This window comes from Saccostrea echinata, unplaced genomic scaffold (assembly GCF_033153115.1).
Source record: "Saccostrea echinata isolate AGI-Se365-2 ecotype Australia unplaced genomic scaffold, CSIRO_AGI_Sech_v1 ptg000016l, whole genome shotgun sequence".
Lineage (NCBI taxonomy): Eukaryota > Metazoa > Mollusca > Bivalvia > Ostreida > Ostreidae > Saccostrea > Saccostrea echinata.
This window is the reverse complement of record NW_026889765.1, coordinates 505,170-577,258: the sequence shown is the minus strand read 5'-3', so window position 1 is coordinate 577,258 and position 72,089 is coordinate 505,170. Positions and strand designations below refer to the sequence as shown.

Below are 72,089 nucleotides of genomic sequence, written 5' to 3'. Positions count from 1 at the left end.
ATACAAAAATATGTCTACTAATAACGGGGCGCAATTGGTACCCATAGGTTTTCCGACAGATTGTTGGAAAACCTGATCTTTAAAAACTTGATACTGTAAAATCACCTATTTTCGTGGGGTCAAAGGTTTGAAGAAAAATTATTGGTTCATGGGAATTTGTTTGAAGAAGTGCTGAGTTTATATATAATTGAAATTTGACATTTCGTGGAGGATATGAATTCTTTGATCTCTTCATACCACAAAAGCCGTCACGGTAGCTCAGTCAATAGCCCGTGATCGGAAGGTCATGTGTTCGAATCAAGGCCGCGACTGACCTGAGTCGACAAAAAGAAATAGGTAGCAACTGTTCCTTCGCCAAGCGCTCGGCACTTTGAAGTGAAAGTTGCTGGTCTTTTGGATGAGACCTTGAAAACCGAGGCCCCGTCTCATGGTAGGCGTTGGCACGGTAAAGAACCCTCACTGCTCAATGGCCCTGAGTGCCGAGTAAAGGTTTAAATTTAAAGCCCTTCACCGGTATATGGTGACGTCTCTATATGAGTGAAAAATTCTCGAACGGGACATAAAACAACATACAATCAATCAATCATTTAAGATATCGTTATAAAGGCGGTCCTTTGCTTTAGGAAATAATGACATTATTCAATCTTTAAAAAAATAAAGATAGTTCGTAATTTTATTAAAACGTGTTTTAGTATAGGGCATAAATAACACAACTTACCACTGTATCTGGCTTGATCAGTGGGTAGCACAGGGTGAAACTTTGCTATTCAGTAAACTGAAAGGTGACTGATAGATTACTAAAATGTGACTGAATGGCAGAGCTCTGCCATTCAGTCACCTTTCCAGACCTTTCAGTGACCATTCTGCTCACTGAGAGAAGGAGTTTCATCCTCTGTAGAGGGGCAGGCTTTTTCACTTCCATCGAAGATTTCATTAGAACAACATGCTTAGGTTCTTGTCAAAATCATGTACAACCTTTATCCTGTCGACAAGGAGAAAATGACTCAGTTCCACCTGCCCTAGAGACCTAATTCTCGCTACTTTTTAGAAGTTTTCAACTATCCCCCGAGGAAATTCATCTCCCACCGGTTCCGTGACGATTGCTTAAACATCATACCAGGTATGTGTAGGGTTAAACTGACGCACAATGTTCTGGACCAATACTTTAGACGAAACATGTAATAAACCAGTGACTTGCCAGACATCTATTGACCAAATAGCATAAGATTTCAGACGGTGGGGCCTAAGTAAAAACAATCCGGGAGGAGAAGGAAGATCATTGACGAAACCTGATCTGGAAGGTTAAGAACGTGATGAATAGCGACAGATGTCGCACAAGTAGAAAAATATGCAGTTTTGGGGTTTAAAAACAAACCAAATTATAATACTATACTAGTTTTATAGTTTCCTTGATAGACAAGAAACGATACATGGATTTATTACATTTTCAATAGTGAAATACTGTGATTTATTTATTGAATAAAAGTGATATTCTCTCACAGTGTGAAAGGATACCAAAGTGATATTCTCTCACAGTGTGAAAGGATATCAAAGTAGGTAAAAAGATAATTTCTGGCCTGTCATAAGATAGAGATAGTAACTAAACCGTCTTGATAGAGACTAAAACTGCCAAAGTTTCTCCAAATATGTTGTTAAAAATCCGTTTTACAATCTCGCAATCGCTTATAGCTATCATATGACGTCTCAACCGCTCAACTATGACGTCACAGCCTATGACACTCTGTTACGAAAAGACAGAGTCAAAGGGAAAATCAAAGAAAATGTAATAAACAGAAAATTCAATGTTTTGTAGATGAATATGGAATTTATTTCACTCATGAGACAGGATTTTTTGATATTTTCACTCGTGCTTCGCACTCGCGAAAATATCAAAAAATCCTGTCCCACTCGTGAAATAAATTCCATATTCATCTACAAAACATTGAATATCCTCTATATCTATAATGAATGGATAAGGTAACACAAACTGTGAGCGTGCATTATTTATGATATCTGTGACGCCGAATACTTTGCTTTAATTGCGCCGTGATTCCTTGATAGGTCGAAAATATAACTCAAAACCATGAATTTACAATAATTTTAAATGAAATTTTCTTGAGCACTAAAGAAAAGATGCTTTTATAATATGTGTACTTTTGTCATCAAATATTTTTTTTTGATGATTTTTTTTGAACATCCCTCGCAGTATATTGTTTCTGTTTTTTAATTGGTAAATTATATCCTTTAAATACATTTTCCGGTCTCTTTGAAGATGATAGTTGCAGTATATTTACTTTATGTTTGTTTTACATGTACATACTTGGTATGCAGATGTGGAATCAGAGGAAATACTAATTTATACCTGATTTTTTTTTTAGTCAGGAATCACGGCCTCATCTGGAAATTATACCAGCTACCCACTTTCAAAAACTGAGACCACCACTGAAGCAGAAGAAATTTATTCTAACATCTTTTGGACCATTCGTTTTTCATGAGCTATAAAAACAGAGTCAATTAATGTCATTTTGAAAATCTAAACAAGGGGTGATTTTACTGATTATTTATTTCATGATTCAGAATTTTAATAAGACATTTCAAGAAAATTGTCAAACAAATGGAATTGATTGATTGATTGTATTTTGTTTTACGTCCCATTCGAGAATTTTTCACTCATATAGAGACGTCACCATATACCGGTGAAGGGCTTCAAATTTTGACCTTTACTCGGCGCACTCATGGCCATTGAGCAGTGAGGGATCTTTATCGTGCCAACGCCTGCCGTGACATGAGCCCTCGGTTTTTAAGGTCTAATCCGAAGGACCCGCAACGTTCACTTCAAAGTGCCGAGCAGTTGCTACCCATTTTTTATTGACTTAGGACTGTCGCGGCCGAGATTCGAACTCACGACCTCCCGATCACGGAGCGAGCGCACTACCGACTGAGCTACCGTGAAAGGTCAAATGGAATTGAATGCATCATCAAAATTATCAGAAATTCAGATAAGCTATCTTTTCAGCAAAAATTATGATGACCTTAAACAATTTTCATTTCAGAATGTCATACAGGAAATGAGGCAGTGTCACTAGATCTCCTCAAATTGTTACTAGCAGTGGCATTCCCTAGTAACCGCATAGGTACTGTCTCCTCCCTCAAAAAAGTCTCATCTACAGTTTTCTCACGTTTTCGAGATTTCATGGGCTTTCTCGATTGCAGAGAGTAATAAGTATTGTTGTGAAGGAGCAGTTTCATGAAAAGATTTTTGACAGACTACAGATATTATATAGGATGTTTCAACATCCTCAGATGTTTTTCCTGATTACTTGATGATATTAGGGGACATTTTAACAATGAGGTCATAGCACTATTGCATGCCGGGGAATCATTTAGATGTTTATTTTACAGTCGGTGTCAAGAATGAAAAACAAGACTCAAGTTTGCAATTGGTTTGCATCTTGTGTCATCACCCAGGCATTAACTTTTCCAGATTTGCTTGATGTTTCACAGGGGAAAACAAGAAAGCTAGATGTTTCTCATTTCCTGCCAACTGCATATGATGAAAGATAACTGAGTGATGATTACAAGGTCTTCATTTCAAGAATAGTCAAGACCTTCTTTCCCAAATTAACATTCCTTTATGAGGGGCAGACAAAACATATATAGGGTCAGTATTCACAAAAGTCTTCAAATAGAAATAAATTGTAATATCAACTAAAGTTCTACCACTGAATGAACAAAAATATGAAGACTGTGTTAAAATTCTCATTGAATATGAGAATACTTAAGAGAACATCTTCCGACAAGCTGGCACTGACCTTGACCAAGCTAGAACAATTCTTATTGGTGGGGATCATTTAACAAGTGAAAGGTTCTCTGAGACCAGGAGTCTTAAATCAGGTTGTTTTCCTGCCAAAGAAAGATTTGACCACCTTTTCCCAATTATACCTTGAGATTTAGCATACTACCATGAACTTTCTAAAACTTATTGTCTCCCAACTATACAACAAATATAGCAGTGACAAAGGTACAGTTGAAGGTGAGTGTTGAGGCAAAGAGAAAATGTCAAAGATGTTAAAAACAATTATGCCCAGGACAAGGACTCTTTTTGTCCCTTCTAAAAGCATCTGTAGTTGAGGCTCTGTGCTCTTTCTTTGGCATAAACCTAAAGTTGGACAATCCCACAAAACAAGCCCCCCCCCCACCAGATTTATTCAAGGGAGAGAGAGAGAAAATTGGGTACAGAAAACTTTAGACGAATATTTCAAACAAGATGTATTTGAACGAAATTCAGATGCCTCCCTTTCAAATATGCGTGAAATTAAAGAACGTAGTAATATTCCTTTAATATTTCACTTCCGGGGAAAACATCCTTGTACGATACTCAAAACACAAGGTCAGATCTGCTGATGATGATGAGGTAGACATGATAGAAGATCTTCGAGAGATTAGGCCCTTTGAAGCCAAGTATGGTAGATCCTTTGAGCAGTTTGAATAGGTTCTGCTCGTTTTATGTTAAGCTGGATAGGAATCGTATAGATCACCACAAATATTTGCTAGATTTTGAATATGCATAAAATGTGTAATTGCTCTGTTAGGACTTACGCCATTCGAATTGTCAAGGTATTTTTTTGCAAAGGTTATGTGCTTACACGAACTTAATGGTCAAGTTTGAATTTCAGTTGGTTTTTATACTGCAGGTTGTCTGGAATCATTCCAGCTTCCAGCTGCCTGTTTCTACTACTTTGTATCGAGTACTCATTACAAGTAATGAAAATTCATTTTCAGATATGGGAAGATGGAAATAAGATGCTTTTCTTTAATTCATTCATATGTGTAATATTTTGAATACATTCCTTAATTTTGAATATATATTCTTATTTGGATTAGAAGATTAGGTGAAAGGTATACTTTGACTGATGTTGCTGTGACATAAAAGCAGTCAAGTAGGCTGGCAGTGGTAGGTTTATCTCGTATAGATATGGGGTAATAATCATCAGTGCAATTTAGTCAATCAGGTCATCTTTCATTACAAATATTTGGTATATGTAATGTATAATTTGAATTTAAATTATTAATAATGCATATTAATGAAGCTTTGGGAAATACCAAAACATTGACGATTTATCTGATTCATATGATTCAAGCAGTAATGTTATTTATCTCTAATTCAGGGACACATTTGTATCTAAATGGTAAATGTCTACATCAACATTTCAATTAATCTCATGCTTTAAGTTCAGAAGACCCCCTCTTTATGACGATCTATTTCCTTTTGTCCACAAACACATCATGGCAGCCAAAATTGAATTTTGGCGGTCTGGTCCCTGTTGTTTATATACGAGGGGTGATCAAAAAGTTCGCGAACTAATTGAATAACTTCCTTCAAAGATATAAAATGAGGTTTCAGTGTTCAGTTTTAAAGTAGTCCTCTCCAATTTTAATGTACATCTGCCATTGTTCTGCCCATGCGCGAATCACGTGATCCAGGAGGTCACGTGACATGCTTCACCGAAGCTAAGAGATTTTTCCGAGTCTTATATTTCTTACCTGCAAGTAATTTTGTATAACAAGAACAGACCATCTGTCAGAAATGGACAAATCTCGGCAATAGGATGGGTGGATAATGATATCCCTTCCCAGAATTAGCATGGTGATCATCACAACCCGAGTCCTCTGTCTCGGGAGCGTCGATTATCCAATGTGGAAAAAGTATGGGCGCCTTCTTTTTTTCATATCTCATATGTTTAAAGTCTAAAGTAAACGATATTTTAGGGATTTAATAATTATACGTGGGTGATCAAAAAGTTCGCGAACTAATTGAATCACTTCCATAAAAGAAATAAAATTAGGTTTTAGTGTTCATTATTTTTCAAAGAAGTCCTCTCCAATTTTAATGCACATTTGCCACCGTTCTGCCCATGCGCGAATCACGTGATCCATGCGGTCACGTGACATGCTCTTTAGCGTTCTGTTCACAGGATCTGAAAGATTTTTTCGAGTCATATTTCTTATCATGCAAGTTATTTTTTAAAACAAAAACAGTCCATTTGTCAGAAATGGCCAAATCTCGGAAATAGGATGGATGGATAAGGATATCCTTTTCCATAATGAGCATGGTGACCATCATAACCCGCGTTCTCTGTCTTAAGAACGTCGTTTATCTAATATGGATATAGTATGGGCGCCTACTTTTTATCATATCTGATATGTTTAAAGTCTAAAGTAAACGATTATTTAGGGGTTTAAGAATTATATTATTGTTAAGATATTCAACTATTTTTCTAACTGTAACTTGTCGATCTTTCATATCAAATTGATCTACTAAGGACACATCTCTACCTCAGCTTGCTTTCACATGGCAACAAAACAAACACCATTTTTAACCCCCTCCCTTCCTTCACTAAAACACTCAATCCAATTATTGATTGAACCTCTGGCAAGTCTTTTGTCTTCATAATCCTTGTACAAAACATTATATGCTACTGCAAAGAACTTTCCAAGATATACGTTAAACTTTTCAGCCGTTCGTTGCTCGAGTACGACTGAGTGAACCATTTTTTGTAACAAGTCACCTACATATTGACATTATTTTCACATTGTGACGTCAGAAACATCTAGCAAAACATTACATAACATCTGCTATTTATAGAGCATATGAATGACCGTATGTGCATCAAATTTCATTCTGATCTGAATTGTGGTTTTGTAATGATAGAGATAGTTCGCGAACTTTTTGATCACCCCTCGTATTATTGCTCAGATATTCAACTATTTTTCTTACTGTAACTTGGCGATCTTTCAAAACAAATTGCTCAACTAAGGACACATCTTTTTACCGGCTTGCTTTCGCTGGTCAACAGAACAAACATCATTTTTAACTATCTCCCTGCCTTCACTAAAACATTCAGTCCAATTAATGATTGAACTTCTGGTAAGTCTTTTGTCTTCATAAACCTTGTACAAATTATCATATTCTACTGCAAAGGAATTTCCGAGATATACGTTAAACTTTACAGCCGTTCGTTGCTCGAGTACGACTGAGTCAACCATTTTTTGTCACAGTAACCTACATACTGACGTCATTTTCACATTGTGACGTTACAGACACGGAGCAAAACATTATTTAATATCTGCTATTTATAGAACATGTGTATGACTAGATGTGTGTCAAATTTCATTCTGATCTGAATTGTAGTTTTTTAAATATAGAGATAGTTCGCGAACTTCTTGATCACCCCTCGTATATTCAATTTGGTTATTGAGCCCAACATTGAATTTTCTCTCGATCCCGATCAAATTGTACAACTATTTCTTCGAGGTAACAGCTAAGACGTATACTACTAAGGAAACTGCTTATGTACTGCTAACATAACTGCTTAGGCAAACTGTTTTTCCCCAGCATGGGCAGCTAAAACATCCTTCTAAGGAAACTGCTAACTGCTTAGGAAAACTGTTTACTCCCCAAGCATTGGCAGTTATAATAGATCAGTTAAAGCTGAAACTGTTTGAAAACTACTTGAAATTTGAAAAAAATGCTAAAGAACTGCTTAATAACTTCCTATATAGGCAGTTCACTTTTCCAGGGGAATAGGCATACTTTATCGGGGGCTTGTAAACATATGTCACAGCATTGATTGTTAGAATGGCTACCAATATGTTTGGCTCCGAAATACTCTGCAATACACAGCTTTCTGCAGACTATGGAGTCCAAAAACTCTTTCATTGATGTTTTCATATTTCTTGCTGCAGCATTTGTTGCATTGCTGAACAGCAACGCTTCAGCTGAGTCACCATCTCGTCCAGCTTTGCCTACCTCTTGTACATATGCTGAACAATACCTTTTAAGGTTTTTCCATCCTCCTGTGATATCATAGGTTTTTGCAAAAACTTTTACTGATTTAAATTCATGCCAAATTGAAAAAATATCCTTTGAACTAAAGCTTGTTAATTGATGTAATGAACAATATTGTTAAGTAAAAGAATTGAAAAAATGTATATTTTCAATATTTAATCAATTATTAAATCTTTAAAAAATGTTGCTAAGGGCAATAACTCTTTCTCGGGTATCTTCTTCAAGCATTTTCTTTATTGTACTTCTAAAATTAAATGGCTTCCTTGATATTCACAATTCAAACACATTTATAAAGTAGCAATTATTTTGGAACTTTCAGCATCAGAATTGTGTATTTCAACCAGTTTTTACATAATTTTTATAATACTGTGTGCTTAAAATGTATGATCTTTTATGACGACATATACCCTCTGTTTAATTATGTCTAGCATCTTAAAAAATATCGCAACCTATACATTTTTTGCGATTATTAGTTGATTTAAACTATATTCAGTGAAAATAAGTGCAGTTTTTCTACTTTGAACCATTAAATTTGTGATGGTGGAAATACCTTGATTCATCCTGATCAATTTTTGTCTGTTACCTTGTCATGCTTATCTGACAGAGCTGTCCTATTTAAATAAATGAAAATCTGGTCTCTTGTCCTTAAATCATGTAATACAGGGAAACCAATATAATGATAATCTTAGTATTTTGATCCTCTTATCACATGTATATGTGCACAATCGATCTACATCACAGATTTGCCAAAACAAATAGCCTTTCATACTTTCTAATATTGAGGGCGCTCCAATATGTACACTTCTTCTTGCGTGTCTGAGATCTGCAACCATCCTCAGTGCAACTGTTGAAAAGATGAGACAGACGCTAGCTATCCCATTTCTAAGAGTCAAGAATGTACCTTTCCACCTATGTTGTGGATATCCTTAGTGCTAATGTTATTATCTATGCATATATACTTTGAATAATAAATAATTGGTAAATTGCTTCAAAAGAATAAATAGCTAGATTGTGAAATTTTCCCCAGTATTATCATAATCGAAGGAAATTAAATTTTGATTGTTGTGATCTTGAGTATCGATCAGTTTACTTATTCCTGATTACACAAAGAATGAAGAGAGAGACATTCTCCTGAGTTAGTTTATGGATAAAATTATATTTGAACTGAGAACACCCATGTGTATTACAAAGATAAGTTTTTAAGAAAAAAAAAATAAATTATTATTACATATAGTCAATTTTTAAGGTCAAGGACCAACTACTTGCATCTACTTCTTTAACCCAGGAGTGTTTACTCCCAACTTATCTAAGTACATTAAGCCATTAAAGCTACAACTGTATCAAAGCCTTCGGGATTTAAATGAGGCACTGCACAAACTAGTCATATATTTGGCTGTGTATTCTTTTTAGTGCTTTTGGCAGAAAAAGAAGCATTTAGTAAATCAAGTACTTGCACATATTGTAACTAAAAGAGTTTTCATCAATATTTATATCTTAGACTAGCTCATTTAAAAGAACGCTAAATCGAATCTATGCTCATTGACGTACTAATAAATCAAATTCTGCCAAATATCGTACATGCTTAATATAAAACATTTACAGTATATTATATGACTAATATCGAAAAAGAAGAGATCCGTAAGCTCAGGACATCTTTTCTCAAGAAAAGGTGTCTGCCATTTAACTATTAGTGGTAAATCTTGATTCAGGTATGCATTAATTTATTATTTTGGAAATACTTGAAAATATTACTCATTATGTAACTAGGGCACTACCAATATCTTGATTTGTAAGGCGGGAATGAAATTTTAAAATGTATACACATTTGTACGAATATTACAGATAACTTAATGGCCAAAATGGTCATTAAAATGAAATGAATTTGATTATTATTAACTTCTTTATTGGATTTAATTTCTTAGTATCAGTATATAATTTATTTATAGGGTTTACTTATGAAATGACTTTCATTCATATACTTTTCATTTTAATGTGACCGGTCGGCAGGGGATTCTCACTCCTCCATGGCACCTGATACCACCTCTGATGATTTGCAGGTCCGTGTTTGCTCTGCTCCTATTTTGTATTGTTTAATGGACTTTTGAGCTTGAATACTGTTCGTTATCTCCATATATTTCATACTTTTATACCCTGGCAATAACGTACATGTAATTATTTTTTCTGTATAATTCAAAAGACGTACAGGGTTCTCAGCTCATTGGAGAGTCGCCGACGTGGCGCAGTGGTTAGGGCGTTTGCTCTAGAATCGCGGCCGGAGTAAGGAGCTGATTCTCAATCCCACATGGAGACCGGTCCTTCGGATGAGACCGTATAAACCGTGTTGCAGAAGGTCCTGGCACTATAAAAAGATCCCTCACTGCTCAAAGGACGTAAGTCCCGAGTATAGGTCCAAATTTGCAGCCCTCTACCGGCAAGTGGTGGCGTCTCAATATAAGTGAAAAATTCTCGAAGGGAAATTTAACAAAGAAACAAACAAAAAATCTTCTTGGAGAAGCTAATGTACATGTAATAACAAACTAAATAATTTGTGTATGGACATTTTTTCTCCACTTTATCCATGCAGAATTAGTCGTTTCTCTCGTGTCCTTATAAATGTGCTCTCAATTCTAACATTTTAAGATCTGGTTTGTTAAATTTCCTAGATATTATTTTATTTACCTTTAGTTAGTATTCTAAATACAAACAATTAAACATGATTGACAGAAAGGTTTCAAAGATTTTTCTTTCATTTTGAAAAAAAAATTATAAAAATGTCAGTGTTGACGTTTTGAAATGCATTGCAGATAGAAAATCTGCACAGACAAACATTGACGAAAACATGACTTTTAAGTTCCCTTGTGGAGATAATTAAGACTGTCTATGTTAGATTTAAAAGTAAATATCATTTATCGCGATGCTTATCTTTATTATTAGCAATGGCTGCATGAGATTTTTGTTTGTAAACAATGAGCAAGAAAGCAACTTAAGTTAGTCAAGTTTCCCTGTTTTGAATATACTTGAAACAATTTTAATTTGTTTTGCGAACAGTAATCTACTGTTATATGATGAAATTAAAGATTTGTTGTTTCATTTTGATGATCAAAAAGGGGTTGTTTAACTTCCCTTTCGAGAATTTTTCACTCATTGCGCCACCACTTGCCGGTGGAGGCTGCAAATTTGGACCTATACTTGGTACTTAGGGTCATTGAGCAGAGTGGGAACCTTTTCGTGCCAACACCTGCTGCGACACGGGACCTCGGTTTATACGGTCTCATCTGAAGGACCATTTGCCACGTCCCACAGTGGGATTCGAACCCTCGACCTTAGCATCAACTGCTTACCTCGCGAGTCTTGAGCAAACGCTCTAACCACTGAACTAGGCGGGAGACTCAAAACAGGGTTTAGAACAGTTTATTGTGTAAACCTATCTTTTAGTATGATGATATAAAAATCTTCATAATATAAATAGAAAATAATAAGAAGTTTAAAACATTTTGTCATCACAATTCAGTGAAAACTCTTCCTATTTACTCGAAAAGAAGTGGTGGCGAATAAAATAAAAGCCAAGCGGATGCATGTTTGTCCTTTCACAAGTCTTTGACTAGAAGTAGAAACTTACTCTTCCGAATTTTATTACAAAAAGACTGTCGTCTGAAGGACAAAATGCATGGACGACTTAATTATACCAGCAACAGCAACTACCATCTTTTTTCATTTTCGACAGGCTGGTGGTTTACCTTTCGTAAATTGTTTTCTCATCCTGTCTTAATTTCCACTCTTCCAAAATTAAGATTCTACACCACACAGCATGGAATTGCCACTTTGCAGCTGAAGAAGTCTAGCTCTCTTTTCAACCTATCACTACTTTTAACTAAAATATGTCTGAATGTACATAACAGATGTGTTATAATAACAATTTTGACATAATTACGTACAACTGTCACGAGAAAACCTACCTTTACGTATTGAAATATATGGAGATAACGAACAGTATTCAAGCTCAAATGACCATTCAACAATACATATCAGGGGCAGAGCAAACACGGACCTCTAAAATGTCAGAGGTGAGATCAGGTGCATGGAGGAGTGAGCATCCCCTGCCGACCAGTCACACCCACCTTGTGCTCCTTGTCATGATCGGGAAATAATTAAAAAATCCGTCAACAATTCAGTGTGTAAATAATGATCTAACAGTTAGTATGAAAAACGTCAGTCAGCATTTGACTTAATGATGATTGTATTTGCTGACAAGGTCATGGTATCGACCATAGATTTACCAAATGATGACTTTAAACGAGATTGCTGATATTCTTGTTTCATCAACTTGTTTGTCAATATTTTACCTCGTTTTAGAAAATGTTCATACGTTGAGCAAGCTATTGTTAATCCATTTTCACAAGTTCTCCATTACAGATTTTAAATTATGAGCAAATAACTCTTGAAGGATTAAAAAAAATCTAATTCGGATGAAACTGGAAATTATTTTTACAAAATAATAATAAGACAAGAGAAATCCTCTACTCCGTTTAGATTAACGAGGCAGAATTTCCTCAAGTTTCGTTCAAATTCTTGTGATCTTTGTTTTAAATAAAATATGGAGATAAGGAACAGTATTCAAGCTCAGAAGTCCATTAAAACAATAAAAATCGGGAGCAGAGCAAACACGAACCTCCAACGATCAGTTACCATGGAGGAGTGAGCATCCCCTGCCGACCGGTAACACCCGCCTTATGCTTCTTGTCATGATCGGTAAATAACGGAAAAATCCGCCGTTGATTCAGTGTGTAAATAATGGCTTAACAATTTGTATGAAAAACGTCAGTCCAGCATATGACTTAATAATAGATTGTATTTGATGACAAGGTCGTTTTATTGTCCATGGAACTTACGATTGATTGATTAATTGTTGTTTTACGTCCCGTTCGAGAATTTTTCACTCATATAGAGACGTCACTATATACCGGTGAAGGGCTTCAAATTTAGACTTTTTCTCGGCACTTAGGGCATTGAGCAGTGAGGGTTTTTTATCGTGCCAACGCCTACCGTGACACGGGGCCTCGGTTTTTAAGGTCTCATCTGAAGGACCCGCAGCTTTCACTTCAAAGTGTCGAGCACTTGACGAAATAACAGTTGCTACCTATTTTTAGGTCACCTGAGTCACTCAGGTGACCTATTGCTATCTGTTTTTGTCCGTCGTAGTGCGTTGTCCGTTAACATTTGAACATTTTCAACTTCTTCTCTGAAACCGCTGAACCAATTTCAACCAATTTTGGAATATAGCATCTATGGGTAAAGGGGAACAAAAATTGTTAATTTCATGGCCCCTGCCCCCCCCCCTCCCCCCGGAGCCTGAGGGGTGGGGCTAAAACTACCAAAATTAATGCAAATTCATGGCCCCAGGATCAGGGTTTCTGGTGCTAGGGTGGAGCTATATACATGTAGATAATATAGTGAAAGTGCGTTATTTCTTTGAAAATCTTCTTCTCTGCTCCTCAAAAAACTGACATGATTTTGAAGAATTTCCCTCCTTAGAAAGAGAGCTATGGGTATAAGTTGGATGGCCACTTGTAGAATTAAATCCAAGTTCTTCTAAAATGCAATTAAAATAATGAGCATTACAAACAAAGACAGTGTTGTTACCTGCTTTGTCAGCTGGGACCAGTTTATACTGATCGTATGATTTAAGGTAAGGTTTGCGACCCTTCCAAATTTTATGTTTTAAATTGTACATATGTCGTACATCAGTTTGGGAAGAACAGCTTCATCATTTAACACGATTTTAAAAGATATTGCCCGTCCCGTCCCGGTTTTTTTTTTTTTTTTTTTTTTTTTTTTTTTTTTTTTGAGTTAAAGACGCCAAATTTGAGGTATTTGACGTTTTACATGTTCAATCATTTTCAATGAAAAAAATTGATTTATTTTATATATTATTTTAAAATGGCATGAATTATTATATTTTATGCTTAATTTATCTTAGATTTTTATTTCTGTTATTGAAAATGTAAAAATTTGGGTAAAAAGAGTTATTTTTCCTTTCAATTTTCCAAAATAAAGTGAAACCGTTGCCATGACAACAAACAAGTAAAAATCGCCATTATCTTTATCTACCGATTCCACGAAAATCCAATAAATTGTTAACTGGATCATTTTCATTACAATGAACTAAAAAAATATGTATGTCCTCAATACCGTTTCCATGGAAACAGCTCTCGAGGCTATATAACGGGTTTTGTACATAAAAATCAGATTTTTTTCTGCATTTTAAAGTAAACATTGATACGATTTTGAGGAAGTGTACTCCTCATACTAAATTTTATAAGAAATTGTTTTTAGCAGAAAATTGACCACAATAACACTCCTTCTATGCTACTAAATAATCAGTTCATGGTATACATGTCCTATTTAAGGACGTACAACACACCCACCACCAAAAAATTCCTGTCGTTTAATTTTCGCTAATTTTGTATATTTTATACATGACTATATATACAATGCGTATGCACATTTTGGACAAAATCGTTCGAGTCGTATTTGGACAGGAAGTTCCATAAGTTACCCCCCTTTGGTTGTTCACGCGGGGAATAAATTTTCGATCGGCTAGCTATAAAATCCTTGATTTTCAAAAAAGTCCAGCTAGTCTGGCTGTCAAATTTCATCGACTCATTCATTTAACCATTAACCACACAAATAAAGTATTTTTGTAGAGGTACACATCGCCAAAATATTTTTTGAAGAACTTAAACAGAAAAACTATGGTTCATTTAAGCCTTGAAAAATGCGTCTTTTTCAATTATAATATTTTTTACGAAAAAACCTATCGTTTAATTTTGTAAAAAATACGTTTTTCATGTAACTGGTTACAAAAGTAATCTCGATAATTTTTTGTAATTTTTTTAAACGAGCCGTTTTGAATTTATAGCGAAAAATCACCCCCCCCCCTTTCTCCTTAAATCACGTTTCTCAAGGCTCTTTCAGACGTGGGACGAAAACATTGTTAGATCTACAAATACACATGAAAAATTCCAAGCTAGAAAATATCTTTTGCTTTAAAAAAATTATTTACATTATATATCAGAGTTTTTAAAACTTTTCAGTTCATTGAAATGCAGATGTATAGACAATTTTTGACGAAGCCCCTCCCCCCCCCCTTTTTTTTGTACGTAGTCATTAGAGCTTGATGAAACATAGGTTACCTTCGAGATATATATTTAATCTTTTAAATCGCTGAAGTACCAATTAATTAATTCATTCATGCAGATTTAAATTCTGACAACTAGAACAAGAGTTAAACTATCAACTACTAGAATAAAAGTAAAACTTATTATCTAAGGATTATATGTCCACCTGTCCAATATGTAGTCCATACACATGGCTGACATGCATTTAATTTTATACCTGCGTATGAATTCAACTTACATTGAATTTCAAATTTTTTTTTTCATTAAAAGTGAACGCACAATGTTGAAAATTCAACTCTTCTCTTATGTATACAGGCTGGTAAATGTAATATATTGTTTCTTATTTATTTCAAAGAAGAGAGGGGTCTAAAAGTAACCCCCCCCCCCCTTGTATGCATACTTTTGTTGCTTCTATAGATAAAATGGAAATTTCGTATTCGTCTACATTAACTTAAATTTATCAAACTGTAAATTCTCCATCTATGTTTAAATTATTCATGTGTCAAAATATTCATGTACAGTGATACATGTATGTATAAAACGTTTTGTTTTGATTCGAGGAAATGCGCACTGAAATTGTTGACAGTGGTATATCATAATCTAGATGGTCGGACAAGGCCAGTTTGTCGCAATTCTGTTACATTTTCGGTACTTAGTATATATTATAGTTTTCAGTTCTTGAGTTCATCAGAAGTCATTGTGTCTTCATAACTGTTCGACAAACAGGAGGAAATAACTCAACTAGGGGAGGGCGGAAATCTCCCACATATTTAGAGTTGTTCCTCTTTGATCAGTGAACTTTTGGAAACGGGTTGTGAAACATTTGTTTTCTTAAAAGGAGAACAAAACAGTATTTATATGGCTAATTCTTAATTTGAAGATAGGCCCGTGATCTGTTAATGCGAATGTTACATAGCTAACTGTAACAAAAGAAAGCAATGTATCATAAAAAGATAAAGAATATTGTTATGCTAATATTAATATTAATAATAATCACGGATACGAGTTTCATATAAAATTAAAGAAATTTTAGACATAATCTTTCTTTTCTTCCCTTTTTATGGAAGAAGGGCGGGTTAAATCAAAAGCGCAAATAATCAAGGATACGATTTGGTATTTCTAAAGAAACCACATCAAACCCGTTTTCTTATAATTACGTCGGGATCGATTCGGTCGTCATTTTGACGCTTTATTATAAACGTCAAATTTGACGTCAAGTTAAACGTTTAATTGAAATCGCAAGAGTTATCTCCCCCAGTGTGTTGTACGTCTTTAAAGCACCTTTACAATGTTAATGATGAAATAGTCAATGGAATTATGTTTCAACACCTTTTAGAAATACATGTATTTATAACATGCTTGAGGTGTATTTGTTCATCATGGTTTCTTAGTATGCTGCTGTTTGAAAACAAGTTTAAGTAATAAAAGCTTTTTGACCTCATGTTGATTGAATTATTCCAAAAGATTGCAACTACATGTATTAATTTCTAGGCATCCTTTGCTAATGTCTACTCCAGTGGAGGGCTGCAAATTTAGACTGTACTCGATTCTTATGGCCTTTGATCAATGATCAGTGAGGGATCTTTTCCCTGTTCAGCAAATACTGCTATACAGGACTTCGGTTTATATGGTCTCACCCGAAGGACCGGTCTCCAAGTCACGCAGTGGGATTCGAACCCGCAATGCAAGGATCAACTCATTCCTCCGTGATTCTAGAGCAAACGCTCTAACCACTGCACCATGAGTGCGACTTTGATCAGTCCCAGATTCTGGATAAATGCAGCTGTATGTAAAAAAAACAATAACATTGGATTTCAAGTTACAAATTCACATTTTAATGAGTTTACAGTGCAAGTACTTCCGATATCAGTCAAATTGTGAAATTTTGCAAAGTTATTACACTGTCATGAATATTGGACAAGAAGAGTAAAAAATAACAATGCCATAATGACACAGATATATATTCTGTCCATTATCTATGGATAGTTTGCTACAACAATTTACATGAAATTTTACAAACACTTTTTGAATGCTACATCGAAACTTGTTAAGCAGACATATGCCACCTTCAATTATTACATCTGATGCATACATTTATTGTACTGAATACAAGTTCAAAGATGGAGAAGCAATATACTGTAATCATCTCAGACTCTTATTTTTTTTTTTTCCAAATATAAGGAAAACAGCTTATAGATAGAATGTTTTTGTGGAATCATTGTTTCCATGGATAAATTTATTGAGCAACCAGTCTCCTCCAAATCCTGGGCCACTGGTATTACAATGTAGCATATCTGGTTCCATACCTTTGCTCGATCCAACCACCTTTCTTGAACATTCATGAGCTGGAATACAATGGTCTTTACTATGATAGATGGCACAGATCTTCTAAGCAAGAAATGAAGTTCATTTTCTGATTCTTTTCCAATTAATGATTCATAATCTGAAATTGTGTGTTCATTTTCATATAATGGAAGGAATGAAAAAAAAATGAAAAAAATGAATTTTCAACATACTCACTTATAACTAATAATGGTACAACTATTATAAAAATAGATGTATACAGTTCTACAGATTGAATTAGATGAATGCAATTATATAAGCTTGAGGAGTGAATTTTCTAAAACACACCCAAGATTATTCATAAATAGTCAAGCATAATCTGGATCTCTTTTCATTTAAAAAATGAAATAGTAATATAATTAGAACTTCATTCACAGAAAGTATTCCCAGGCCCCATTAAAACCATTCAATCTAAATTAAAACTGTCCACATGGCCGTAGGAACCTGTCGGGGCTGGGGGGAGGAGGCGTGCCCCCCCCCCCCCAATAATTTTGCCGATAAATACTATTATATGCTGCTTGTGCCCCCTCAATGATAACGTCCGTTGACCTTTTCTTTTGTTGAATTGTCAAGGAATTTTAATATTATTGGTAGTGCCCCCCTAAACTGAAAATGTTAGGGTTTCGTTGTGCCCCCCACCCTAAGCTGAAATTGCTTCTTACGGGCCTGATCCACATTATATTAATTTACACTTGGTAAGGAAAAAATATAATTATACAAACTGTGCATTAGAAAAGCTCATCTGTATTATGTCATAATTCCAATCTGTGTTTTGACTAAACGACTTACAGCGCATTTAAGATTGATATTTGTTTTTAAATGGATTTGGGCTCCAGACTTTATTTCTGACAGTGAGAACTAATTTTCAGTTAAAATAGCGCGTCAATCAATAATACAAACAATATAAAAAAAAAAATGAAAATGCTTTCCTGATTGTATTAAAAATTGAGAGAGAGAGAGAGATTTAAAAAAAAAAAATTGGATGACAACTTTTTCTGCATTGCGGAATTTTAGTCACATGCACCTAATCCGAGACAATATAAACAGATAAAAGCAGGGTTTAGAGTCAGAGGAATCTCGATTTAACATGCACTCTGATCTGTTCATTCGTTACTGTTAATGTCCGTTTAGGTCATTGACAACTTTCCATAATTCGTAATTGTAATACGCGATTATGAACTACGAATACTTAAAATTAACAGTTAAATAAATTACCTGTCTGATGCAACTATATCAAACTGTCAAATGCTCCGTGACTTCTCTTCCCTGTTCGGAGTGCATTATCCCATACTGCATACACCATGCAGAGTGTAACAGGATGCTCCCACAGCTATTCTTTCTTTCGTTCGTGATGTCATTTAACATGTTTAAGTGAAGCGGTGAAGTGCATGATTCACAATACATCTGATTTTTAAATCTTCTTTGCTCCTGCTGACTTGAATAACCGTGCAACTTGCGCAGTTCCGTATAGAAAACAAGTTTGGCTTTCCAGAAAGCCTGAAATGTCATCTCTTTGGCTTCATTAATGTCACAGAATAAACAGTGGAATGTTATATTATTTTCTCAGCTATTACAGGCAGTAGTATCGCTTTTGAAAAAATGGGGGGTGGAGGACAAAAAAAAAATAATCGACGATTTATCTGAACAATCTTTGACAAGGGGAAAAAGGGGCTATCCAAACTCAACATTTTCATTTCTTGGAAGGGAAGGAGGGATTACAACTTTTTCCGACAAACATATTTTAAATTATAATACATTCTCATGGGATGAATTTGACGTACCATACTGCAACAAAAGGTGGAAGAGGGGTCAACGGTGCGCCTCTTCAATGTTTGGTGCTATGTGCCTGTATTATTTTACCTGTTGTAAATATGCTTTATTCAGTTTAAATATATTTTGTATAATGTCTGAAAAAAATTCTAACCACTGAATCAAGCACGTTTCAAAGATATTAGAAATTTAAAACAAAAACCGATTTATTTACCGATTCAGATTTTAATTAACAGACACAGGTTTTTTTTTTAATCAGTCGAACTATGGAAACATGAGGTTATTCAAGTTCAAAATCGGTGAAAAATTTAATTTCAACGTAAATAACATATATCATGTTTAGCTACACCCAATCTCGTATTTTTATTTTTTAGCTCAGATACGCCATATATAGCTTTAACAATTATTCCGAAAGAGAAGATGGATAAAAACTTAGCGTTCCTTTTGATTTTAGATCTTAGCCGCCTACTACGGCAGCAAAGAAGTTTTAAAGCGCCAACTTAACATAATCTGAATCTGAATTAATTTTCAAGACTTTCCTTATTTTCCTCAATCGTATCCTCTGAAGTGACTTGGCCATCGAGCCACTGGGATTTGATTGATTATCGAGCCACTTTGAATATCAAGGGGAAAATTGAGACACTCATCATGCCCTTCTGCTGCCCATGCAGATTCATGTTCTAACGATATATTATGTATAATATAAGTACATGTACATGTATACGCTCCTGGGAAAAAATCATGCTTAGAAAGCATAGAAAGGTAATAAAATTAAAACGTTACCATTTAAAATTAAGTATTAACACACCGAAAAGAACCCCAATCTACCAACATTGATTTTATAGGCTGTTCCATGAGACACATATTTAAAATTTAAAATTTTGGCTTTATTTCAAGAATTCGAGGAATGATTTTTTTACCTTTTCTCATTGACAAAAAACGCAAATTAGAATTGCTTAAAGAAAATTATAACAGTTGCTTTGTTTATTAATTCTTAAAATCTGGGCCAGGTAAAGAAAACTATCTTTTCTTATACTTTTCTACAGGGGTAAATTTAAATAAAAAAGAATAAAGTGCACACATCCGAGAATTAAAATACTCATATAATGATTCTTTATGATCTTTATTCCAATGCCTGCAGCACTGAGTTACTTAAACCAGAGACATTTATGTTTCTGCCTAAATTGTGCATTTAGGTAAAATTTCTTTTCTTCGATATTTATTTATTTATTTATTAATTTATTTTGAATAAGTTCTGTTTTGTTTTTCATATATATATATATATATATACGGCATTAATTATCGATTGACTAAAGTGCACATAAAAGTAAAGTTTTTGCCATTGTATATATGCATTTAATGTGAGTTGTTATTGAAATGTTTTCACTGTTTTCTTTCGTCAGTAAATCTTGGATCCACGCCTTAGCTTATACATTCAATATGCCATGTTTTGTGTATTTTGATCCCTGCGCGCTGACCATCGTTTTACGCAATAGCCTAGATACAATGTTGTTAATGAAGACCCACCACCACCCAAGTGATCCTACGTCTATTACTCTTAATGAACACTGGTGTAGTTTTACTTCAAGATGGACCATTTTGTTTAATAATAATAAGACAGATTGTTTACATCTCTATATTTAGAAATCGTGTCATCGTCAGTTCCTTTGCCAGACCACGAGCTCATCAATGGCAGCTTACACTAGGGCTTCACTTCCGGTGATTCAAACTTAATGTGTCATCTCCCGAGGGAGATGACAATAAACTTACTAGTTCTCTTTATTGCGTCATCAATCGTGCATCACGCTAAACGTCTTACATTTGTCCGCTATATTCTGATGAGATTCCTGCACTTTAAATTGTTACACGATTTTCTACTGGAAATGTCCTTTGTTTGTTCCCTTCATGTATATGTCATGGTGTTTGACAGACGAAATTCAGTAGCAATTGAATGCTTAGAATCGCTGGTTTAAATTTCACCGGTTTCAAACGCTTAAGTGATTCATAAGCGTTATCTCCCTGTGATCGCAAACCTTACCTTAAGGAGGTTGGATCCTGCCATCAAAAGTAATGAGAATTTTTTATCAAGTATATTTTTAGAATTTATACACATAGCTTTATTAAAAATCAAAACAAAAAATGGGGGTCAATGCGCTTCTTTTGGCGCTACAGAGCTTTTAGTTTGACCTTTTTGCACTGTAAATACGTCTTACATATAAATCAATTTTTAAAGTTTTTCCTTCAATATTTTTTGTTCAAATAAATTATGGTGAACAAACACAGTCTTATTTCATCTTAAATAGACACATTAAAATTTGTAACAACGAAGAAATTTTTGAATTACTCCGCATGTTCAATTATTTGACCTTTTTGCACTCAAACATTTTCATTTTTCTGGTATTAAAATTTAACAAGCAAAAAAATCATTTGAAAGTAATGACATTTTACTGAATTTAAGAAGAATGGTTAAAAGTATCGTATATATTCAGAAAAGAAAATTAAAAGTGGGGGTCTGTGATGTTAATTTTTAGATATTACTAAAATAGAGCTAATTTTAAGCTTAAATTAGGGCTATTTTTTTTCTTCATTTCCACAATATATTTGCTATATTTATCAAATATGATGATAGAATTCATGACAGTTTTTTAATAGATAATTTAGGACCAGTATAAAACAGTCCACTGCACAAAATAACTATGTGTGCAGACTACATGTAAAAATAGGAATCCAAACTTAACATACTTTAAATACTTCGAAAGAGAATAAATGATCATTTTCTTCTAAAAAACCTTCCGCCACAAAATATAGTTCCTCACTTAATGCTTTTGGTATGGAATTTAATCATGGAGTTTTAACTGAATATAGTTAAATTGGCATTGTAGAATCCAAATTTATTGTAAGAATTAAAACATTATGCAGAATTTTTGAAATATAGGTTAAGATAAGAATCTGCTCAAAAGCTCAGGAGCGAACCTCGTTAATTCTTTTTTCACTTCTGAATTATTGAACACAGAAGAATAGATGGTTTTCTTATAGCCCCTCAATCGCTTAATGCGAGATTTATACATGCATGTAAATCATATACGGTAACAATTTTGATGCACCTGACGAGCATTTCGACAATTCATGTCTTCAGTGATGCTCATGTCGAAACGTTGCAAATCCAAAATATTTTAGAAAAGACTTTGAAGAGCTGAAAAAATGTGCCAAAGACTGGAGCCAGATATAATCTGATACATTTAACCCATTCTGACAAAGTGTCAAGGGTTTTTTTGTGGGTTTTTTTTTTCATGTCTGGCACATCGCCTGGTGTAATCTTCCATAGAATTCATAATATTTATGAAATTATGATTACAGTTGAAAGATCGGGGTTTCCTAAATTTTGGCCCTTTTTCCTCGTTTCTGAGGGAAAGGTAGAGGCAATATCGTTTAAGAATAAAAGAAAAGATTTTTAGTTTTGACAGAGAGGTAGTAATGAATATTTTTTAACTTCAAATTTACAATTTAATTGTAGTAAAATAGTAAAAATAAGTATAAGTAATAATGTTAATTTTGAATAATATGCTAAATCAAAAGTGAATTGTCAAAAAACTTTTTTGAACATCAAGATGCGTCTTCGCCAATTTTTCCAAATTATCTGTCATTGGTCATTGATAAAGCTCAAATATACTGGTAATGATTTTATTATTTCATCAACGTAAGAACTGTAAAACAAATACAAAATTTATCAGTCATTACATAACAAAATCAGAAAATTATACATTGAGCACACAAACATGCACTAATAAGACCTTTAGTATATATGTGTAGACTAGAATATTCAATATTGTCAGCCAATTGACTAGTAGTATGTAATATGAATAACTATACATTTATTTAATTCGCTACTTAATTACCAGTAACAATAAGAAAATACAACTTTGCTATTTCACTTAAAACATGTAAACAAACTTGGCGCTTTACCTTACATTACAGTACGAAGGGGAATAACTCTAAGTTAATAATGACACAAAAGTTTCATGTGCTCAACAAATACTTTCACAAGCGACAATTTAAATAATAATGAAGTCTATTTAATCATAAGAACGATATGAAATATCAAAATACAAATTGCTATGGGATCAATTATTATCAATCAACATTTCACTACTCGTTGGTCGAAATGGCGCCATGTATAAAAACCAAACTAGCAATGCTTGTACAAAATGCTCTAAATACAGAGTATAATCGCTATGTCTGAAGTAAAAGTAATGTCTCCAAGCAAGCTCAGGGATGTTAAACGTTACTGTGAGCATATAAAATGCATGCATATAATTGTTAAATACCTTGTTCTCCTGACCAAGATCGTTAGACATTAACGTTGACCATCGAAGATGTTGGGCGAAAGTTACGTTAAGCACAAGTAGTTGCCGGACCCAGAGATAAGAAAATTGCCCATCCGGAATTAATTACTTAAAAATGTTGCACACGTGATAACTAAAATAACAAATAAAAATTAACATCGTAAACAATAGTAAAAATTATGACATTTACATTATCCGAATTAAAATTTTCAATTTGTTCTAATAATATAAGCTGTGGTAGAAAAAACATTAGTTTAAATCCGAGATGGAGAACTTGTGAAAATGGATTGACAATATATTTGTAAAGATTGGTTTTCTTGTGACAGTTGTGTTTATTTAGTTGAAATTGTTAATATAACACGTCTGCTACGTACATGTACATTCAGACATATTTAAGACGACATGTCAGTTGAAGTGTAGGCCTTCACTGGTTCGAAATTTACACGTTTTCCAGAATCAAAACATGAAGGTTTGCGAAGAGAAGTGGATGTAGGCGAAATCCTGTCGACTTCTCTAAAGAGAATAGGGTGGCTACAGTAACGTTAGAATGATACATCTTAGGAGGACTGTTGAATTAAACACATGATAAAACTAAGGTACTGTGAGCTCTGAGCCCACAAAATGATACCCCCCTCCCATATGAGTAAAATGACAAAATTCATTTGTTGCTATGGGAAAGCTTAAATATCTGCCCGATCAAAAGATAAACTAGAAGACTGCAGATTGGTACTATTTGGTAAAGATTTTGTGAAAGTGTTAAATTTATTCAGTGGCATAGGAGGTATTGCTGATAAGAAATGGGTACCCCTGAAATTATTGAAAGAATGGCGGTGTCCATGTTTTGCTATGGGAAATACATATCCAATCAAAAATTAAAATTCCTCGTAGGAGGTGCACAATGGCACTGTGTGTTGAAGATAAAAGATGGACACCCCGATTTTATAAAAAGAATGTCGATCAGTGTCCATGTTTTGCTACAGAAAACCCTTAATATGTGTCCGATGAAAAAGTAAAATATGTGGTGCACAATGGAACTATGTAAAGTTATGAAGATTCTGTGAAAGTATCGTTTAATTTTATTCATTGGTACAGTAGGAGCTGCGGAAAAGAGATGCACGCGTACCCAGAATCGTAACGGACGGACACCACATCACTATATAACCCCCCCCCCCCCCACCCTTGCTTTTCAAGAGGGGGATTTAAAAAATGGTTTACTTCTAATAATTCCAATTTCATCATACATTAAAATGTGGTTTTGAGGGTTGGGGAATTATAATATTTCTGATTATTTCGCAGTCTTACTATGCGTGGATGTTTTTCTTAACCCCGCTTGAAAGCAGGGGGTGTATAGTGATTTTTATCAATACAGTTGCTGTGAGCTTTCATGAGCATCTATGTTTATGTAAGGACCGAAGCCTAGTTTTCATCATAACTTGGTTAATTTCATGTTTTATTTTTAAATATTCACTGTTGAAACTCGAGCTGACCATGTGTTTGTTAAAATAAACATATCTTGAAAATATATGGCAATTTAAAAAAAAATGAAAGTATGTTATAGATTTAAACAGTTAGCGACCGTGAAGTATATTCTGGAGATTTAATAATGAGTCGCAATAAGAATTACAGACAGTGTTTATTGCTAGATTAGGTCGTCAGTTAATTCTTTCTAGAAATGTACTAGAGATTTATTTACAATAAATGTGGTGCTCCTCTATCAGAAAGTGGTCACATAGATATGTGATGTGCTTTAAATAAATGACAATTTCTTTTTAACATTTTTTCTCTCTAGGGTGAGGAAATTTTCGAAAATATAACTTTCCTTCAAAAACGGGAAAACCTAAAGCATTTAAAATTACTCATACAGTTTAAGATAAGAACTATGTGTAAAAGGTACCTTATTCTTTCACTTTATTGAACATAAATCGTCAAGAATGTGGTCTTTTTTAATTGAGCATACTTTAAAATAACTGTTTATTATAAAATAATTTATTCCTTGATTTTATTTGCATTTCTTGTCTTTATTTTCACAAGCTTTTAATTATAAAGTTTTTTGTCTTTCGCATAATAATATTTTCTTTTTATAACTTTCTTGGCCGGATTTCTCAAACTTTAGAAACATTTTTTCTAGAAAGAATTCCTATAATACTTTATGGTCATTTTATACAAGACATGGTAGTAAAAACATCAGAGGATGTGTTTGTGGCATGAGACATCAATTATCCGGTATAACAAGATGAAAGTGGTACACGTATAAGAATGTCAGAATTTCAGACTGAAAGGAAATGCCGTAACATTTTATGGGAAAAAAAAGAAGGAATAAAACAATGTAAATAGAATGAACCTTGCCGATATAATGTCATCCAAATTATCAACTATCAACAGCTTTAAAATGTTAACCTTTTAATAAGAACGACATTTTTACAGGGCACGATAATACTGAAATGATATTAGATGTATTTACGTGATGTTTATAGCAATCTAAACGGTCGCTGGAGCTAGAACGTGAAGAATCGAATGTTACAATGCGAGGCTGACATTGTTTTAAATTTCCGGTTGCTAATTATCTTTTTTTTAATGTTGACCAGTGTAATACCAAAACATATAATAGCCACAACAAAGAGCCAATTTCTCATAAACAATTTATATATTTTGTACAAATCACGAAAGTAAGGATTTTATCGCGATCACAATTGTTTCCTTCAGTGAGAGCGTCTGCTGTAGAGTCGCGGAGTAAGGAGTTGATCCTTAAGTCGCGGGTTCGAATTCCACTGTGGGACGTGGAGACCGGTCCTTCGGATGAGACCGTATAAACCGAGGTCCCGTGTCGCAGTAGGTGCTGGCACGAAAAAGATCCCTCAGTGCTCAATGGCCGTAAGTGCCGAGTATAGGACAAAATTTGCAGCTCTCCACCGGCAAGTGGTGGCGTCTCCATATATGAGTGAAAAATTCTCGAGAGGGATGTTAAACAACATACAAACAAACAAAACAATTGTTTCCTTCAGTATTTTTTTCTGAGACTGGATGAAATGTTGTCAATGACAAAAAGTTTGCGATTGAAAAATTATAAGCGAAGATACATTGTGTATTCCTCTTGCTGAAATTTAACATAAGACATAGCGTTGAAGTCCATTGTCTTTCATAATTTTATTAATACGAAAAATAGAATGAAAATGTTGCCTCCCCTCCCCCCCCCCCCCCCAATAACTAGAGCAAAGCTCGCTGCAAAGCAACGAGTAGGTCTTCCGTCCGGTTTTCAGTATCATTGCTTGTAAGATGGGTAAAGGAAGATAAACCATTCATTAAAATGGAGGCCTCTAGACGAAAAATGATGTCTTTTATATCGAGTATATTTTTTATGATTGAATTATAGCTGATTTTCGCGAAATACAGCAATTTATGACTACTTTCGCTTTGACCGAAAATGATGCCTATCGACAGAAATTTAGGTCGTAAGTCTAAGTGAAGTAAATCATTTCATCTTATGTTAATATTTGCAGAAATAAGTCATTTCTGGCTACTTCCCTCTTTAATCGGAAGTGGTCGAGAGTGACAATACTTGATAAGGAATTCAATTCAATACTTCCCGTTTGACCGGAAGTGACGTCATTTGACGTCTTTTTACGATCGCGCTAGCTCCTACTTGTTATTTTGATCATCTTTGCTGCTTTGATTTATTACAAATTCTCAATACTTTTTGAGATACTGAGAAAAATCTTTCGGTCCCTCCAGACCCCCTTTTTAGTGACCAGTCCCATTTCCATGATATCATTTGAAAGGTCTTGTAATTCTGCACTACTTTTGTTCTATATGCTTTAGCAAAGTATTAACAGGTAAAGAGATTTCGCAGAAAAAGTGTTAGAAATTTTGAAATTCTCGATATGATTTTTTTTCGGGCGATAGAGAACGTCGACATGGGGCACTTCCGGTGGAAGTAAACGGCACACTACAAATTTATATATATTGTTCTATCTTCACTGTAAGTAACTTGTTCCTGTGATAAGTGGTTTGTTAGAAAACGAGGACAAACCAACCTTCCAAAAATCATTATATCGCCAAAATCTTCGGACCGCAAGTGACGTCATCGAAATGAAAAATGCATATCTAACTTCTTTAATGTTCTATCAGACCTGAAAGTTTCATGAAAATCGAGCTAGCCATTTTTGAGAACTTGCGTGCACAAAATCGGTAAGAAAAAAATAATAAAAACAGTGGAAAAGAGACCTAAGAATAACAGGGTCTTCCGCTGAACACAGAAGACCTTAAGAAGTAAACAAAACACCCCCCCCCCATACAAACAACCCAAGCCCCCACCTTACCCCCAAAAAACGAATAGTTCGGTACATAAATAAAAAAAATTAAAAAAAAGTTTCTTCATTTAAGAGAATGAGAGGTCCAGAGCAATTACAGATGTTAATTGAGACATGAATAATTTACACTTAATATCGCCAGATTTGCTGGTAACTAATATATTCATTTAAATCATCTTTCAGGGGATTAACACTTAGTTGTTGACCAAGATTGGACATCACGTATCATTTTTTTTAATTATCAAAACAAATCATTACAATCTCTCAATCAAAATAGCTGCCATATACATGCACAGCTGTACCATATAGAAAATTATACTAGTATTCCTATCATGGCAATTTCAAATAATAGATGCAAGATCTTTCAAAATGTATTTAGAAATCTAAATAGTGAGATAACGAACAGTTTACTATCAATCTCATAAATCCAGAATAGAAAATGAATAAAAACAAGCAAAAAACAAAACAAACAAACAAACAAACAAACCACGGACCCCTAAATCCCTAAGAGTTGGGATCAGATGCCAAGAACAAGTATTTCCTATGTAGCTTGTAACATGAGCTTTGATTGATTGCAAAGTCGGATGTAAAGAGCTAGGTTCACTTTATGCATAAAATGGCCCTGTAGATATACCAATTTATTGACTAACACATTGTGTACCACTTTCAACATAAATATAAAGTAGAGACTTAGTGCTTTCAGTTTATATAACAGAAGTTCCTTTGAAGAGTCCAGGCATTGGAAAACAGGTTGTGTGAAATCGCATTGTTATTGAATTTTGCAGAAAACAGGTGTTTTTGAGAACCTTCAGCAAAAAATTAAAATATGAGCACACCCCTCGATCCAAAAATTAAAATATGTTTTATAATCTTTATTAACAGTTCTTTTATAATATATTTACACATTTTGGATCGGAGGTTGTGCTGTATACGAAATTTTAAAAAATGGCATCATATTTTGGCCATTTTTGGAGAATTATTCAGGATGTGAATAATGACGCAATTCATGACGTCATAATGCATCAACTAGAAAGAAAATAACGTCATTTTCAGTAGATATTCATTCAGCAAGTGTTCAAGTATTATTTATTGCCTTGTCGACTAAAACTATACAGTTATAAATTTTCAGAAATTCACAGGGCCAAAAAAGGCCCTATGTGGCTCTTGCTCTTTCCGTGCACCCGACTTAAGCCGGGGGTAAAAAAACATGACGTCACAATGCATAGACGTAGTAAATCTTATCGAAAGCTTGAAACACAATTGATTGGATTTGTTTACAAAGAATTCAACTGGGTCCACAGGAAGTAAATTCGTTATCCAGGTGCAATCAAGGGTGTATTCCATACACCCTTCGGCCTCAGGGTGCAGGGATTAAAACCCTGGGTAAATCCCGTACACCTTTGATTGGACCTGGATAACTAATATTATCTTCTGTCTACCATGCTAACCCTTGGGGGAGTGCAATTATTGTAAATGCCTCTCTTTAAATGTAATTTCCCGAAACCGATGGATTAAGAAACGTGAATTCGAAACCTATATGGAATTAAATAACTTGAGAAGCTTAAAAAGGTTCGCTCCTGAGCTTTTGAGCAGATTTTTGTCTTGAACTATATTTAAAAAATTCTGTATAATGCTTAGTTCTTACAATAAATGTGGATTCTACCATCCCAATTAAACTATATTCAGATAAAACCCTATGATGAAATTAGATGCCAAAAGCATTAAGTGAGGGATTATATTTTGTGGCGGAAGGTTATTTAGAAGAAAATGATCATTACATGTATTTCTCTTTCGAAGTATTTTAAGTATTGTTAAATTTGGATTTTCATGCAGCCTGCACACAGAGTTATTTTGTGTGCTGTGAACTGTTTCATGCTGATCCTAAATTATATATTAAATAAATGCCATGAATTCTATCATCATATTTGAAAAATATAGCAAATATATTGTGAAAATCCAGAAAAAATAGCCCCAATTTAAGCTTAAAATTAACATTATTTTAATAATGTCTAAAAAAATAAATAAATAAAATAGAATAACGTCACATGCCCCCGCTTTTAATTTTCTTTTCTTAATATATGAGACGCTTTTGACCATTCTTCTTTAATTTAGTAAAATGCCATTACTTTCAAATGATTTTTTTTCCATGTTTGATTTTTAATTTCAGAAAAATGACATTTTTTGAGTGCAGAAAGGTCAAATAATTAACCATGCAAAGTAATTTGAAACTTTTTTGTGGACACAAATGTTATTGTGCCTGTTAATACAATATGAAATACGACTCTTTGTTCCCCTAATTTATTTGAATAAAAATTCCTCCAAAACTTTAAAATTAATTTGTCTTAGACGTAATTACAGTGCAAAAGTCATACCCATTTTTTGTTTTGATTTTTAATTAGGCTATGTGTGTAGATTCTAAAAATATACTTGATAAAAAAAAATCTATTATACCCCACGCAACAAGTTGCGGGGGTATAATTTTTTTAACCCGTTAGTCAGTCAGTCAGTCTTTTTTTTTGTCAGCGCAACTCCTCTTTAACTGCTGTATTTCGTCAAACTTTGCAGATATTTAGGACACATTGTAAAGAATGTGCATATTGCCAGGAAATTCAATTCTGATTCCATTATTTTTCTGGGAATTTTGGCACTTTTCAACTTAGATTCTTGGCCATATCTTGAATATAGAGATGAACAGTTTGACAGCACAACTCCTCTTAAACCGCTGCACAGAATTTCGTCAAACTTTGCATATATTAAGGGCACAGTGTGTAGTTGTGCATATTGCCAGGAAATTCCGATTCCATTATTTTTCTAGGAATTTCTGTACTTTTCAATTTAGATTTTGGCTATATCTTGAATATAGAGATGAACAGTTTGTTAGCGCAACTCCTATTAAACCGCTTAACAGAATTTCGTCAAACTTTGCAGATTTTTAGGACACAGTGTGTAGATGTGCATATTGCCAGGGAATTCCGATTATTTTTGCCCTTAGAATTTTTGCTTTTATTGAAAAAACTTTCCAGCTAGGTAATAAGGAAATCTACTGGAATCAGGTTTTGTAATGAAATTTTATGTGAAATATGACCTTAAAAGACCCCTATTGATTTTGAGAACAAAATATTAGTGATTCAACACACACACACAATTCTTGGATAGAAGTACACAAAATTTCTCCCCCCCCCCCCTTTCAAATAATGCTTTGCCTTAAATAATTTCATAAGTACAGTATATAAACAAATTAATATGACTACATCATAATTTTGTTTCCATCAATTATATAAATATGTAAATTGTCATATGTTGGACATGGTTTTACACTCATTAACAAATTGAAATCACTGAGGAATTTAAATAACAGTTTGTCAGCATAACTCCAGCACTGAATTTCCTGAAACTTTGTAAGTATTGATTTAGACATACATGTAATGTGTAGATTTGTATATTACCAAGAAATTTTGATTCCATTATTTATCTAAAAACTTCAACCCAATTAAATTTGTAACATCCAAAGATTTGAATGTTTTTATATTCAAGAAGTTTTGATGTGATGATTTTTTTTGCCAGCAATGCCCCTTTTTGTTTAAAGTGCACCGTGCTATTCATTATGTGTTGCATTGTCAAGTTTTGGAGGAGCGTGGGGTATGTGAGCTTGCTCACATTTTCTTTCATTAATTTTGATAACAGGATCCAACCTCCTTAAATTTATCTTCTAAATCAGTTCACTCAACATGAGTTAGCAAAAGTTATTCATTAACAATAACACTTTAAAAACTCTACACTGATATGATCATATAAAATATGTGGCACAAAGGCATCAGACATTAGAAGTCTAGAGTAAATTACTGAAACATAAAGATAAAAAAAAAATACGTCACCTTATACTTCCCCAGTACTTTAACTTTTGTTGAAAATGAACAGTAAAATACACTTAAAGTTCAAAGAAAATTAATGGTTTTCCTAGTTATGAGACAAGAGAGGAAAACCATTTTAACAATTCTGCTCCTTTGTTTCTGCACATTGGCAAATTTTATGATACTTTGATAAATAATGTATGGTAACGTTTATCATCAGATCAAATTGCTAAAAGGACATTCTTTTTAATCATTAATTAACTTGCAGGATGTGTTATAAAGCTGGTTTAATGTCTCTGTAAATTAAAGAATGGTATTCTACGAAAAAGCCTTGAAATGGTGGCTAAAATTAGGTTGACTCTCTATTTCCTTTAGTACAGCTTAAAAGGTGAAAGGAGATAGCGTTTTTATCCATTTGTTTGTCTTTTCATCTTTTTACTTATGTCTGTCCACAAGATTTACAGATTTATAAGGCCTCAAAGGTTTTTTTTTATCTTCTTAATAAATTTGGATTTACACAATCTGAGGATGCTTATAAAATATGATTTATATTGTGGACCCGCTGCTCTTGAAATAAAATTAATTTTTTTTTCCATATTAGAATTGGAAGCCTTATTATGCCAAACCTTGGCTCCGGGGACCGCTTTTTGAACACTGAAATCGACACTAATCAAGAAGATTTTAGGTAAGTTTATTTTTATGCCCCAGATCGAAAGATCACGGGGGTATATTGTTTTTGTCCTGTCTGTCTGTCTGTTGTCAACTTTAACCTAGCCCATAACTATTGCGCTGTCAAGGGTAAGGCTTTAATATTTGACATGAGTGTTCATTATGACAAGACCTTTCCAATGGTACACAATTTTTTTTATCATGTGACCTCAACTGTGACCTTTGACCTACATTTGAAAAACTTCAACATAGGCCATAACTATTGCACTGTAGTCTACGTCTCATTCCAGAATAATGTTACCATCGGGGGCATAGTGTTTCACAAACACATCTTGTTTGTCGATGTTTTTCCCTTAAGAATTCGAACCTAAGGGTACTTTATTCCATTTCCAATGATTTTGGGGAAACAAGATGAATTTATGTGAAAAATTTTCTACTTTACGCCGACAATGAACTGATTTTAATCTGACGCTGTTGAGGTAAAATTGACAAATAATAGAAAAAAGTGAAGAGAAAAAATGTATTTCATACATGTATTCAAGTAAGAAATACCTTTTTGCACGTTCATAACAATGTACCTCAATATATCCCGTGTTTAATTTACACTGCATTCAATTACATTACATTCATGAATGTTATACAAATCAGAATTCCTTAGCTTACATTATCACATACATGTAACTTGATTTCTATTATGAGAGTAGTAAAATCTATCACATATGCATTGTTCGATGTATGTTTTTTTTTTTCTGTATGGTGTCTTTACTATTGCCTCCTTTTTAATAATGGAAAGAGACTCAATGGAATGTTTGGACAAAGATCACCAACTGTTGCTCTTTTAATACGTCACTACTGGTGCATCTATCAGCCCTCTTTTCATGTGAAAGGTCATGACCTTAAAAAGTTGTACCCAAGCAGCTTCCATTTCCTGTGTCCACTTGTCTCCAAAATGAGGCTTGATGGCAATAACAAATTGATTTCCAACCAGCTGAAAGAAAGATGGCCAATTAAAAACCTTTATTCAAATGATTTAATGTTTCAAAAAAAGTTTCTTTTCCCTCATACTAATAAAATTTCTTAAATACACAAAATATCATCCATAGAGTGCAATTCTGTAGAATTAAGCTCCATACTCTTTACTTGCATGTGTACGACAAGGAAATAATTATCTAATGGTTGAGTGTTAATAAAAAGCTCACATATTTTAAAAAAAAAAACAAAACAAACAAAATTATGACTAATTGAATTACAGGGTCCTTAGCACATACTTCTGTGAACCAGACTTCTTGGCCACGAAGTAAACACTTTGTGCTCACCGACCTGTATTCTACATCAATTACCTCAGACTATATGCGAGAGTAACAAAATTAAATGTCATTACCACAACTGTATCTTTAACAAAACCGTCCCCAAAACTAATTTGTAATATCCACTGAGGACAATTCTTACATGCCTTCCATCAGCAGCCATTCAAAACATTTTAAGATTTTTTCAACATAATTGGTAGAATTCTTTTCCAACCATCTGCATTTTGAATATGACCGAGTAGAACGAAATTTAAACCAAAACCGTCTAGAACAAATTTTAAAAAAATCCTTAAGTTTCTATAATTTGCTATTTTTCCTGATCGTAACTTACACTTACATATATTCATTAAAAACATTGAAATTACTCCCTTATGTTTTTAGACGTTCTGCAGATAGAACAAAACGGGCATACATTGTATGAAAAAATAACCTTCAGTCTTCTTTGCGGAGGTAATAAAGACAACAAAACATTCCACTCTATAAATGTCATTTACATAGATGATTATTAATGTCGTATTAGCGCTGTCGGGAGGTATTGGATGAAAAAATCTAAAATTAAAAACGTGGGTCGCAATAATTATTATTTTTCTTCCAATTATTAAGTTAAAAGTTTTTATAGTAAGTTTCGTTGAACTATATGAACAAACTTACGTGATTAAATTCAGGAATTGTGCTTCAATTAAAAAACAAAATCTTTACGTAGAAAATGCGATAAAATCTAAACCACCTTTTACCTTTAAATACGATAGCAAACTTTTTTATGAGAAAAGAAAAAAAATTATCTCAAGTATTTTGCTAGTCATCTTTTCTTATTAATTCGAATATGTGATAAAAGATAAAGGACAGACAAACTTCTTCTCATAGTAATAATAACTAGAGGTACATATACTTTGAGCACTTAGCTCAGAAAATGATACCCCAGCTTCAATATGAGTTTAATGGCAAAGTCCATGTTTTGCAATAGGAAAGCCCAGATATTTGTCCAATCAAAACCTTATGTTGGAGGTGCAAAATGGCATTAAATTATTTTCACTGGAATAGGAGGAGTTGCAGATAAGAGATGGGTACCCCATAACATATTATAGAAAGAATGTCAGTGTCTAGGTTTTGCTATGGAAAATTCCAAATATGGATTCAATCAAAAAGTAAAATGTGTGATTCATAATGGCACTACAAGTATGTAAAAAGATTCTGTGAAACAGTTCATTAAAATTTGGTTTAGGCCCCGTTATTAGCAGACCTATGAAGCAGAATTTGTCCAAAATCTTGTACGTGAAAAGAAGAAAACACTTGCTGTGGCGTTCAACTCGACATTTAGATATATCGACGACGTATTGTCAATCAACAATAGCTATTTTCATTCTTATGTCGATACGATATATCCTGGTGAACTTGAGATAAAAGATACCACAGAGTCTGACACATCTGTTTCATATTTGGATATTTTACTTGAAAAAGACGTTAATGGTAATCTAACAACCAAGCTTTATGATAAACGTGATGACTTTAACTTTTCAATCGTCAACTTCCCTTACTTATGCAGCAATATACCTTCATCAACTGCATACGGGGTATATATCTCTCAGTTGATTCGATACGCAAGAGCATGCTCTACGTATGTACAATTTCTAAAACGAGGTAAATTATTGACAAATAAGTTGATGAAACAAGAGTATCAGCTGTCTCGTTTAAAGTCATCATTTCGTAAGTTCTTTGGTCGATACAATGACCTTGTCAGCAAATACAATTTATCATTGAGTCAAATGCTGACTGACGTTTTTCATACTAATTGTTAGGCCATTATTCACACACTGAATTGTCGACGGATTTTTCCGTTATTTCCCGATCATGACAAGGAGCACACGGCGGGTGTGACCGGTCGGCAGGGGATGCTCACTCCTCCATGGCACCTGATCCCACCTCCGATGTTTGGAGGTCCGTGTTTGCTCTGCTCCTATTTTGTATTGTATACTGGACTTTTGAGCTTGAATACTGTTCGTTATCTCTATATATTTCATTTAGGAGGAGTTGTGGATAAGAGATGGGTATCCACCATTATTATTTATAGAATGTCAGTGTCCAGGTTTTGCTAATGGAAAGCTCAAATATGTATCCGATCAAAAAGTAAAGTAGGAGGTGCACAATGTAATAAAGATTCTGTGAATGTCTCATTGTTTTATTCAGTGGTATACAAATGTAGGAGAAAGTTGCGGATAAAAAATGGGCACCCCAAAATGTAACGGACGGACGTACAGGCAGACAGACGGACACCCCCATCCTATACCTGCCTCCCTCGCTTTTAGCAGGGTATAATAATAATATGGTATTGAAAGATCATAAGAATTAAGTTGAAAATTTGTAAAGATTAAAAAAATGAATAAAAACACTAACTTTAAGAACCTTACTGTGCATATTTGTGTAGATCCCTAGCATAGGTCGAATTTTAAATTTAAAAAAAATAGCTTATAACGAGTTTTATTTCTAATGAAATGATTCTCTTCTGTCTGGGCGTTTAACTCCAAAATTAGTTTTTTTAAACAATCAACATATTGATATATTTATGTATTATGATTTTTCTCATTAAGAAAGCAATTCTAGTCCTGCATTGAACATGTTTACGATGAATTTTAAAGTTGCAGCTCTGAACAGTTCCGTCCTTAGTTAAAACCTTGCCTTAGGTTATTGATGATTTTGATCATTAGTACAGGCTAAGTTTGAAAATTCGCCTTTATACTATTCCTTTGTATTACATATGACCTACTTCAGAATCTTCGTTTCTGACCACGGAATTCTAAATACATACTATACATACATGTACATGTATAATACCTTATTTACATCTTGAGAGATTAGTTACACCCTTCAAATAATTAACAATTACTTCAGCAAGTTAAGAACCGGATAAATAAATTAAGACCTGTTCAAAATTACTGGCTAATAATTTTTTTTTTTGGAAGTAAAAACTTCAAATTCACTACTGTCGATAAAAAGTATGGTTTATCTATTCTTCTCAATGCAAATACTTTGAAAAAATTGCAAGAATATAAATCTATTTATAGGCTGTTTCTATAACAGAAATGGACAGCCCACATGCAGAGGAAAGATAGCTCCCAAGTAGTTTAAACTACTGTATACATGGATTGTTGTACATGTATACGTTTATTCGTAGCTTTTCGGACGAAATCCTTCAAAACTTTTGACTGAATTAAGATTAATTACTAGGTCATGCACACCATATAATATAATCCTTACGTCAACAAAATCGTATCTTGCATTGTAGTGCGTATGCCTCTCTCCCAGTTCGTGCATAAGGTTATGTAATTTTTCGGGAGTTTTTATTCTGCCTATGCACTTTTCTACAGTTCCCATAACCCTCAAAGCATGTGACCGTAGAATGGCGCTGTGTTCCATGTCTTCTTTTGAAAGTTGCTGGAACGGCAGAAAGGCATCTTGCACTTCTGGGTGAGTTTGAAATAAACTGAAAAGATACATAAATATTTCTTTTTATTAATGTGGCATAAGTTTTTAAATTATGGACTTTTTTCAGAACTAAAAAGGGCAAACAGTTTTCGAATTCCGATTTGCAAGTACCCGACAGAAGAGAATAAACCGGACCAACTTAGACATGTATGCACCAAGCATTGTAGTAATTGTTTGATTATACGCGAATTTAAGAATGTAAAATTAAACAAGAAGTGTCTGTGAAACACTGATGCCCCAGTATGGCAGCTCAAATGCATGTCAAATTCCAAGGTTAAGAGATCAAATTTGTTGTTACCCAAAGAAAGGACTTGTCACAAGTCATACACCTCTGAAATACGAAAGGTCTAGCACCAACTGTTAAAAAATTCTGGCCAAGTTTAAAGTTGTCCAAAAGTAGATCAAACTCCAAGATCAAGGTCAAAGGGTCAAAATTGTTGGTACTCAAACGAAGGTCTTGTCACAAGGAATACACATGTCTAATATGAAAGCCCATCATTGTATATATAGCTCCAAACATTCAAAACCTATGGCCACGTTTAAAGATTTTTGTAAGTAGTCAAACTCCAAGGTCAAAAACATTACACCCAAGGAAAGGTCTTATCATAAGGAATACACCTGTGAAGTATGAGAGCCCTAGCCCTAACCGTTCAAAAGTTATGGCCAATGTTATAGTGTGGTAAAATTTTACAAAAGTGGGTCATACTCCAAGGTCAAGAGGTCAAATATGTTGATACCCAAAGAAAGGTCTTCACACAAAGAATACACATTTTAAATATAAAAACCATAGCTCCAACCAATCAAAAGTTATGGGCAAGGTTAAAGTTTTTGCGGACAAACAAACAGACAGACGGACAGAGCAAAAACTATATGCCCCCGAATCTTCGATTACGCAATAGACAAATGTTTTCTTACTTAAATACTAGACCAAAATGTCATGAAATCACAGCTGAGCCTTGAAGAAAAAAGATTGGTTTGCATATCGCTATTGATGTTTTATAATAATGCTTCAGATATGAAGGTAAGTAATCGTATTGGTCTAATAAATTTGTAAGAACTCAATAACGTTTACACAAAAATATATTCCATTTAATTTAAGTTGTAAGTCCTTTCTAACATTTCTAAGCGAAATAATATTCAACTTGTAAATATGGTTGGTAAAGAATTTATATGTTGCATGTTTTAAATGAAAATATGAACCATAAATTAAGTAAACATTCAATACAAGCTTATTCCTGACACAAGTATTATGTATCATTATTGTAAACAACAGAGCACAATTTACTTTATATTCACAATGAACTTTTTCCTGCCTGTAATATTTCTCTATGATTATCAACGTAGCTAAATAGTTTTTTAAAAATGCAGATGTCAGACAATAAATGGCAAATAAAAAAAAATCGAGATACCGTGTATGCTTTTAGACACTTATTCCATTTAAATTCTTTGGGATGATTGATAACTCCTTGAAAAGAAACAAATTAATGTTGTTTTTGAAGCACCTTTACATATTCCGTTATAAATAAAACGCTTTACTTCTTTCTTTTTTTTTAAAGAATGCATTTGTATTCCTTTTGATTTTCATAATCACTTGACACAAGAAATATTTGCTAGATTAGAATGATGGGGAGACCTTAGAGACAGTTACAAATCACATAACACACAAGACAGATGCAATAAATATCATCGAAAACAGCAGTAAATTTTGGAACAGATCTTCGGCACACAGAGCATCGTCTCATACGATTGATGAAGGTAATATGAATGTCTGAATTTCAAACAGCAAGGAATAGGTTTAACATTTTACATAAGATAAGAGAGAATAATGTGTAGAATTTATAGTGTTGATAAGATGCTATATAAGTTGACAACAATATTATACAACCGATTTCAGTTCTTATATGCTATAAATCTACTATGAATTTTAGGGGACATTGCATTTTTAAAGAAATGAGAGATATCCTAAATGGATATCATGTATGCATATGTCAAGATAGGGTTTAATATTTTACTTCAAAACTCATTAATTTTGTCTTTTGATAACACACCAAACAAAATACTGTGGGATCATTTTAATTCGTGGAGGTCATTGTTCCTTGGCTTTCAAAATTGTACTGTTTCGTGCGACGTAATTTCGTGGGTTGCATTACACAGAAAACCCACCAAACAAAATACTGTGGGATCATTTTAATTCGTGGAGGTCATTGTTCCTTGGCTTTCAAAATTGTACTGTTTCGTGCGACGTAATTTCGTGGGTTGCATTACACAGAAAACCCATGGACGAATACACTGAAAAAAAACATCGCTTGGGGAACGTTGGTATACATATAAGAATGACCTGCGAAATTGCAAAAAAAAAAAAAATTGATTCTCCACGAACAATGGTGATTGAAAAGTTTTATTTACACCAAACGGTGATAACACAAAAACAAGACATGTTTGTGAAACACTTATGCCTCCTCTCCCCCCCCCCCCCCTCTGGACATACATCATAGGGTGCACAAGCCTTTATTGTGGGCAGTATACATTATGGGCAGTGTTCATGGAAACAAAATTGACCTTTTGAACTTAAAATCAATAGGGGTCATCTACCGCTACTATCCGAGATGCATCAACCAGAAATAGTCTTCTACATCACATCTTTGGCTAAAACACTTTTCTCATGATATTTCATGCTGAGATAATGAACGGATTTCAAATAACTGGATTTTTTCTAAGTCCAAGGGACATAGCTCTGTCAAAAATTGCTCGATCGTACCCAAAACAGAATTTGACATAGTTATTCTTATGAAAAATCTGTGTACCAAATTTCATTTCAGTATGTGCAACCTCTGCGAAGAAAATGAACGGAAACTGTTGGTGGACCGACCGACAGACAGCAGCAAAGCAATATGCCCTCCCTATTTCAAAGGGAGGCATAATAATTAAATGTATTAACCAAATCCATATTGTACTAAAATTCAAAACCCAAGAAGCGTGTTCTGAAAAATAAACAAAATTATATGCATCATTGCTTCACAATCTTTGTGTAATGCATTGAAGTTCGGAATTTGATGCCTTTGCTCTTTCAATAAATAAATAACGTGTTCTATCCGTTAATAATCTTCGGCTCATTTTCCAATCAGAAAATGATCTGGAAAGGTCTACGATAAAATATTTAAAAAGACCATGTGCCACAACGCTAATATAATTGATCTGTTCTTTCTGACACAAATTTCCAATAAATTTTATACCATGCCCATCCGAGAGAAGTGATTATAACAAATTGAACATATTTAGAAAGAATGATTGCATAAAGTCTGTCCCACGGTACCTACGTCATCCCTCTTTATATCTCAAAATACATAAATTCTTCGGCCTTCAACTGAGTTTGATCAACAGATCTTTTCTTTTTTTTAAATCTGCTTTGAAACATATCTAGTTCAACTAGTACATTGACAATATCAAAGTCAACAGGAATGTGACATTACAAAATGGCCCTCACTTTGGAAAGAGATCCATGATTTTCCGTTTGCTTGTCGTCAGTAACGTACATAGTACACAGCTAACTCGGTAAATCTCTTGATCTTGAAATAACAACTACTTCGCGAACTTGATAGCAATCGCCGAAATGAAATCTACATTGTAAATTCCTGCATATTTTGAATCTGTCAATATAGTAGTTGAACTCAAGAGTTACTTACATAGCAGAATGCTTGGACAAAATTTGTCATATCGGAATGTTTTAAGTTATATATATATATATATATATATATATATATATATATATATATATATATATATATATATATATATATAGTCTGACATAAAAATGTTTGGAAATGATGAGATTTTAATGTTTGATGATAATTTCTGTAAAAATAAGCCAAAGTTTATTTCATATCGTTTTATGTATGGTGAAAGGGCTTATGTGGAAAAGACTATTTGAAATATGGAAATAACGAACAGTAATGAAGCTCAGAAGTCAATTGGAACATTACAAATATGAAGCAGAGCAAACGCGGACCTCTAAAAGCATCAGAGGTATGATCAGGTGCCATGGAGAAGCAAGCATCCCCTGTCGACCGGTCACTCCCGCCTTGTGCTCTATCATGATCTTGCAAACAGAAAATCCGAGGCTAATTCAGTGTGCAAATAATGGCCTAATACTTAGTATGAAAAACGTCAGTCAGCATTCGGCTTGATGATCGATTGTATTTGCTGACTAGGTCATTATACCGACCATAGAACTTGTTGACTTCAAATGAGAGTATTAATATTCTTGTTTGTTTCATCAACTTGTTTGTCAATAGTTTGTCTCGTTTTAGAAATTACTCGTGCTTTTGCGTATCGAATCAACTTGGAGATGTAAACTCCATATGCAGGTGATAAGGGTAAATTGCTACATAAGTAAGGGAAGTTGACGATAGAAAAGTTGAAGTCAACACGTTTATCATGAAGTTTTGTTGGTTACCATGCTCATTCTGGGAAATGATATCCTTATCCACCCATCCTATTGCCGAATTTCGCTATTTCTGACAAATGGACTGTTCTTGTTATAAAAAAAATAACTTGCATGGTAAGAAATATGACTCGAACAAATCTTTTAGCTTTTGTGAACAGGACGATACGAAACATGTCACGTGACTGCCTGGATCACGTGATTCACGCATGGGCAGAACGGTGGCAGATGTGCATTAAAATCGGAAAGGGCTACTTTAAAAAATAATGAACACTGAAACCTAATTTTATTTCTTATATTTAAGTAATTCAATTAGCTCACGAACTTTTTGATCACCCCTTCACATTCATTAAAATTGTTTTCAATATACCTTTAAATACTTGAAACAAAGAATTCAAGCGATGATCACCCCGAAGTTTGTGCAAATATGGATCAAATCATAGATATTTTGACATTTCACGATTATAAGAAACGCCTTATTACGTTTCCTAAAACTAAAAAAAAATACATGTAGATTTTATGCTATCACAAAGAAAACTTTCTATGAAACCTTCTTTTTTGCTTGAAGGTTTCTGAACTGAAATAATCTAAAATATAGAGCTCGCTTTTTCATCAGTAACAGATATTAAATTACCTCATTTCTTTTTCCTTCGCCAAGCGCTCGGCACTTTGAAGTGAAAGTTGCGGGTCCTTCAGATGAGACCTTAACAAGAGGCCCATGGGCCACATCGCTCACCTGAGCACATTGGCAAGGCAAAAGCACAAATCAGTTCAGTATTGAAAAGATTACCTGGGGGTGGGGGGGAGGGGGGGGTGAATTTTAAACTACCTGATGATGCTTCCAGGTCAATATAACAAATGGCTTTATTGTACTTGAGAAGATTTTTTAAAAAAATTTCCCATATATTCCTTTGTAAAAATTTGATCCTCAATTGTGGCTCCTCCCTATCCCAGGGGTCATCATTTGAACTTGAGTCTACACTACCTGAGGATGCTTCCATATCAATATGACTAAACATAGCTTTCTTGTTCTTGAGAAGAAATATTTTTTTTATATGTTCTTATGTAAAACTTTCGATCCCCCAATGGGCCCCATCCAACCCCTGGGGGTCATCATTTGAACAAAATTGAATCTACACTACCTGAGGATGCTTCCATATCAAAATGACTAATCATGGTTTGCAGTTCTTCAGAAGAAGATATTTTCCTATATATTTCTATTTAAGACTTTGATCCTCCATTGTGGCCCCATCCTACCCACGGGGGTCATGATTTGAACAAAATAGAATCTACACTACCTGAGGATGCTTCCACATAAATATGATCAATCAGGGCTTTGCTGTTCCTGAGAAGATTTTAAAAATTTTTCCTATACATTTCTATGTAAAACTTTGATCCTCCATTGTGGCCCCGCCCTACCCCCGGGGGTCATGATTTGAATAAATTTGAGTCTACACTACCTGTGGATGTTTCCATATAAATATGAACAATCTGGGCTTTGCTGTTCCTGAGAAGAAGATTTTTCCTATATATTTCTATGTACAACTTTGATAGTCCATTGCGGCCCTGCCCCACCCACGGTGGTCATGATTTGAACAAATTTGAATCTACACTACCTGAGGATGCTTCCATATAAATGACTCATCATGGCTTTGCCGTTCTTGAGAAGAAGATTTTTAAAGATTTTTCCTATATATTTCTATGTAAAACTTTGATCCTCCATTGTGGCCCCGCCCTACCCCCTGGGGTCATGATTTTAACAAACTTGAATCTACACTACCTGAAGATGCTTCCATATAAATATGACTCATCATGACTTTGCTGTTCTTGAGAAGAAGATTTTTAAAGACTTTTCCTATATATTTCTATGTTAAAATTTGATCCTCCATTGTGGCCCCGCCCTACCCCCTGGGGTCATGATTTGAACAAACTTGAATCTACACTACCTGAGGATGCTTCCATATAAATATGACTCATCATGACTTTGCTGTTCTTGAGAAGAAGATTTTTAAAGACTTTTCCTATATATTTCTATGTTAAAATTTGATCCTCCATTGTGGCCCCGCCCTACCCCCGGTGGTCATGATTTGAACAAATTTGAATCTACACTACCTGAGGATGCTTCCATATAAATATGACTCATCATGACTTTGCTGTTCTTGAGAAGATTTTTAAAGATTTTTCCTATATATTTCTATGTAAAACTTTGATCTTCCATTGTGGCCCCGCCCTACCCCCGGGGGTCATGATTTGAACAAATTTGAATCTACACTACCTGAGGATGCTTCCATATAAATATGACTCATCATGACTTTGCTGTTCTTGAGAAGAAGATTTTTAAAGATTTTTCCTATATATTTCTATGTAAAACTTTGATCTTCCATTGTGGCCCCGCCCTACCCCCGGGGGTCATGGTTTGAACAAACTTGAATCTACACTACCTGAGGATGCTTCCATATAAATATAACTCATCATGACTTTGCTGTTCTTGAGAAGAAGATTTTTAAAGATTTTTCCTATATATTTCTATGTAAAACTTTGATCCTCCATTGTGGCCCTGCCCTACCCCCGGGGGTCATGATTTGAACAAATTTGAATCTACACTACCTGAGGATGCTTCCACATGAGTTTCATCTTTCCTGGCCCTATGGTTCTTGAGAAGAAGATTTTTAAATGTTGCCATTATTTTTTCACTGATTCCTAATTATCTCCCCTTGAAAGAGGGCATGGCCCTTCATTTGAACAAACTTGAATCCCCTTTACCCAAGGATACTTTGTGGCAAGTTTGGTTGAAATTGGCCCAGTGGTTCTTGAGAAGAAGTCGAAAATGTGAAAAGTTTACAGACAGACAGACGGACAGACAGACAGACGGACGCCGGACAAAATGTGATCAGAAAAGCTCACTTGAGCTTTCAGCTCAGGTGAGCTAAAAACCGAGGCCCCGTGTCACGGTAGGCGTTGGCAAGATAAAGAACCCTCACTGTTTAATGGCCCTGAGTACCGATTAAAGGTCTAAATTTGAAGCCCTTCACCGGTTTATGGTGACATCTCTATATGATTGAAAAATTCTCGAACGGGACGAAAAACAACATACGAACAATCATATCCCTAAACTTTTTGGTGTATTTTAATAGTGAAATTTCTGTCTTAAACAGCCTTTCAACTGTATCAGCAACAACAATGCTATATTAAACACCACGAAAATCTAAAAGTTAGCGTTTGAAGCTTAATATACTCGGCATAAATGAACGCGTGTTTAGTGTTCGATTCGCCCTGCTTTCATTAATAATAACAATGACGTTGCAAACCTGTCATGTGTATAAATCACATAAATATCTGCGAATAAGTATAAATCTGAAATTGAATAAAAGTTCTGAAACCTTAAGATAAAAACTAAAATTAGTTTTGCTTCCCCCTCTTGTAGTTTATCGACATAAAATACTTTTAATTTTGGTGAAAACAAACATGAAAATTCATTAAGAGGATTAAGGACTCTAATGGAATAGATGAAAGATAAGCACTAGACAATAAAAATCTCCTGCTTTGTTTTTGCACATCGGATTGCATTTCATGATGTCTTGATATCTAATGCACGGAAGCACACTTTTTCGTCACAAGATCAAAATGATGGAAGGGACTTCTCCATACATAGATTAACCTTGGATACGTGTTTTAATAAGGTTTTCCATGCATGATTGTGTAATGATACATCTAAATTAACCCCTGTTTGAGGAAATCAATAAAATCGTGACATTCTTTACAGTGTTTCAAGTGTCATTAAGTGCACATAGGCTTGAACTAGTAGCCGTGTTAATGTTGATCACTGTTCCTTAATTAAATCATCTGAAGAAGTTGGAAGGAGTGTTTTCTGCCTTTCCTTAATTATCGATCTGTACGTCCTGTTTGTGTACAACATATATCAGAAAACATTAAAGACTTCTTACATTTTATTTAAAGTAGTCGATATACATAAAAATTCAAAATCACAAAATTTTGTAACATCAGAACCTATGTCTTTCCAACGCTTCATAAACCATTCCAAACGAAAAATTTAAGACCAGGCTTTTTGGCTTTCATAAACAACAGCTTCCTCAATAAAAATGTAAATTCTCATAGTTGTGATTTGACGTCTACAAAATCACACTGTTAAAATCACCCCGATTCTACACAACAAGTCTTCCGAGGTTGATATTAAAAAGATGCTTCGGTTTCTCATTGACAATATCTAGGTACTCATTGGAGATCTGGTCTTCCAACAATCTGTTGGAAATCCGATGTGTTTTATGTGCACCTTAATGTTTCAATATTCTTATGAAGCAGAATTTTTTTTTTTCAAAATTAACATTCAAAAACTTCTACATGAGAAAAAAAAAAACTCTTGCTGTGGCTTTCAAGTTAATATTTCGATATATCTACGACGTTTTATCAATTAACGGGATACTTTCATTCCTATGTCAACTTTATATATCTCTGTAGGCTCGAATTAAGGTAATAAATGGTCTGCTACATCTGTTTCATACATTACTAAGATGTTTAATTGAATATAGACGTGAACGTCCAACTAATAGCTAAACTTGAAAACAAATGGGATAACTTCAGTTTTTTGAGGTCTCTCAATGGATTCCATATGCAAGAGCATGTTCTGATAACGATCTTTTTTTAAAACCGAGCTAGGCAACTGAGAAATAAGTTGAAACTACAGGGTTTTCAACTACATGTATCTGGTTTAAGGCAAGTATTCCGCAAATTCTATGATGACCGTCGTTGTAATTATCTTGTTTGCAAATACAACCTATCGTTGCTTCGTATTCTGACATATATCTTAATAATTGTTGGATCATTTTTAAATACCACATAGTATTGATTATTACTTAATTTGCCTGATCAATACAGAAGGTGTGACCGTTCGACAGGGGATGCTTACTCCTCATGGACACTTCCTCCCACCTCTTTTTTGCTCGATTCGTGTTCGTATTCTTTACTGGGATTGTGAGATTTATTGCTGATAGTTATCCCCACTTTTTAATTCCTTTACATATGAAGTTACTTTATGGGTTTTATACATTATGCCTGGTCTTTTTTGGTATACATTGAGAAATGCGTTTATAGCATGTGATCAAATTAAACATTGAATAACTGCCCCTTTGTTCAGTCGTTCCTAAGTTCTTGAGTTTGGTTAATTTTTAAATCAACCTTTCAGTGTGGTTATAGTCTTCAAAACCATATTACAGTAGCAAAAGTAGACTTCAAACTTTAGATTAACATTTTTGTGCCGCTTGAAGAGCATAGCGACCCCAGGAATCACTTTACCCGGCGTCTGTCAGTCCGTCCGTCTGTCACACCCTATATCTTGAAAACTGTACGAGGTATGGATTTTATATTTTGCACATATATTGCTTGGCACTGGGGGTCTGGTAAATTACCATGGTTACCGACCTCTGACCCTTGAACTTGACCTATGACTTTTCAAAATAGTTCAGTGTCGAGATACAGCATATTTTTTTGACATTTTAGATGTAAGTTTATGCTATTTAGAATGTGCAGTTTATCATAAAATATGAAAAGTACCGATGACTTGACCTTTGACCTTCTTTGCAAAAATACTTTGGATGGTTAATTTAACTTGCATGTTTCGAATTTTTTGAGACAGGGTTCTGAGAATTAGCTTTTATATCGCATGTTTTTGAGCTTATAATACTGTACTTTGAAGCTGTATGATATACAGTTACCAAACAAACTGAAATTTTTAAATGATAATAAGGTTGGAGACCAACAATTGCAGTAAAGACAGTCTGGAATCGCTTTTGATGGATTAAACCTAGTATAATCAAATAATGAATTTATTATTAGGTATTTCTAATCATTTAAATTTCATGACTCATCTATCCATGGATTTTTTTAGGCAAATGCATGAAGTATAATGCTATATATTTATATGCATCTTTAATGATGTTACAAAGCAGCTGCAGGCGACTCAAGCGTTCCTTGAAACATTCTAGTTATGTTGTAGTGATTCGAAAGTTTAGTAGATGGACTGAAAAAAGTAACAATGAACACAACGGAGAATATGTTTCACCTAAAACATTGTGCGAGTTTAAGCTTGCATATAACCAAAAGCTTATTGAGGATTTTCAATTGAAACTTGTTCAGCGTGTCTTATTATACCCCACGCAACAAGTTGCGGGGGGGGGGGGATATTGTTTTTGACCCGTCATTCAGTCAGTCAGTCCGTCAATCCTGTTTTTTTGTCAGTGCAACTCCTCATAAACCGCTGCACAGAATTTCGTCAAACTTTACAGATATTTAGGACACAGTGTGTAGATGAGCATATTACCAGGAAATTCCGATTCCTTTATTTTTTCTGGGAATTTCGGCACTTTTCAACTTCGATTTTTGCCCATATCTTAAATATAGAGATAAACAGTTTGTCAGCGCAACTCCTCTTAAACCGCTGCCCAGAATTTCGTCAGACTTTGCAGATATTTAGTACAAAGTGTGTAGATGTGCATATTACCAGGAAATTCCGATTCCATTATTTTTCTGGGAATTTCGGCACTTTTCAATTTAGCTTTTTGGCCATATCTTGAATATAGAGATGAACAGTTTGTCAGTGCAACTCCTCTTAAACCGTTGCACAAAATTTGGTCAAACTTTGCAGATATTTATAGTACACAGTGTGTAAATGTGCATATTACCAGGAAATTCCGATTCCATTATTTTTCTGGGAATTTCGGCACTTTTCAACTAAGAGTTTTGGCCATATCTTAAATATAGAGATGAACAGTTTGTCAGTGCAACTCCTCTTAAACCGTTGCACAGAATTTGGTCAAACTTTGCAGATATTTAGTACACAGTGTGTAGATGTGCATATGACCAGGAAATTCCGATTCCATTATTTTTGCCCTAAGGGTTTTGCCTATTATTGAAGAAACTTTCCAGCTAGGTAATAAGGAAATCCACTGAAATCAGCTTTTGTAATGAAATTTTATGTGAAATAGACCCCTATTGATTTTGAGATCAAAATATTAATGATTTAACACACACACAAAATCTTGGATAGTTCTCACCCACCTACCCTCAAATTGGTGCTTTGTCTTAAATAATTTCACAAGTACAGTATATAAACAAATTCATATGACTATATCATAATGTTGTTTCCATCAATTATTTAAATGTGTAAATTGTCATGTGTTGGACATGGACTTACACTCATTTACAAATCGAAATCACTGAGGAATTTATATAACAGTTTGTCAGCATAACTCCTGCACTGAATTTCCTGAAACTTTGTTCCTGCTAACATTTTCTTTTTAAACTTTCTACTCTAAAACCCACTCCATCAATTTCAATTCATCTGAGCACAACCCAAAAGAAAGCTCTTTCAGGTTTGTTCTAATGATGGGCCGTATTTAGTCCCAAATGGGAGATGATCAAAGAGTGCTGAAGAAGGCTATGAAAAATATTCTCTATAAACCTACTGAACAGAAATGACGAAGCAAGAGAGTAATAATTTATAAAGGATTTAGATACTATTGTTTAAATCCTGTTTCCCGAACAAGGGATGGGACCACTTTGCATGAAGTATAGACCTGCTGAGGAGCTTTGCTGTGGTTTGGAAGTCACTGGATCAAGGGTAGTGGCTTCCTTTTCTTAAAAGAGATTTTTTTTAAATTTCCATGCAATTACTTGAGAAGGATCTAGGACGGATGAAAAGCGCTGTTGAAATTTCATCTTGAGTCTCTTGTTTCTTGCTATTATAGATAGAATTTGGTTTCTTTGCATTTGCGAGACATGATTTCAACTTTGGGATGAGAAGTAAGAGTGATGAAAAGGACAATTGGCACTGATGTAGGGGTCGGGGGATAACTGCTCCTGGATTGTATTTTTTTGGTTGCCACCCAAATTAAAAGTCTGGACTAAACTTTTAATATTATTATTTTATAAATTAGCCAATAAATGCCAATATTTTCTTTGTAACACATCTGAATGCAAGAAAACTGGCAATAATTCGCATATGGGCGTTGACACTAGGTTCAGTAGTTCATCTTATAATTCCATAATCAAATATCATCCATATTGCTAATTTATTGTGTATTCTAAACTTGAAGATTTTTACCTTGCGAATCATGCTGCACAGACATAAGACACTCTGTATTTAGAACGTCTAATACCATAATAGAATGGTAAATATTAAATTCATTGTATTATCACTTTCCTAACTTATGAAATGAATTCACTCAAATTTCTAGTGATGAAGACGTACACAGATTTTTCTTTATTAATTAATAATCGCCTTACTCGACTGCAAATCGAGTCCAATTTAACACAATATTTTCTAATGGCCTGTGTTCTTTAAATTCTATACAATTCTATATCCAAAAATCTTTTCCCTTTTAAAAACAGAGACTTTTGGTTCTTATTTGTTCGTTATAAAGTAGCCTAGCCACTGTATTCTCGCATTTTTCGCAAGTACAATTTTGTACAACTTAAGTTTACCCCTCCCCCTTTCTTTTAACTAAACGTTTTAAAGTGTTGAGTAAGGTATACATTTCAAAAAAGAATGCAAATCAAGAAGGCAGACCTTTGCAAACGAATTTCTACATAAATTCGAAAGCAATGTGCAGTCTACTCAGACCCTTAGAACCAATTTCAGCATGTGCACACGTATACACTAAGGAGTGCAATAACAATGATCGCATACTCATCATGGTATTTAATTTATTGTAGATTGACAAAGACCACTCCATATTAGCTAAAGCAGTATATACAGAGGACAAATATTCAGAGGAGGGAAATGTGAACAAGATTAAAGTAAGAAAATGAAAAGAATAGGATTGGAAAACATTATTCTGTTTTATAAATCACTAGTGTCGCCCGCTTGGCAAAGTGGTTAGAGTGTTTGCTCTTGACTCGCGGTGTAAGGAGTTGATCCATACGTCGCGGCTTCGAATCGAGACCGATCCTTCGAACGACACCGTTCATCTCTATATTCAACATATGGCAAAAAATCTAAGTTGAAAAGTGCCAAAATTCCCAGAAAAATAATGGTGTCCTAAATATCTGCAAAGTTTGACGAAATTCAGAGCAGCGGTTTAAGAGGAGTTGCGCTGACAAAAAAAAAAAAAAAAAAAAAAAAAAAAAAACGGGACTGACGGACGGACTGACTGACGGACGGGTCAAAAACATTATACCCCACGCAACTTGTTGCGTGGAGTATAAAACGATCCCTCGCAGCTTAAAGACCGTAAGTGCCGAGTACAGGTCTTCATGTGAGTGAAAAATTCTCGAAGGGACGTTCAAAATAAACATAATAAATTACACAAAAGACATGTCGCTCTACATAAAGATAATTTAATCGATACTTCTTATTTCGTGTATAAACAGTACAAGCGACCACTTTCACAAGTCTCTAAGCAAAAATTTCAGAAATTGTGTTTTACAAAGGTCACGTCTGAAAGAATGTGTTTTTAATTATATGCACTTCGATGCCTCGAATAACATACAAGAAAAATTCAGTACAGCTAAATTTTTGTATTAAAAAATATGAATTATGAGAAACATATGTACAAAGATGTTGCTTTCATATAAATGATAAAATAAATTCATTCGTATTATTTCTTTGATTTGGAAATTATTTTAAACCCTATGGTATATCATTTATGCATTAATGGAATCTTACAGACAAGACAATAGACTATTCAAAACCATCCTCGAGATTAAAGAAACAACTTTCTTATATAGAACTATCGGAAGATAAAAAATACTCAATTTTGAAATTACATTAAACATATGTGCAGTTTCAGTGTGGCTGAGAGCATGAAAATGTCAAGAACCAAGTAATTCAATTCATAATCCAAATATTATTTTGAAAGTAAACAGTTCTCACATTAAACCTCCCTAAATACGTATGGTTTCCTTCAGAGTATCGTTGTGACGTAAACTCGCTAACAGCACATGCATGTAAACTGCAGAGTGAAAAAGTTTAAATAGGATGCATTCTAGTAGTTGTGAGGAAAATCGCACTGCTTCACCCTTTTAAATGAAGACATTTATATATCACGAGGTATTATATAATGGCGATTCTGTCTGTAATTCTATCGTACTAAATGCTAAAGGATTTAAAGGAAACAGGAAATATCGAAATAAATTAAAATCTAAAGTCATACCTCCAAACCTATTAAAATATTAATGCAATACAAAGCATTTCATAAAACTGTCTTCTCTTTTTCAAAACAGGCAAAAACTTTATTTATTCGTTAAAATTATCAATAACTTACAACATTCTCCATTGCCTGCGACAGGTTATCATTAGGGTTTATACAAGTACATGTAGCATGTGCTTTTCAAAGACGTTTATGAATAATTTAAAGGGGGGAAATTACGCAGCTTCCTTTGATTCACGAAAGAGAATGCTTAGTGGATCTTCCAGGTACCGGACAAATTGAAAGAATATTTTGGTATTGTCCTTTTTTCTGTACAAAGGATATGCAAAAGAAAAGGATAACTTCAGAATTGAGAGGAAACAGACATATAGGGCAAATAGCTAAAAGAAAACTAATAAGTCAACAGATGTATTTTTATCTAAATCTCTATAGATATTAAGTGCCTGGGTCCCGATTTTCCAATTGATTTACGTCTAAGACCAACAATTTACGCTGGCATAATTATCTTGACTACCTAGTTGTCTAAAAATATCTATTTTCTAATTCTTATAATGAAAAAGGTGAAGATAACGAACAGTGATCAATCAAATAAAACCCGTAAACAATAAGAATTCTGAACAGGGCAAAAACATGGACCCATGGAAACACCAGAGATGGGATCAGGTGCTTTTGAGGAGTAAGCATTCCCTGTCTGTCAAATGTAACCATCTGTATTGATCAGGTAATGGAAGTAATCCATGATCAAAATTAGTCAAAATACGACACAATGATAAGTTGTATTTACAGACAAGGTCATTATAATAATAACGACGATAGAATTTGCGAAATTCTTATTTCAAGTCACAAGATCCATTGATTAATTCGTCAGTATCCTGCCTCGGTTTAAAAAATTTATTGTTCTCAAAGAATGTTATCTACCGAATCAGTCTAGAAACATAAACACCATACGCAGGTGACACTGCATGGTAGTAGAATATTACTATATTAACAGGGAAAGTTGATGGATAATATGATGTCAACCTGTTTGTCATATAGTTTAATTGCTAGTATATGGTTATAGTTAGTAAAACATCTGAATATGGAAAGGATAAGGCAGACTCTGTGGTGTCTTTTATTTCGTGTTCCCTGGGATATATCGTGTCGACGAATGAATGAAAATCAATATTGTTAACTGATAAAACTTTTTTTTAAATTTAAATGGGAAAATGGTGGCAAGAGTTTTCTTCTTCTTATGTAAAAGTTCTATAATAAAATCTGCTTCATAAGAATAAAAAATAGGCCGGCTAACAAAGGAGCACATAATTAAGTAAACAAATCGTTTTCAACAGATGAATAATGAAACTATTTTGTTTTAAAAATATTTTTGAAATTTTTTTATGGTAGAGGGGTGCAATTGCACCTAATGCACCCCTTTTTCTAACAAGAGAAACAAGAACAAAGTAAATGTACTTGAAATCTGAAATTTATTTCATTATGCCAGTTCATTTCGACTACTTAAATAATTAATACACATTAACAATCCATCTGTCTATCATAAGAAATCGTGTCCTTTGTAGCTATAATCATGAAAATAAAAAAAAAAAAAAAAAAGGAAGTTCATAACGTTCTCCAGATATTGATAATGAGAGCCGGCGACACGGTGTCTGATTTTCAAACTGTCAATCCAGAATCATGGCGCAATGTTTTGTTAAGTTTCTTAGTACAGTAGTGATGATGAAAATGTTGATATTCCTATGTCCCAGTTTTAATTATTAAAGACAGTTTTAGCTCAATTGATCCGAAGGCTCAAGTGAGTTTTTCTGATCAAAGTTTGTCTTTCGGTGACGTCGGTGTTAACTTTTCCCTGTTTCATTTTCTTCTCCAGAACCACTGGGCCAATTTCAACCAAACTTGTTACAAAGCTTCCTTGGGTAAAGAGGATTCATGTTAAGATGAAAGGCCAAGTCCTCTTTCAAGGAGAGGTAATTCAGAATTAGTGAAAATTCTCCTCAAGAACCATTGGGCGTGAGAGGATGAAACTTAAATTAGGTGAAAGCATCATTACAGAGTGTAGCTTTAAGTTTGTTTAAATCGTGACTCCGGGGTAGTATTGGGCCACAATAAGCGATCAAAATTTAACGTAGGAATTTATCAATTTATAGGGGAAATTTTCAAGAACAACAAACCAATTGTTAGTCGTATTCATATAGAAGTATTCTTAAATAGTGTAGATTCAAATTTGTTCAAGTCATGCCCCCAGGGGGTGGGGTGTAGCCACAAAGTTTGATATATTAGAAAAGTCTTCTCAAAAACAGAAAAGCGCCATGATTAGTCATATTTATACACTGTATGTAAGCATCTTCAAGTATAGTTTAAACTCAAGTTTGTTCAAATAAAACCGCAGGATGGGTCGCAATGGGTCATAAAAGTTCACATGAAATATTGAGTAGGGGTATATAGTAAAGTATCTTTTATAATCTTCTCAAAAACAGCAAAGCTATGATTAGTTATATTTATAAAGAAACATCCTCAGGTAGTGTTGAATTAAGTTTATTTAATTCATGGCATCGGGGATAGGGTGAGGCCACAATATGTAATCAAAGTTTTACAAAGGAATATATGGAGAACCAGAAGTCTCTGATGAGACTGTAACTCAACTGGTTTGTATGTATAACAAAGGAGGAGTACAGTAGCTCTTGGACTTGAAACTGTGGCAACAACAATGAATAGAATAATATCTTGGTTTATTCTCTTTAAGACAAATTTTATTGCAATTGGATTCAAACTGTAGGAGGAGTAGCCTACTAAAAGAAATTCACAGAAATTTCTATTTTTAGTATCCACGGCAACACCTTTGTCAAAATCAAAAACCGATAAATAATTATATATCTTATACTGTAGTCTACTTGTCTACAACAAAGTTTTATTTAAAATCAGACTAAAACTGTAGGAGGAAGACCATTTTGAAAGGATTGCGTAGAAATTTCTAATTTTGGCCCCATGGTAACGCCATTAATCAAAATCAAAAACCGATATACAGAATTATGGATCTTATTCTGTAGTTTACTTGTGTACCAAGACTTATTTAAAATCAGACCAAAACTGTAGCAGGAGTACCATTTTGAATGAATTTCACAGAAATTTCTATTTTTTGTGACCATGGCAACACCATTCATTGAAAACAACCGTTCAGCGAAATAAAAAAAAACCGATATATAATATTACTTATCTTTAGTGTAGTCTACTTGTGTAGAAATTTTTATTGAAAAAAACATCAAAGATGTATGAGAAGTAGCATTTTGAATGGATTTCACAGAAATTTCTATTTTAAGTAACCATGGCATGCAACGCCATTCATCGAAATCAAAAAAAAAATTATATAAAGAATATTATGTATCTTAGTGTAGTCTACTTGTGTAGAAAGTTTTATTGAGATCAATTCAAAACTGTAGGAGGAGAAGCATTTTGAATGAATTTCACAGAAATTTCTCTTATAGTAACCCTGGCAAAATACCGTTCATCGAAATAAAAAAAAATGATAAAAAGCATTAAATGTATCTTAATGTAGTCTACTTGTGTACCAAGTTATATTTAAATCGGACCAGTTGCAAAACTGTAGGAAGGGTAGCATTTTGAAAAAAATGTTTACAGACAGACGGACACCTTACTATCGCATAAGCTCTTCTGTTCTCTGACCAATAGAACTTAATATCTGCTAATGAAGCAGGGCTTTGGTGACTCAGTGAGCATTAAGGCTCTGGGCCTCTTACTCTTTAATGTTGTTTGTCTGCCACAACTTAAATATGGCCATGATTATTGAACCATTAAACAGATAATGTTATTATTATGGTCAAGGTTCAGTTTATCTCAATCCTTGAAAAAAAATTAAAAGGTCAATTTCAGGTAGAAAACGTGACCGCCACTGACAAGTGCAAATTATTGTTTCGGCATTCTAGGTCACCTTTGATATTTTGAGTGACCTATTGCTATCCATGTTTGTTGTTTTTACTTTAAAACATTAGAACCCCTAGGTCAATTTAAACCGAATTAGCCGACAATACTTTGATACGGAGGAATCAACCTTGTTCAAATACATGTACATAATAATTACTGAAAAACAGAATGCTCCAAAAATCTTTATCTTCAACCTTCATTTGTAAAACACAGGTTTTGTTAAGCACTCACTACATGAGTGATCATATTCGTCTTTGCAATCATAGGCCTTCTTGGACTAATTATTGCTTCAGAATGAACCCTTTGGTATAGAACTTGAAGCATCGCAATATCTGAAGCTTCATTTCTGAAATGCATTCACATAGGTGCAATTATGGCTATGTGAGTGTGGTCAATGTAGATTTAATGCTATCTTAAAATTTAAATGTCCTAGATACTGCAGTATCTGCAGCCTTTTTGTATCCATCCTTAGTTATATCACAAATGCAAGATGCAAGACTTGCATTCATTTATTGCTTATCTTAAAATTCAAATGTCCTAGATTCTGCAGTATTTGAAGTCTTTGTATCCATCCTTAGTTATATCACAAATGCAAGATGAAGACTTGCATTCATCATACAATCAATCTGCTCTGTACATTTCAACTTGATCAACATTTATCCAGGAAATATGGGTCAAATGCAGCATGCCTAGCTTGTAAATAGTTGTAACATGCATTCTTATCGGCACTATCCAACTTTTGTTTGAACAATAGTTGGTGAATGGAAAAAGAGTAACTCATAATCTTTATTCACTCAACCAGGAAATGTACATGTTGCTTACATACAACGTCCGTAGCATCCCATGTAATGCACATAACAGATGAATATCGATGAAAATCAAGAAGTATGAGTCGCCCGCGTGGCGCAGTGGTTAGAGCGTCTGCTCTAGAGTCGCGAAGTAAGGAGTTGATCCTTACGTCGCGGGTTCGAATCCCACTGTGGGACGTGGAGACCGGTCCTTCGGATGAGACCGTATAAACCGAGGTCCCGTGTCGCAGTAGGTGCTGGCACGAAAAAGACCCCTCACTGCTCAATGGCCGTAAGTGCCGAGTATAGGACAAAATTTGCAGCTCTCCACCGGCAAGTGGTGGCGTCTCCATATGAGTGAAAAATTCTCGAGAGGGACGTTAAACAACATACAAACAAACAAACAAGAAGTATGATTCTGGTCTCGTGGATAGGTATCTGCTCCCAAAAACACACCAAAATTTATGGGTCACATGCTTCTTGCAGCATGCAAAGACTGTGTGACTGCTTGTACGCATCTCAAGATGAAATGCAACATCTATGCAGGATGGTCAACGTAGGACAAATGTAAATTGGGAATGGATTGGGAATTGGGAATGCCCAAAAAGAACTACATAGAACTATCTAGAATAAGAAGATCATACACAGAATCAACACTTTAGAATGTTTGCATAAAAAGTGTGGCCCTAGGCATGCTACTTTTGAAAAGATTTTAAGGTTCACCAACTCTAGCCTGTTAAGAGAGGTAACTCTCACTGGGAAGAATAAATATTATTCTTTATGAATTTTTTAAGTTGAACTGCCATTTTTGTCAGATTTTGCCCCGCAAGGTATGGTGTAATTGTGTGCGTTTTAGTTATATATTGGATTTCTTTTTGGAAAGCCATAAGCTTTTAGGCAAACTTTTATATGAGTGATCAGAGAGACGATGAACCGTAATATTTTATATATTCTGTGTAGAACTCTGATCTCTCATTGTGGCCCCACTCTACCCCTTAAAGACAATGATTTAAAAAAAAAAGAACTCAAATATGCACCAGTCGGAGATGCTTAGATATCATGACCATGTTATTACGTTCTTTAAAAGATTTTTAGATTGTTCCTGTGTATTCAAACATCATCTTTGATCCTCCATTGTGCCACCAAAGATAGCATCATACAGTGTTACTGCAAATCGATTCAATTTACGTAGCCTTTATCAATAAGCATTTTATTTCCAGAAATGTACTACCATTTGTATATATGTTGTTATTAATACTTCTATTTAGGTACTAAAGTTTTTTTAAAATGAAATGAATGAAATTTAAATTACTTTTTACAATATCTTAATAACACATGCGCTCTTCTAAAATATGACAAAGACTGTTCCAATATATGTTACATTTTGCAGAAAAGTGGATCAAATTTGATGTGTGTGTCAATGATTTCTTTCGGTAATATCATAGTAATTTTATTATCTTTGACAATCAATAAAGTTTAATTTGAATAAAATTGATTATAAGTCTATAAATGGAAGTGCAATTTCATACATTTCTACGTGATGTCAATGCCATTTTATTACTTATAACACACGTACCTGTAGAGGATCTTGTTCTAAAGGAAAGGGAACCTTAAACGTTCCACAGATCGCAAGAAAAAGTAATTTACATTGAATGGAATCTCATTTATCTCTTTCAACACAATCATATAGAAACCAAAAGGGTTCAAAATTCCAACTCCTTTTAATTCCTTCAACATGTTCAATTTATAGTATATGTAAAACATATTTTTGAACTATGAGTATTTTGTAAATTATTTCACAATTTATTTTATCATTATAACAGTAAAATATAGATGCATGTAAATATACAACGTGTAATTCATACATAAGTAGCTCACAACTGACAGAAATCAAATGTAACTTAATGTTTCTAGTACGACAAGCAGTTCTCAGTTTTAGGTTTCGACGATACGCACAATACATAAGGTGGCTTTAACTCACATACATGTAACGGTATGTGAGAGCCCTTAGTACCTGTTTTGCCAGTTTATGCGAAAGATGTTTGGGTCACACAGAACATTTCGTCCTGTGTACTCGAGAACCATACAGATCTGAACCAAATTTTGTCAGACCGCAAAACCTGCGGTTTTATTATACTCATTTACATACTACTGTGTCTTTAAAAAAACGTTTTCATGACTCCGTGTCCAAATAGTAAAACTCAAACCGGACACTGAGACATCAGACATTCCAGACTTGTGTAAAAAATGATACATCGAACCTGAGACATTGTACATCAGTCATGTTGGATGGTTCGACGTCTTTCACATAGACAGTTTTGCCTTGAGATACTGAAGACACTAGTGAAGTTTCTGTGTCTCTTTATTTTATTATTTCAGAGGAAAACCGCTGACAAGATTTTTGAGTAAAGGGCATTGACTACAATAGGAATAAGATTTTTTAGTCGAAAATTGTATTAAACGATTTATTAAAGAGGCAGTGATATATACATGCAGTATGTGCTGAAAGACAAAACAGATATTAAAAGCACAATTTTTATCATATTTTGAATGACTTGTCCTTTGGCCGAAAGGCGGGAACCCAATTGCAGTTGGTCCCATGTCTCTACAATTAATCGTGTTTAAAAAAAATCAGTTAGACCGAAAAAGAAAAAATCGTTTGAGTTGCATCATCTTTTAAAGGTCATAGGAAACGATTCTTAACACTAGGATTTCACTTTTTAAACCTAAAGCTATATATGAAAGAATGTTAAATTAAGAGTAGTAATATTTTTTGGCCTTTGTTCTACTGAAAAATAAAGGTGAAAACTTTTCCACTTGTTACTTTTCTTACCCGCTTATCGTTCTTGATTTTGTGGTTTTATGACGTCAAAAGAGCCCACAGAGGTAAACAGAGCATTAGACTAATGTATTTCTACCATATTTTACCTAGTTAATTTAAGCTATTTTTGTAAATATAAATGTGCCTATGTTTTCGGGTGTGTTATCTGATTTCGTAGTTCAGTCAATTCAGTTTGAGCGAGTCGATAATGAGGCACGGCAACTCAAAACTGGAGCTTTTTATCGGAGGATGATCCTGATGAATATCCTATATAAAATTACGCTTAAATTAAGCTACAACTTCGATTACTTACTCTACATCAAACCTTTAGAAACAAAAAATATTTCCCTGTTTAATACACATATACGACATACCAAGAGGATTTCATCGTCATTCAAAAAAGTTAAGTCTTTTTTATTCCAAGAAAAATCGCATAATGCAACATTGGATAGAACAATTTATTAAAAGTGACTTTTTCTGCTTAGAATAAAAATTTTGATTAAGCCTATGATATTCTGTTAAAGAAAGATATATGACACGTATGTGGGGAATATCCCTAACGTGAATCCCCAAAATAAACACTGGGGCCATGCAGTGGTATTGAAGTCCATGATAAGCGCGAGCCACTGAAATTGTCAGCGTTCTGACGTATCGTTTTCCCCGATCTGAAACACACATATTGCTGTTAAAACGATACAGCAATAGAATCCCTGAGTTTGTGACATGACCGTATTCTTCTAAAAAATATATATATATAAAGAAGAAATGTTGAGCCCAGAGCAAATGAGATTGTTACGATGCCGATACTTTGTGCAGTCATGGTTTGACTCGACAATATCGATTTTTGAAATACTTGGTATGTAGTAGTAAACAGTACAGTCCGTGATCAGTTTGCAAATCCATCCATCAATTTTAATATTAATGTTCTTTTTAACAGGTAATAAAACTTTTGAAATTATATCCTTTACAGAAAAAAAAATCCCCCGTAAATATAATATACACTGGAAATATAAATAGGTTTATATACGATGATAAGTACTGATCTTTGATAAATATTTTAACAAATTGATGGGAAAGATACCTACCTTTTTGTGGTATTTTATGTATTAAATTTTACTAAATCAAAAAAAAAATTCGATTTCTAATTCATTCAATATTTACATTTGGTGGAATCCTTATTCTTCATAGAAATATTTCCACATGTTAGCGCTGCTTTTTTTTCTTTAATACATAGGTCTACATGTTTAAACGGCGTTTGTACTAACTCGCATATATACAAGTTTACGTTTAGTTTTTGCCAGAGTTGTTTTTAACCCATCTGCAGTGTGTTTAAAAATGACACGATTAAGAACTTTCAATTACAAAAACAAAGAAATAACAAGGGGGAGGGGGGTGCCAGAGAACGGGTATTGGTGGTGATGCTGTACAGTAAGTGAATTAAAGACTGTGTCAAATGATAAGAATTGATTAAATTGTGTAAAACAGTAACACAAGAAATTTTTTCTTGTTTTTTTTAAGCCATGTGATGCTACACAGCATGTACGTATCGTTTGTCAAGAAAAGTGTCATCATATACTGATTCTGACACTAAAGTGTTGGACTCTGTGTGAAAATAAAACTATGTTGTAAATAAATGATTTCATTAAAACAACTGCCCTGGTTATGAAAAATTAATTCATTCTCATTCTCCCTCTCCCTTCTTTCTCTCTTCCGATCGCTTTTTTTTTCTCTCAATAGATCGAAGCGTTAAACGATGAAAATGATCACATTTTGACTGATAAAACATGCAAACATCTTGCAAATATGCAATGAAATTTTTAAAAAGGAATACTGGCCTGTTGAAAATCGTATATTTATACAAAGTTTTAGCCATGATTATGATATTCTTTAAAATTAAGCTGCAAAATGACATGGTAGTTTGTAAACATTGCGTAGCTTTGAACAGCGACTGGGCCTTACTGACGTCATATGCTAAGGGAGATAAGCAACGTTAGTCAAAGTGAATTTTCATGACTGAGTAATTTTGATCGACTGTGCTGTAGCTATCTTGCGTAAAAAATCCAAAAAACAATTTCAGTCTTATTTTACCAGCTCAGATGAACTTATTCCAGTATGTAACTCAATGTGTTCAGGTAATTGTCTCCTATGACCTTTAAAAGGATCGATGTATTCTTTCGCACTGAATAAACTTCTTCTAAATTAATCATAGACATTGGTGAAGATTTGGTATCTCTACAGTTTATCGTTTCGTCAGAGGTTTATCGAGCAAGGGACAATAACTGAAAAGAGAAGGTAGCTTGAAAATAGTTTTGAAAGGGCACTTTTAAGATGATTTAAAAGATATTAAATGCAAAAAAAAAAAAATTGAAAAATGTAAAGTCTTATTAATTACTTCAGCTGTTCTATCGTCGACTTCCATTATTTGTGTGGCGATGTGCCATTACCGCCTGCGTTTGGAGTTTGTGTCTCCCAGTTGACTCAATACGAAGAACATGCTCTGCATATGGACACTTTCTAAAACGAGGCAAGCTATTGACTAATAAGTTGATGAAAGAAGAATTACAAAAGCTCGTTTAAAGTCAACATTTATGGTCGATACGGTGACCATGTCGGCGAATGCCGACTGTCGTTGGGTCGAATGTTGACTGACGTTTTTCGTTTAAATTGTTAGGCCATTATTTTCACTGAATTATTTACGGATTTTTCCGTTTGCCCTGTTATGACAAGAAGCACACGGCGAGTGTGGCTGGTCGTCTGAGGATACTTGCTCCTCTTTGGCGCCTGATTCCACATCTGATGTTTTTAGAGGTCCGTGTTTGCTCTGCACCAAATTTGTATTGTTAAAATGGACTTTTGAGCTTTATACTGCTCGCTATTTTCATTATTACAAAACACTGGTGAATGTTTATCATCTCTGCGGTTTACTGTTTCAGAGGAGTAGCGATAACATAATTTTCCTGCAAAGGGAAATAACTGTAGATGACTCATAGGTCAAACTCTTTAGGCTGTTTTTCAAAATAAATTAAGATGTCCAATATCAAGCACAGTAAAGGTTTTCGATAAGTCTTTCGTTTTATAAGGCCATAAAAGAAAATATTGATAAACAGAAGCATAATCAAGATATCACCCCCTCCCTTCCCCCCTAAAAAAGAGGTTTCTCACATTATGGTCACAAAGTTTAACCCACAAAGGGGTTCAGGGTAAGTTGTACAAAATATAACAATTACATACACTTTGATGAAATATGTAATCTTCCTCCCCTCCTATGTTTGTATACAGTAAATAAAGGTAATTTAATCGATATATCAAAATTAAAATCATTGAAATTCAAACAGACTGGATGATGTGTGCATGAGGTGGACCAATGATATGGCGGGCCTTACTTGTACCTACTAAAAGATACCGCTGAAGCATTCACAATTCATTGTAATATGTTTGTTGGTTTGTATGTTGTTTAACGTCCCTCTCGAGAATTTTTCACTCATATGGAGACGCCACCACTTGCCGGTGGAGAGCTGCAAATTTTGTCCTATACTCGGCACTTACGGCCATTGAGCAGTGAGGGATCTTTTTCGTGCCAGCACCTACTGCGACACGGGACCTCGGTTTATACGGTCTCATCCGAAGGACCGGTTTCCACGTCCCACAGTGGGATTCGAACCTGCGACGTAAGGATCAACTCCTTACTTCGCGACTCTAGAGCAGACGCTCTAACCACTGCGCCACGCGGGCGACCATTGTAAATTGTAATATGTAAGCAATGACCAAATGCTTCATTAAGAATGTTGGGTTCTAATAAGTTAAAGATACGTTTGATTGTTATTAGGACGTCGTTGTTCTACAGTTCTCAAACAATAGACCATTATCATGCCAAAAGCATAAACAAAAAGGCGTAATTTAATTATACCCCCACTCCGAAGGAGAGGGGGGTATACTGTTTTACCCTTGTGTGTCTGTCTGTCCGTAACAAAGTTTTCGTCACAGTTTTCTCAGCGACTATTCATCACACATGCTTGAAATTTTTGCACACACTTCCCTAACAAAAAAAATACTATAGTAAACTATAGTTAACTATAGTTTACTATAGTTAACTACAGTAAATCAAAGTTCCAAAGTTTTTACTATAGTAAATCAAAGTTTTTACTTTGGTACTATAGTTAACTATAGTAAACTATAGTTAACTATAGCTTACCATAGTATTTCTTTGTTAGGGTTTGTTAAGGCCTGCCATATGGTGGGATAAATTTTTGTACGAATCCGATGTCAACTTCCTGTTTATCCGTGCGTCTGTCCGTACCATACATAACAAATTTTGGGTGGTGTTTCCTATATTTACTTTTACATTACTTTTTGGTAATCTTTTCAAATGGCCAATATCGCAATTTTGGTGTACTTATTTTTGGGACATTTTGAAAACAATCTAGAAATCATAAGAGGACAACAATTAATGATTACCTTTTGTTATATTACGAAGAGATACAAAACAGATATTTGAGGAACGTGTCTTCAGATCTTAAAGAACTCATGAAGAGGTCTAGAGTGTCCGATCTACTCTAATTATACTCTCTCTCTCTCCCTCTATGTATCTATCTATAAAAATACATATACAGTATAAAGTATTGTTCAAAATCAATGATTATTGAGTAGAAACGCAACAGACTGTCTGTGTTTTAACGGAAAAGGTATTGCAAATAATCGCAAAAGTTAATCAAAATACTTATTTGTGTAAGCGCAAACATTTGCATTTTAACGCAATCTTTTGGGTTTAAACTTAATGAATTGCGATTTAACGCAATCTTGTAGGTATTGCGTTTAAACGCAATAAAAAAAAAATATTCTTCTCAACGCTCTGGACCTTTCAAAAGTTTTTTTTTTTAAATGTTAATTTAAAAAAGTAAACATCGAAGTTTTAAAAAAAAAAAATTCGAACAAAAAGAAACCCACAAAAGTGTAAAATATTCGGTTACACAATCCATGTTTTCCTACATGTATATGTATACATGTGAATATGCGGTTTGAAAAATACATGGCTTATATTAAAAAACATGCACGCATGACATCTGTGAAGGGGCCCTGCTTATAATTATATCAATAGTGTGTTCTATTACATGCAAGGGGATATCAGATACATATCAAAACTTCATATGTTCATTTTTCCTGATATTTCGAGAAACATACATTTTGATAATTTTTCTTACATAAACACTTCGCCAATGAAGCATACCAGTGGGTTTTAGATGTCCTTGGCAAACTCAGTTATAAATCGAGATTTACTGATACCAGTATTCCCTATTAATTACAATTTACTGACCGGAAAGCAAGAACATTTCTATAAATGCCCTTCGGGTGTTTACCTGTTATTCAGAGCAAATAAATATTACAAAAAGGAATTATGAACGTTTTGGGTAAAATAATATTACGTTACAGGGAATAAAAAGACCATTGAAACTTAAATAGAAATTAAGTTCAGGTTCAAGATTCACATTACTTACAACATGTTAAATTTAACATTGCAATGTCTTGTTGCTGACAATACAATAATAACACAATGACATGCATTATACCTGACTCTGTTCTCCCCCATTCAAGTGTCGATATGACAACTTAATAAAAAATTCTCTCAAAAAAGGTAATACCTTTGTACCGCATTCAGTTTTGAATAAAATTGTAAAAATCTAAGAATTTGAGAATTAAAAAGTTCATTAGACTAGCTATAAATACTCACTTCATAAAGGTTATAACTCCTACTTTGGCAATATCATGCTTTAGCGAGTCCCACGATTTCTCCAAAATTTCAATATGTGTGTCTGTCAGTACTGGCACTTCCGGCTGGACATATTTTTCCTTGTTATTGTTGGAAGCAAACCGCGACTTTAAGCATCCCATGTTTATTATCCAAAATTCTACATTATTATATCTCCCTGAAATATCTGTCCCGTATTCTTGCTATCAATAATAATTCAAGAACTATTTCACACACAACCTCGTGAACTTTGAAACGAAACACTGCAAGTAATTTACTATTTCCGTATCCTCTTGACTTGAATGCCAGATTTTTAAATTGAAAATCGGTAAATCAGCCTTCAGGCGATACATTCGATATGCTTTCTGTTTGGTTAATTGAACGTGTCAATAAACAAAATGTTAACCGATACATTCAAAAAGCATAACTACACGTAGTACTTTGTTCAGGTATTGCCACAACCTGGATCGACCATGTCATGAATTAAACCTCCCCATAACGAGGAACATATGTCTTTGTTCGCAGCACTGAATGAATAAGAAGGAAATATTATTAAATAGTTGTGCAATCACGCTATATTACGCACTGACCCTTTTCAACAGTAAGGAATATATGAAGCACGAAAAATTCTAGTCCTCATTTAACATTTTAATAATTCATAAACCTTCAAACTATGTAAACTTCTTCTGTTGATATACTATAAGGAGTGCATTGTTATCAGACTTATAGCGAGTATACTTCCACCAGCTGATAGTTTGTGCCTGTTGAATTAATCAATGGGCGCAGATACTGGGAAGGACAACAGCGGTTATAGAATGCAAACAGTGCTGCGTACTACTTTGTTTACCGGATAGGAGTATGAGCACACATACTTAGTAAAACTAATTGCATACTTAGCAAACAACTGTCTGATCTTTTTGAAATCTCTTAAACACGGCAGATAAGACTCAAATTCAAAAATGAGATATTCTGCCTGATTATCAGGATAATTGAACATTTCGATTTGAAATAGTTAAAAGACCCTTTTATATAATGCATGTACGTATGTGTATAAAGCATGGTTCGTTATTGATTTTGTGTGAATGAAAAAGATCATTCTGTTAATTTGTCAATAAAAGCAATTTTTTATATCGATTTTTGTCTGTTCACGAACCTGTATCAAATTTGAAAATCGAGAAGCATGTGGCAGAAATAGGGGAAAAAACATACTAATTTAAACACTCATACACGATTGTCGTATTGAGAGATCGATATTGATAACTGATAATTTTCTCATATCATGGAGAACTGAAAAATACGCTTAAATTTGTTAGTTTACATATTTAAAAAACACATCGAATAGCAGTTAAATGATAGCATGCTTATATTTTGTTATATTTATTGCTAAGCTTTTTTGATATTTGATTATATGAGATCACAACACTTCCAAACAAGTATTAACTCAGAAAATTTTAACTACATTAAGCTCAAATCAGCATGTTTAGAAATTAAATTTATTTACATTAAGGGATCTTATTAACTAACTCAAGAGATAACTAGGAATGAAGTCAAGTCAGTAAAAATGCTTGCCTCCTAAGAACACAGGATTTTTTTTTTTTAATCCAAGAAATTAAAATCTTTTTTCATGTTTTAGTTAGATCATTTCAAACCCAGAACTAGCAGGGCGACAATAGGCCTTCCAAATTTATTGGAAAAAATATTCAAATAAAAACTTCCTAGATTCTTCTCGACGACGGAAAAGTGATGTGTTTGTATAATTATATTTATATGTAAAGATTACCAATAAGTACATATTATATTTTATGTTCATATCTGGGTCATATAGTAAAGGTTGAAAGTTTTACATTGAGGTGTATAGTAAACACCCAAGAAATCTCTCAAGAGAGTTCAACTTCAGCTTCCAGATAAATACTTCAGTCTCTTCCCAATATGTAAGGCCAACTTTTAAAAAAATGTTTGCTTGCCCTCTCCCGACTCAGAAAGAGAAAATTGAGTCGGTAGGTAGGTGAGAAATTTGTTTTTCAAAGAAAATTTCAAAATCAATGCTGAATTTTCTAAATCTATTTTCCGGAAAAAAAATTGCTTCCTGGAGGTTAAAAAGGGTTTCGAGTCGCGCCATTTTTAGCCAGTCGGTTGGGAGAGGGCAACCAAACAATTTTTTAAAGATGGACTAATTCAGATTTATTCACACCATTATTCTGGGTCAAGAATTGGACAAAAAAGACAATGTATTTCACAGAAATACTCATCGAAATCATTGAAAAGTCTTCTTATCAGCCACAAAGTACCAAAATCCAAAACAAAATTGTTCATTAAGTGTAAATACAAATGTTTGCAAATCGTGACTCTCTTGGCTAGGTTAAAATATCCATGAAGTTCAAGAAGTGGATACAAGAAGACAAAGTAAACTTGCAATTGGTGCACAGAAATATATTCTTAAGAAAAACTTTTTTTTTTTTGATTTGCCAAAATAATATAAATGTAGGAGCACCTTAATGCTAAAACCAAATAAATTTGATCAACTATTGAATATCGCAGAGACAATATAGAAACAGGATTTGTTTGTGAAACACTGATGCCCCCGTATGGCAACTTATAGCGAAGGTAAAAGTTTCTCAAAAGCAAGTCTAATATGTTGGTACCCAAAGTAAGGTCTAGTCTCGAGAAATATACCTGTGACTTACGAAAGCCCTAGCAGCAACCATTGAAAGGATGTGGAAAAGGTTAAAGTTTCTCAAAAGTAAGTCAAACATCAATGGCAAGGTCAAAATTAATGGTACCAAAGGAAAGACCTCACAAGAAATAAATAAATGAAATATGAAAGCCCTAGCACCATCTGTTCAAAAGCTATGGCCAAGGTTAATTTTTTTTTCAAAAGTAGGTCAAACTCTAAAGTTAAGGAAAAAGGGTTAAAGCTGTTGGTATCCAAAGACAGGTCTTGTCACAAGGATTACATATGTGAAGTACGAAAGGCCAAACACCAATGTTCAAAAGTACATGTAATGACCAAGGTTAAAGTTTTCAAAAAAAGGTCAAAATCGAAGGTCAAGATCAATGGGCTATAATTGGTGGAAGGTCTTGTCACAAGGAATATACATGTGAAGTACATGTATGAAAGCCCTAGCACCAACTATTCGAAAGTTATAGCCAAGGTTAAAGTTGGGTAAAATTTTGCAAAACTGGGTCAAACTCCAAAGTCAAGGTTAAAAGGCCAAATATGATGGTTCCCAAAGTAAGGTCTTGTCACAAGAAATACACATGTGAAATATGAAAGCCTTAGCTCCAACCAATCAAAAGTTATGGGCAAGATTAAAGTTTTTGCGGACAAACTGACAGACGGACAGGGCAAGAACTATATGCCCCCGAATCTTTGGTGACGGGGGCATTAAAACATAGTTTAGTAATATACTTTAAGATGAAATTCATTGAAAATAATTTTTGCCGTTATATTTACGTCCAGTGGTACATGACAGACAGAGATGTTATTGCTTCCGGGGATATTTACCTTGTATGAAAGATAACGACATTTTGATATCGTGATGAAAAACTTGACGTTTACAATCATGGACGTCAACAAGAAAAAAATTAATAAATCAAAGATGCGTGCTTATAACAGTGGGACGGACAACTTCGGAATGGGCATTTTTCCGAACTTGCGCATCCTTTTCCGTTAAAGCTATCATCCCAGGTTGTTTTCTATATGGTGGGGTTTTTATAATCAAATTGATTTATGAAAAAAAAAAAATTCAACATTTTCTGCTAGTTTTTGAGATATTTGAGTTAAAAAAAAATCCCAATGAGAAACATGAACTTAGAAATACCCCACAAAAAATCCCACAAGTACCCCATGGGGTTTAATTTTTCCCAATGGAGTAATTTAACCATATAAACTGTCGTGGGGTTTTTTAACCCATATGTTGCTTATATCGTTACATGGGTTTTTCCCCCACATATTTCTAACTTGGGGTTGAAAATTCCACATATTATAAGTGTATAATATATTTTAAATATATGTTAATTGTATAAAAGTCCTACTTATAATATTTTTTTTTATTTTCTGAAATATATATAGAATAGATTGAAATTGGACAATTTACCAATCTTTTAACAGAGAAAAAATAAGATTTTAAATTGCAGTTCACTAATGCAAATAAACCGATATTAAATCAATGGGGAAATAAGATACAAAATGTTAAACAAGTATTAATATTTGGACACTATTTTCACACGATATTTTATACATTAGTACAACTTTATATCAAAAGATAAAAATTCATTGAAATAGCAGTCTATAGCTGTTTAGCTCACACAGGAGATACACAGTACCGACCAGACACAACCTAACAGAAAGCGAACCCAGAGCGCACCCCGGGTTCGCTTGGGGTCCGCTAGTGCTGACCCCGAGCGAACCTGAAGCGCACCCGTAGCGAACGCTGAAAGCGAACCCCAAATTCAGTAGCGGTCCCAGAAAGCGAACGCGCGTTCGGTGTTGCGTAACAGAGCTGTCAATCAGGATTAGCGATTAACTCTTCAGCGCGTCGACCAATCAACATGCCGAACAGGTCTGTCAATCAGGATAAGGTGACCATCAGCGCATCGACCAGTCAACATGCTAGTTTGTAATCTAAACACTGTACTAGCAAAGCGTGTGAATGTACAGTGTAAAAATATTATTAATATGATTTTTAAACATGATTTTTCATTGATATATTTTAATTCTCCAGACAACATGCAATATTTACACATCTATTTTCATTATTTTTTAATTTAAAATCTATTAATACATTATATATTTTTATTATCCAGGTAGCACGTTACATGTATATTTACATGTTTATTTTCTTTATATGTTTAAAATTTATTAATATTTAAATGTACATTGCGTTAATTTATCAGACAATAAGTACTTTAATTCATAATAGAAAAAAAGAAGATAATAATGGTTAAAACAATTGTTACTAAAAAAAGTGATCTTCGATAAATTATAGAATTTTATTATCTCAAGATACAGTAAAAGAACATGTACGTGCTTTAATTTAATTATTTTTTATTCATTATTTCAATTTACATGCACGTTTTAATTTATCCAGATCAACATCGAAATTATCGATCTTAATAATTGATCATTAAAAAAATTAAATGTACGTTGTACAGTATAAATGTGCATTATGTCAACACGTAAATTGGAGAAAAAAATCTCATTTTTTTAACTACTATGATATTCTTTTTTAATTAATCTTTTACCAAAATTTAAATACATTTAAATACATGTATATAGGGAAAAATTATTTTGTCAATTTTAATTATCCTACATGTAGACCTTACATTGTATGTTTTTGAATTTTTGTAACTACTTGCAAGTCAGTCAAAAAAATGCTTATCACTTTCCTTCGCCTCGATATATATAATCATACAGGTTTACATGTTCACGAACCTCTTACATGTACTACATGTAATTTTAGAAATATTTTATATGGATATAAAAAAAATTACTAGATGGGTACGTTTTGTACTTGTGCATGAAAGTACACGTAATTCCAACATTAGTAAATTGAACTTGCAAAGATACCTTAATACGAAAACGTACACATATTTTTTCATTGCATAGGTACCTGTAATTGAACTTTGAAATTGTCATAATTATTTAATTTTAACACTTTAATAATTATAGTTTAAGTGAAGCCAAGGTCATCACGTGTCGGTAATCATCCTCCTGTTTCGAAGATATTGCGGGTGCTAAGAGCAATTGCGGTGGGTTTTTTTAATTGACACTTGCTAGCTGGATTTATACTGTCTCCATGGTCACGGTATACCTGAGTTAATACTCCCCCTACATTCGATGCCCCTTAAGTTACATGTACCTCGTCTGGGCACGTTATCAATGAGAAATTCAATTATTCTTATATTTTTTTGAATTTGGAAACGTCATTGCTCTTTGGTACGTTGTATGAGGAGTACATGTTTATGTAATTTGCTGCCACCTGAATGCTGAAAATCAGTAAAATAGCTTTACGAGAGAGAGAGAGAACTCGAGAGAGAGAGAACACTGTATATTATTTGAAATTAAAATCGCTACAACCGGCCCATAGAAAACAATTCGAGTACGGAGAGGGGTGGTGGGCTCATCGAAATAAAACAATTGAAAAAAAAACAACAAAACAAACATCGGGCGTTATTAACTTAATTTCATCTACTTAATCATGCGAGTTTACAGTTATAATTCTTGTTTTGTTTGTTTTCTTTCTTGTTTTTATTTATTTTTAAACATTTAGAATTTTGTTTGGCTCCAGTATGTACATGTATGTTGTGGGGGGGGGGGGGATCATGAAATAATTAAGGAGCACAAACTATTCAAGTGACCATTTACATGTATTTGAAAACAACTTAGAAATAATATATTCTTATCAGTGGACCAATTATTATTGTTTGTTTTGTTTGTTTTGGTTTTTTGATTGTTGTTGTTTGTTTTTTTTTTTTTGATGTCTTCCGTTAAACTTGCCTTATAAAACAATGATTTAATGCAATATGCAAAATTATAAATGATCTGTAAAACGAAACTCAAGTTATACTGTATGAGATTTTTTAATGATTATCACGACCTACATATACATGTAATGGACGACAACCTAGCTTAAATATAAACTGCTAAATATGAAAACTTAGCATTTTACGTGTACAGTATGTCTCAGCTATTTCATAGATAAGATCATAATTCAGTTATTTGTCTTTCAAACATTTAAATTACGATTTAACAATTGCAATAACAATTGGAAGTTCCAACTTATTTTAAAACGCATGAATAATGTAAACAAATGAATTTGAAAGCTTTTTTATTAAGATACTCTTATCAATTTCACTCCATCCGATACATCGAAATAAATTTAACACCTTTTCTTGTTTTTCTTTCGAGATATACTTAGCTTGTAAGTTAAGAAAAAATAGAAGTGATAATTCTACGTCGAATGTACGGTGAAATTCTTGAAAGTTTATCAACATTCTCCATATTGTCACTTACATGTACATGTTTCGATCGCCCAAAAAAAAAAAACGGTAATGATCGATTTCACTACTGTAATTGGAATATACAAGGGGAGGGGCTTACT

The 72,089-nt window shown here is 33.9% G+C and overlaps 1 protein-coding gene across 1 annotated transcript; it reads right to left on the bottom strand.

Annotated features, from left to right (window-relative positions):
• Positions 1-32,829: 32,829 nt before the first annotated feature.
• On the bottom strand, positions 32,830-65,392 carry LOC133188781 (neuroglobin-1-like). The gene is made up of 3 exons (XM_061324267.1): positions 64,969-65,392; positions 36,870-37,095; positions 32,830-33,298 (listed from the first exon to the last, which is right to left on the bottom strand). The coding sequence occupies exons 1-3, from the start codon at positions 65,127-65,129 to the stop codon at positions 33,149-33,151; spliced, it is 537 nt and encodes a 178-aa protein (XP_061180251.1). The 5' UTR covers positions 65,130-65,392; the 3' UTR covers positions 32,830-33,148.
• Between the last annotated feature and the right edge of the window lie 6,697 nt (positions 65,393-72,089).

Bases quoted from the DNA above. Each gene is read 5' to 3' on its own strand.
- LOC133188781 (XM_061324267.1), bottom strand. From the start codon at position 65,129: ATGGGATGCTTAAAGTCGCGGTTTGCTTCCAACAATAACAAGGAAAAA. The intron at 37,096-64,968 runs GTGAGTATTTAT...GTATCTTTTCAG, and splicing joins GGAGTTATAACCTTTATGAA to TTTATTTCAAACTCACCCAG. The intron at 33,299-36,869 runs GTAAGGATTATA...TCTTTCTTTCAG, and splicing joins CAAGATACGATTTTGTTGAC to CTGGTTGGAAATCAATTTGT.